Raw genomic sequence first — 72089 nt, forward strand, 5'->3', positions numbered from 1 at the left:
ACAGAACATCCAGAGCACCCTCAAACTGTCAATATGACAAGTTCTTTGTGCTACCTGACAAACATGAACAACTTTCACACTAGTGTTTCCAATAGTAAATCTCCAGTCATACATCCTCATCAGCTCCCAGAAAAAATAACTAGTGAGATAGAAATAAAAGGTCTCACTTTTTAAATTTAAATAAATTATACTTTATAATTACTCAAAATTAGAAATCACCTTCTAGTATCTAACTTGTTCTTCTAGAACAAAGATTACTCTCAAAAGATTAAAAAGATCTCAATAAGACTTTGAAAGTGGCTATAAATCATCACCATCACAATAAAACCAAAGATAGTTACTGGAGGTGAAAGTAGTTTCTGACCTGAGCTCCAAAGATAAAGACATATTAAGCCAAGACTTAGCTCAAGAAATACGATCAGAAGCCAAGAGCTGGATCAAGAAGACAGAACCTGTGTGCCACAAGGCGGGTTCAGGACAAAGAGTGAGACTGAGCTAAAGTAAAATTAGGTAGGAATAAGAACTGGGAAGAACTATGGAATTAGATACAGAAATATAGCTTTACCAAAGCAGCTAGATAGTTTTCAAGATCGTCTAGAAGGCTTAAATATAATGGATAGCTCATGTGATAGTTCTCATCTCCTGTACTTGTTCTGGCATAGCAAGTCCTTAATCTCCAAAAAGACCAATTATGCCCCTTTTGACTGAAAACCCAAGCGTATTTACTCATGACAAATTATACATATCAAGCTTATTCTTTCACAAAATCTATTAAAATAATTTTTATAAGTAAAATTGTGAATTTCATCATTTTCATCAAGAAAAAGTACATGACATATTTATGTGGTCCACTATATATATCTAGATTTTCTATTTATTTAAAACAGACACTGCTTCTATCCATGGGGACCTTCCACATAAAGTATATTACATGGAGTAAAATAATGTGGCGATAGGTTGATAGTTTATAGAAAGCCTTGCAAAATGATGAAAGGCCATTTCATTACTCAGTATTAATTATTACTGAGTAAATGAATACTGAGTAAACTGATCTGTTTTGCAGATCAGTTTAGCAATGAGGCTTTCATAGATGCTATAAAGTCTCATATATGGTGGAAAGGGGAGTTTTTTCTAAGGAAGAGGAGGCAAAGTTCACAAAGGAGAGAGGAAAAGAGGCTAAGAGAATAAGGAGGAGAAATAGTGGCAAGCTAACAACGAGCACATTCACTTATTAGTGGTGCTGAGTGTAACCATAGGGTACTGAAGAAATAATAATGACTAAATATTTAGTTGCTACAGTTACTATCCTTGATCTTTGTAAGAACCTCCCAAAGTGACAGCAATGATCACTACTGTGAATCGAGGCCAGTTTTGCACTTTTGCCCATGGACCATAGTTAAAAATAGATTAATGAATAGGGAAATGCCTACATTAAGAGATCAGCCTTGCAACCTTTTCCAAAGGTCATTAGATTTTTTTAAGTCTAAACTGTATTTTAAATCTGCCCATTTAAACTAGATCTTTCCCTTTACAGCACATTTTTTTTCACTGCAGAGAAGCCAGCTGACCACACATTCCAGTGAGACACAAAAACACTATTACTCATACTCATAGTTTGGATTATAATAAGAATGATGATATGGACACCACTGTTTTCAGTAATATAAGAGAATGTCATCCCTGTGCTTGTACAAGGCAAACTGTTTCCATTTAGAAACTCACGCAAACAGAAGTATAGATGGGAAGTATTATTATGACTTTCAGGGCTGCCCCAAAGGGTTCTTTCTGTATCTTTTCTGAAAAGATATTTTTCTTGTGGTTTATATCTATCATTTTCTATTTCATCTGGATTTCACTGGCCCTGTCTGTCCAAATTGTGGTGAAAGGTTGCCGTATACTTTTAATGAGATACTGATTTTCACCCCAGATGCACATGCCTCTCAAAATTAGTGCGATGAAATGAAGAAAGAAAATAATTTCTTTACATCTTTCAGCAAAATTTGTTGTTTTCCAGATGAGAAGGCAGGACAGACAGACAGAAACAGAGTGAACTACAGCCCAAAAGTAATGCAGAGTATATGGTCAATGTTTCTTGACTTTTTGCAATGACATCACCTTCTATTACTTCTTGCCAATTCCATCTTTATTTGATTGGAAGCAATGATGCAGTCTGATTCTTATTAACTCCTGGCCTCTTCATTTAAAGTTGTGACTTGCGGTTCAATTTTATATCCTTGTTAAAAGACTTTTGTGTGTTTACGTGTGCATGTTTTGTTTTTCAAAGAGTACATCTGACACCTCTCTGTGGCTGCCTAATTTCTTTGTGTTCTGAATTGTTCTGTTATAGAGGAAATACCAGCAGAATGCACCACAGCATTTCATAAATGAACTCTACATAGGACCAAATCTTGAACTGTCACGAAACTGAATAACTCCATGGACCTAATAGGCATCGCCTAGGAACTGACTGTTGTGTTATGTTGTCCATCCTTAAAGGAAATAATGAAGAAGAAAAGGTCATTCTATAGATCACAGCCTTAGTTTTCTCTACAATGTACCTTATTAGGAAGGTCTGTGGAAGGAGGGTTTTCTTTCACCTCTGTGCTTCCTTGTTTCTGAGGCTAATTTAAATTATACAAGTTACTAATAGTCTCTCCAGAGCAATAATCCAAAAAGGAAATCACTGGTGAGCAAGGCATTCTCATTAGATTATTTCACTGGCTGCTTCTACCAACACTACCACCTGTTTTTGAAAGAATTCTCAACTAATCAGTTCTTTGAATATTTTTCTGTCAGGTCAGTGAAAGGAGCAATAGCATGAAGGAAAATCATAGAGTGAGTAAGGTTGGAAGGGACCTCTGGAGACCATCTAGTCCCACCCCCCTGTGCAGCAGGGTCACCTAGAGCATGTTAGACAGGGTTGCATCCAGGTGGGCCTTGAACATCTCCAGAGAAGAAGACTCCACAACCTCTCTGGGCAACCTGGTCCAGGGCTCCATCACTCTCACAGGGAAGAAATTCCCCCTCACGTTCACATGGAACTTCCTGTGCTTCAAGTTCTGCCCATTGCCTCTTCTCCTGTCACATGGGACAACTGAAAAGAGTTTGTCCCCATCGCCTTGACACCCTCCCTTCAGGTACTTGTACACATTGATCGGATCCCCCCTCAGTCTTCTCTTCCCCAGGCTGCAGAGGCCCAGCTCTCGCAGCCGTTCCTCGTAGGGCAGGTGCTCCAGCCCTCTGAGCATCTTCGTAGCCCTGCACTGGACTCTCTCCAGTAGCTCCATGTCTCTCTCGTACTGAGGAGCCCAGAACTGGATGCAGTACTGGAGATGAGGCCTCACCAGGGCTGAGTAGAAGGCCTAGCAATTACTGATTAAGATTTCTTATTGTCAGTGGACAATTGTCTGGGATGCATAATTTAGTACTGTTCCATAGACCTCTATAAATCAAAAGCACCGACAGGTGGGGAATGTACAAATCTGAATGGAGCTATGTTTTTGCTAATCAGATTAAAGTGCTAAATATGAGATGTGCAAAGGATGAATGACATCCTATGTAGTTTGTACATAAAAATATTTGGAATGAGGTAAGATATCTGGGGTTACAGATGCGTGACAATGTGCTCAAACATGCAGCACAGTGCTGAACAGCCATAAGAAATCGAAACAAATTGTGGTGAGCACACAGTTGCGATAAGCATTAACAGTACTTTTATCTGATATAATACTCTGCTAATGAAGTATACTACCATGACCAAGACTATTATTTCCAGATGGAAACATGGTATTTTGAAAGCAACAATCTAACACAAAATCTCAAAGGAAGCTACCTAAGATAGGTTTATTTGATTATTTGATTTTGAGTTGATCTTTTACAGGACATTTTACCAAAGTGATACAAAAATGAGAGGGAAGTTAGATATGTTAGAAATTTTGTGGGCTTGATAACTTCTTTTCTTACTCCAAGACATAGTTAAAATAATGAGAATAGAGAGGGAGAAACTAGAATATCTCAGAGACTCAAGGATTTTAGTTACTTGGAACCATGAGCTTAGTGAGGTCACTTTTCTTAGATGGAGGATTTCCCTCTTCTTGGAACATATAAGTCATGTTCTATGTGATTTTTGTTCAAATCTATCTCTACTTGTTCATAAAATCCAGTGTATTGAACCTATATATATTTTATTGCTCAGTTTGGCTTTTTTTTTTTTTTTTTTTTTTTTTTTTTACAGTAAAGAGGCTGTCTGGCTAAACAAGAGCATGCATTCAGACACCAGAAAGGGGGTAATAAATTTCCTTAAAAGTTGTCTTTTCCAAAGGAGAAATACAATCATAACATGAAATGAAGCTGACTCTCAGTGTGCTCTTGACACTGAGACAGACAATCAGGTTCCTACACAAACAGTTTGGGGCTAGGAACTGATGTGGAAATTTTGCATAGCCAAATTATCTCGTGTGATATTTTGTCATTTCTGGTGCAGATATGACCTTTCTGTGGTAGTTTCAGCTTATTTGGTTCTACAGGTGTGTAGGTCTTGTAATATTATCCTTTAAGTTTATCAAGCCTGATTTTATGCCACATTAGTCCAGAGGACTAAACAGCTTTACCTGGAATAAAAATAAGATGGTCTCATTGTCTTTGTATGCTTTAAGAAAGGTCACAGTCAGTCATATTTCATTACAAATAGTTAAGAAGAGAAGGTAAGAGATTTTTACATGCTCAGGTAGAAATGTTCTACCTAGGATATCTTATCAATGGAATACCTTGACCAAATTACTACAAATAGAATAGACATGCGTTTGCAAAAAATCAGTATTGGGGGACACAAACAGCTGTTTAAGAGGAGAGCAGACATAATTAGTTTTCACAGACCAGCTGGAATTCCTATGGAGATTTTTTTATGATGCAACTAATGGTGGAGGTTATATTTATTTCTGCCTAATTATCAGGATACTGATACCGAACAGAGCAATGAATGATTTGAAGCATGAAGCTTTACTGACTGCATGAGCCATAAAGGGTGATTCGAAGGCTGAAGAGCAACCAGTGATGCTGGTGCCTGTAATCTGATGTTGTCATTTATGCTTGTGTCCAAAGCCACTCAAGCAAGAAGTGAGATGAACAAATAGTAGCTTCCAGGAGGTACAAATCACCTGCATATTATAAAGTACCAAAGTTTGTCTTGCCACATGGGATATCTTAATAAGGAGAAGCTTACTGTGACTCTGAGTGATATCTAGAAATATGATTTATATTTTTGTATGGAATTTATGAAAATACCTGAACTTTCCGAACCAGTCCATTCTTATCTGAACACACTATAGGCTTAGTCTTGGGAAAACAGCTGTCATATGAGTTCAGGAAATTCACCAGGATGACATTCTGGAGGGATTAGGATTGATGAATGCCTGTATGTATGCATACAGGATTTAATAGGGTTTGGGGGAGGGAAGAAGAAGGCAAAACTGTAGGTCTTTCTTGTGCGAGTATCTATCATGAGCACAGTTAACTCCAGCTGATTTTAGCAGCAGAAATGGTATTTAATATTCTCTTTCTGGCACGGAATTGGAACAGGTGTCTGCACTGACCCTCTTAGAACTCTGTGTTCTTGGCCAGGAGGTATTTACATGCTTTTGGATCACACTGGAGAGGTGAAAATTTTAGTTTTGTCTCTGAGATGGTGCAGTAGGAAAGAGCTTGCTTGCCTAAGCAAAGGCTCCTCTTGGAATCGTGCTTTGTGCCTTTCCAGTGCTGCTAAGAGTGTTGGAGAAGAAGTACTTATTTTAGTATTTCACACAGACCAATTACATTAGGTTCAATATTTTTACCTTTTGTGGTCTTCTTGGGACAGAATAGATGCCTGAGGGGCACCAGATGCCGGGGGGTGGGGGGAAGTGATAATGATAAAACATAAACATAAATGATGTTTAATTTGGCTGAGATGCAAGTCAGATAAAAACAAGATTTATGAGGTGGAAGCAATAAGTAGAAAAAGTGGGGTTATTTATACGGCTGACAAGGTATGCCCCCACCATTTATTTGAAGGATTTGTGACCTTTCCAGATCTTGTTGAATCTCTGGATCCTCCTAGCTACCCAAACCACAGCTGTTACTTAGATGGCTTTTATTTTTCAGTGTTTTTCTCCTTTGAGGTCTGATTATTGTTAGGCACTTTGCACAGGATAATATGTTTAAAACATTGAGACATTATACGCTAACGCAGAATTCCTCAGCCTGCTTTTAAGACAATTTCTCTCCATTTCCTCCTTTATCCCACTAGCTGCCCTATATAAAAAGTGCATCCTGAACAAAATTTACGGTGTTGTTTTGAACTGAAAAAAAAAATCATTGTCAGGTATGACAGCCAGTTCATTTCACTGCAGGTACTAGCAGCTGCAGGGGTAAGGTGAGGAGGGAGAAGCATTTCCACAGTGAACCATGATCATGTTATTTAAAAACAGCTAGATACAGGAGTAAGAATCAAAATTTGCTTGAAAAATCTGAACACTGCATTCAGGATTATTTTTACATTTGCTTTCCAAAGTATCCTACAAAATGATTGTACTAATCAGAATTTTCATTGATTGAGAAATTTTCACAGAAAGGAGATTTTGAGCATGATTTCAAGAACTAATCAGTTTAAGACAGAACAGAAGCCTGCCCCATGGCCTTAAGGTACCTGCAAAACTAACCTACTTAGCTGGCATTTCAAAACAGAACCCTGCCAAGGTGTTGTTCAGAAATGACCTGAATACAGCAGATGTTTTGATAAGAATATGTGAGATGATTCCTGCTGAAAAGTCGTAAACTGCTTGCAGAACCTTTGGGGACTGAAAAGGAAAAATCTGGCAAGTGTTTACTGTCTGCATTTATACTTTTGTACACAGATACTCTCAGAGCCCAATTCTCTGACCAAATTTCACACCGTTTAGCTGTAAGGGAGCTTTTGGGGTCACTGGGGACATTCCATCTGTTATGTATCAAAGGCTGAAAATTCAACCGCAGGTGGCTTGTTGATCCCTTTTCTGGAGATCTACACGTGCGTTGGTGATGACCTGCGCCTGAAAACTGTCACTGGGGTTCTGTCAGTCCCCTGACACTCAAGGTCACAGAAGCTGGTCCTGGTGAAAAGCTCTCTTGCCACCCTCTGCTCCTCCCTCACTTGCCCCCCTCCCCGTAAGCTGCAATGCATAGTACACCTTTTCCTAAAAGTCCACGGCAGAGCAAGACGAGCAGGCTTCTCAGCGTAAAACACCACACAAATTGGCATAAGGTCCACAGGTGCCCGGAGCCTGCTGTGTGTACCGTGACCTGGAGTTAAGAGTGCCTGCCCATTGCTCCAGCTGTAAAGGAGAGAAGGAGAGAAAACAAAGTGTTCCCCCCCAGTTTCAGCAAGATGAGCTACAACCACCTGCAACAAGGAACAGCTAACTTGCGCAGAGACTGCTACACTTGGAGTAACATTGCATAAAAGAAAAGAGGACCTCACTGAAGGAGGGCAGCCTCCTCAACGTAAGACGGGAGTAGACTGAAAAGAGGCCTGTCTTCCTGACTGGTGTGTGAGGGGGTGTTTGACAGGAAGGCAAGAAGGTTGCTGTTATGCATCAGGTAGCAGTACACAGCCTTGTTCGCTTTTACTGGCTCAGAAGAAAATTAAAGGCATAAAGCTGGAGGTTTCTGGTGTTTTTTAAGAGGGTTGCCTTTAGTACTGCTCTTAAACTACGATAGTATTTTTAGTTCATTTTATTGAATGTGTGGAAGAGTCTTTGGTCTAAATTTAAGGTTTCTCTGAAAGGCAGTGTAGGACAAATTGCACTGATTTTGCTCATGTTGGTGGCAAATCATTTTTAGTGGATTAGAGGAACTAAGGCAGAACAAAACCTGTTTTTATGTTCTTTATCTCTCTCTGAATGCATTAAGCAATACATTTCTTAATGCTCCAGCCTGCGTGTGCGTAGAGTCTGACTAGACTCTGACAGATGGCCTGTATCAAAGTTTTCCTTGAAAGAACTGTGACTAATGTGAACTGGCCCCATTAATCAAGTGTGGTCTGTATAGAAATATTCCCTAGCCATGAACTGAGTAGAAAAGACGGGCTTTGTATACGTAAATGTTCTCTCTGGGGTTATTGCCCTGTGAGACAGAATGTGAAGTCTGTACGTTTTGAGCTTGTTCTTAAGGTGTGCTCCATAATCACAAGGTTTTTTATATAAGAACTAGAAGGTTTACTAATTCTTCTCAAGTGATTTATTTTTGGGGGGTTTTGTTTTGTGTTTGTTAAAATAAATTATTATTATTATTTACCTAGTGAATGAAAAGTTTGCTCAGTCTGCATCAGACTTATAGCACTGCCTCTCTCCCCCCAAAATAAAAACAGCAAAACACAGGCTAGTAGATAGCTGAGGAAATACTAGGAACTTGAAATATAAGTGAGAGAGAAGGAGCAGAAAATGCAGAGGTTTTGGTGTTCAGACACAAAGAAGGTGGGGTAATTGTGGGAAAAATACCTTCTTTGGCTTTATTGTGCACTGAACAGGGCTACAAATACAACCGCAAGGAAAATGATGCTGAAGTGAAAAAACTAGTAGGGCCTCATAGCTCATGTTTCCTCTTAATATGCTGCAGCATGTGAATGGATAGGATGCTTATATTTGAAGGAATGAGGCTGCAGTTTGTATCTTTCCTATAATGGTCTTGTTATTGGACAGATGCAGGTAGTGAAATGGTGTAAGGTCTCATTTCACAGTTATGTACTGATTATGCTGTCTGTGTAAGTAGGAGAAGGATAATAACGACCTTGAGTGTGAAGAATTCTTGCACTTGTTTTTACGAGGTGGAAAAAGACAGCTGTATAGGGAGATTTTATTAAATAAAGGAGAGAAAGCTGCAGTTGTGGCTGGACAATGGAACCAGGATGCTAGGTCAAGGCAGCAGAGTCTGCTTCAGGAGAGGAGGGAAGATGGATGGGAAAGGAGGGGGAAAAGAAACGGAGTCTGGTCTACAACTGGACAGCAGCAGAAGTTTTCACAGTGTTATTGTCCAAATGCAATGTATGTAGATTATGGATGAGGGAATGGCATTCTGCATCCCCTCTTGGAGGCAGTGATTAGTGAGCTCTACTCCCTGACCAATCAGGCAGTGGCCACTCTTTGCAACGGCGTCCAGCTGTCCGTGCACAGACTTGGTAGTGCACAGCAGGCCATTCTGGTCCTGACAGCGTTCTTCACGCTAGCTTTGATCCCCTTTCAAAAGCAGTGTCAGGAGACCTTGAAGTAAATGAAAAAACAGAAGGGGTTGAGAATGTATTAAAATCCCAGAGTGCTTCTTGACAATGTCACCTCCAGTGGACTCACTAATGCCAAATGGCTATATTACAACCAGTGTGAGTCTGGCAGAACAGAATTCTGTTCACCTACACTAAAATGACACCCTGGAAATGAGCTTTCTGCTGTTCCAGGTCCTGTGCTGGCTCACTGTAAAAGATCATACAGTTGAATTCCAGCTTCAAAAGCAGTAGCAGCACTCTGCTGGTCATCTCACACTCTGAGATGGTGGGCATAAGTTCGATATGCCTGCATCATTAGTGTCAAACTCTCACTATAATCAAAAGTGTCTTGACTATATATGATTAATGATGCTGTCATGCCTCTGTTTTGATCCAATACAACGGTTTCAACTAAGGCTGAGGCTTGCACCATTCAGCATAGTATGATTTGTGAGAGGAACTAACATACTGCAGTAGGTACCCTCTCTAGCAGTGGGGATGGCATTCCTGATACTTTCAGGATACCGCTACCTCTACCTCTACCTCGGTCAAGATTCCTGCTTCATCTGTCATCATCCCCCAACTGTGTAGGTAATACTTTGGAAAAAAAAAACAGGTAGGAAATGAAAAATTAATATGGAAACTGAAGGACACAGGTGGCATGTGATAGCGTGGGGTGCAGCTGATCAGTGAGACATAGCACAGGTGTCAGCAAATCTTGTTAGTCATGCAGCAAGACAAGTGAGATAGGTTCTGCCCTTGAAGACAGGCTGTCTGGCTTGCTGCATTATTTTGACTCTAGAGGACAATTTCATTCTGCAGCCTCCTACTGAAGCAGCCTCAGTAGCACTTCTACACAGTTGACACGTAACACTTTAGCACACTGTAGATGGAGCCCATGAACCTGACTCCGCTACCATTACATTGACAATAGCACACTCCACAAATAGCCCCACTGCAATACAGACGTCTATTTGCTCAACTCTGTTGAGGAGATTATTAATAATGTAAAAGGCCAAAATACAACACTTGTTTTAAGATCTGGTTCATTGACTTTAATCAGTCATCAGTTATGAAGACATAATATCCCCATGGGGGGCTGTTTGGAAAATGAACCATTTTCTACTTAGCAGATTTAGCTTATACAACATTGTTATGAAGTCCTCTAATGATAAAATTAAATGGATGTTAAAAAGATTACTTGAAGATCCTGTAGTTGTTGTTAGTCAAGTTAGACTGAATTGAGAGATGAAGAAATTGCTGAGATAATAAGGAAGTAAGGATATTTCTGGGTTATGATCACATTCAATATGCTGAGAGAGAGGCTGGAGTATGAAACGACCAATCTGGATCTACTGCTCAAATGCTGGAAATAGTGTTTGTATTCTAATAAGCAGTTTGGATCACTGTAGAGATACTGTAGAGGTCAATCTAATTCAATTAACGTCCAGGATCAGATTCCTGGCCTTTGCAGTTTATGAACCTCAGGAATGCTTCCAGCACTGACTCCCCCTTCCCCCAACCTAGAAATGTGTATACGTAATAGAAAATGGTAACACTGCAAAACCTGGTGGTGTGGCAAACAAGAAGAGGTACAAATCAGCTGGCTCTGCTTGCCATTTTGAATTGCATGGTAAAAGAGATTCATCTTATAACGTTCATTTTTATATAGCCAAATTCAGGTTCACAAAACTGAAAAAAGAAAGGCTGAGGTCACACTTCATCAGATGGGATCTTGTCTCCATCCATGACATCTTTTAATGTCAAATGTCATGAAAAGGAAAAATAAAAGAATTTGAAAACAATATTCTGATATCTTGTTTTGCCTCAAAATCAGTAAAGCAGAGCACAGCAAATACAGGATAGATTTTTAGATTGTGGGATGCAGCTTCATTTGACTTTTGACTCTCCTGCTTCCTTTAAGATCTCAAGCTTTAAGATTTGCAGACCAGCCATTGTGTTTTCTCTTCCTTTCTTCCCTTACTTTCCATTTTATGCTCATGAAAGCTACTGGACTTTTTGTTTTGTTTTGTTCATGGAGACAAGTACATTTTTTCATTCAGTCATGAAGCTAGCAAAGAGGCAAATCTCAGAGGTTTAGCTTTTTGTGAGAGATTTTTTTCAAACAAACAGCTCCATATCTAATTATCTTTGTATACCATCAGCTGAGATTCTCAAGATAGTGCTTATTGGCAGTGACCTGCCAAGCATCTTGGGTCTTCACGATGAATGAATAAATAACTTTGCTGAATGCTGCTGAATATGTGATAATGTAATTAGTATTCTTGCCAACTGAATTGAAAATGAGATGTTGTGTCTCAAGGGACCATTGTACCCCTCTGTAAATGTTTTTTTTCTGTTAAAAGCATCAGATACATATGAGCTAAGCAAAAATGTCCATTATAACTTAAAATACTATTACACTGTACATTAGGTAGCCACTTCTGATTTGACACTTAAAGTTCAATTTGCATATCACTACTTAAGACAAAATGGATGAAAATGTGCTGGATTTGTTTCTTACAATTAGAATTATGGCTAGAAACTGAATATGTAATTTTACATTCACACTAAAATATATTGGATAAATTGAAACAGACAGTAAGGGCTATATGTTACACTACATATAAATACCATATTAAGGCAAATATAAAAATTTAAGTTTTTTAATCTTATCATTACCTTGATTTGTTGAAGAAGTAGGGAATTTGATAGAGTGTCAAGGAATTAAATAAAACTAATCATTTTAAAATACAATATTTAGAATGTGAATATTAATCAGCCTTGAACAGATCAGTTATGTACATAGGAAACAGTGCAGAGGATTGTTGCCCACAATTTTTTAGTACAAATTAGGTCAAGATTTTTCTTTACAAATAGGCAAGAAGGCTGATTTTCTCCTTGGAAGGTCTCTCAATGGATGAACTTCATTCAGACTCGGTATGACTTCCACGCTATCAGCCACTTCCACTGCCACTGTACTACTACAGATAATATCTTTAAATTCAAAAAAAATTGAATAAATCAGATATACATGCTCATTAGGAGGGATGCAGGGTGGAAGCTGATACATAAACTGAATTTATTTCTAACCATAATTTTCCCCTTTATCTGAAATAAATAACACAGGTGGTTCTCTACTTCAGCCTTCCTGACAATATTTATAAATAGTTTGTTGTTCAGAGAAGAAGAAGAAAAGAAAAGAAAAAAAAAAGAGAGAAGCAGCAATGAGGAATACAGTACGTTTCTGGCTAGAGCTGCAGAGTGCCAGAAAGGGATCGATCCAAATTAGATGGTCAGTGGAGTTGCCCTACAAGATATCTAGACCCTAGGGAGACTGCTGTCGCTGATCTGGTTTGATTCTGCGGCTGTAATACCGGGTACTGATGCAACAGGCCAGCGACTAGCCCAGGGAGCGATACCTGCAGTGCCTGCAGTCAGCCGACCGCGCTTTAGTGTAGACGGAGCCAAAAAGAGAAGGGGAGAAGGGGGATATTATTGACGGTGTAAATCCTTCCCACTCCCGAAAATCCAACTGTCAAGGGTAGAGAAGTATTTTGGAGTAACTGTGTAGCTGCTTGGTGCATGGATGGTGGAATAAGCCTGAGGGACGAGGACATCGTATCAACGTTCACTGTAGAAACCCCAGTCTCCTGATCCGGAGGAGGAGCAGGACCGGATTCTCAGTGGCTGACCAGCAACATTTCTGCTTTACCTATTTCTCATGCCATTTTTTCCCTTGTGACAGACATGGGAACTGTCCATCCCGTCTCTAGCCCTCAGGACTCTCTGCCTGGCAATGCTTTCAGGGCATGATGTAAGCTTGTCTTATCACGGGAGTGTATTACTTCCCTGTGAGATAAAGGTGAAGGCTTCACCTTAGGTGACTTCAGCGTGAAATGAGGATGTTATTCTGTGCCCATGCCTTGTACCAAAGATTAGCTTTTTCCAACCCCACCAGTATTTTATCACTATTTTTTCCAGCCTGACCACATGCTACTTATAACTAAGGAATTTTCATGTCTGTCATTTATTTTGAGAGATAGTATTTCTGAATTTGTCAGCTAGTGAGTGATAAAACGTGTAGCATTTCCTGTTTTCTGCAGAGTAACAAGAGATACTCCCTACTTGCTTGCTTGCTTGCTTCAGAAAACATTATTTTTTCTTCTTCCCGAAAAATTCTTCCATCCCTTTGAAATAAACGTGATACCAAATGCAGGTATAGCAAAGCGCACTATGAGGTGTGGTGAGGAGAACTGTAAAATAACAAGGAGCTCTACAGAGCTCTAAGAAAAAGTTTTACAGAATATAATATGATGTAAAAAATAGTCCCCTTATATTCATCATGTCCAGGTTCTAATCCTTTTCTCAAGTGAACTTTCTTGATATCGCAAAGAGAACTTCTGATGCTGAGCGCTTGAACGGTTAATATATTTTTGACATCTATCTATGTACATATCAGGACAGCTGTAAACATACCAGATGTTCATCTGAAAACAATTTTAAGGGGAATAGCAACTCGAAACAGTTTCAAAAGCTTGTTGATTTCTCAAATCTTTTTCTCTTTTAACACAAGAGTTTCCTGCTGGGTAGTTTTTTTTTTTGTTTGGTTGTTTTTTTTTTTTTCTCTGAGCTATAGGGAATCAGCCATAGCCAGCTTTTCTTGGAGTTATATCCTGCTGATCAAGTTTTGATTCTGAATAGCTCACAGATTTCCTGACTTATAGTCTGACACCCATAAATATTCAAGCTCAGTTGGTATTTGTGCTCTCTTGTACCTATAAATATACTGTAGATTTTGATTGTTTTATGATGGAAGTTTATTTTATTTTATTTTTGCCTTCACAGTTGGCTTTGGTTTTTCTGTGCTTTATAGACACTTGTCTTTTTATTAGTTCTGTGTTCCCTGTTGATTTTATGTTTTATATTCCCGCTGTCACCACCAGAATCTCACTGTAAACAAGAATGTTGTATCTCAGTGGGTTATTTTCTGTTAATGACCTGTGATACAGTATATAAATAAACCAGAGAGGAGTCCACAGGTGCAATTTATTAGAGTTATTGCTATGTGACTTCGGTAATGTGCTCAAGTTCTTTAAAAACTTTGGTGAGTTCTGAGTTGAAGAAGACAGCTATATATTGCAGTTCAAGAGAGAAAAATAAATATCAATGTAATGAAATATATCCAAGTCCAGCTAAATAATAATTGCAATTTCTCAATTTCTATGCTTGCAGATCTATGTGTACTTCATTATGATGAAAATAAAAGCAAAACAGTGAGATAACTTATTATCCAGGTCAGGTTGGAAGAAATGAAACCAAGCCAAATGACCAACCACTCAAAACCTGTCTGTCTTCCTTGTAGTGTCATCATTGTTGCTTGACTACATGGTAGGCTTCTGCACACTGGCGTATTTGGATCTTAGCGTGGCCCTGTTAGACTTCATGTTGTAAGATTATATTTTGGATATCTTAGCTCAATTAAACATGCAGAGGAGATCTGTGAAAAATCATAAATCAGAGGTTGCTTGGCTCCATCTCAAAGCCATACTGAAGTCACCAAACAACTTAAATGAAATTTTGAAAAAAAGTTTTAAAAGAACCTGATTAAGGTCAAAACTGAAATTTTATCAGCAATATATCTACTTGTGAATAGAGAATAGTCCTGCCAGCTGTGAGAGCTACTATGCTTTTCAGTATTCACTGTTGTCCATAGGAAATTAAAGCACCAAAGATCCAAGGTCTGATATAAGTCAGATTAAAGGAAAAAAAAAAAAAATAGAATGCTCAGCTAAACAGCAGGGCTCGCCCTTATGCTTCCTCGTCTATAAATTGATACTTTGGTTAAGTAAAACCAATGTTGATGTTCAGAGTGGTTTGGAACCAGTTAGCACTTGCAGAATTTTGTCCTAAATGAATATTTGGGAACTATTTTTGCTCAATACTATGATTTGTATTTGCTCAGCCCTATAATTACTACTCTTCTCTAAGAATAAATCATAATTCCTAATCTTCTCTAGACAAAGCACCACCTTCACTCCACAGAGATTGCAAGTGGTAGCACACAAATGTGACCAGAAGTTTTGTTCATATATACAGAAAAAAGAAAAAGTTTCCATTTAAAGAAAGGATAAAACCTATCCTGCAGATCAGATAATGGAGACTGCTGGCATGGAAAATCAAAGTTGTTGGAGCTGTCTGAAATAGAGTTATGTTAGTCCTGTGGAAGTTAGAGATACCAGAAATCTTTTAGCAGTGAAACATCAAGCAGTCCTGTCTTACCCAATCTGCATTCACAGAATCCACAAGCACGTACTCTTTTTGTCTGCGGTGCTGGAGACAGCCGATCTAGAAGAGGATGAATTTACTCCTTCCCGCCACTGCAGTCAGCAGAGTGATTCTGCACAAAAAGCCTTTAATGCTTAATGGTTAGCTGCACCTGATTTTAAAGCTTATTTACTGAGATGAATTGTCCCATGCACCTCAATCACTAATGACAAAGATCTGCTACAAGTTGCCCAGCCAGGTCACCTCCACCCATAGGACTCCACGGCACATGTTCAGCAAGAGCCTGCTGAACGCCTCTGTATTGCTGGTGTAGGCATTCCTATACCCTACTGTATAGGAATGAGCCTTACGAGATTCATGAAATTGAGGTCCAAGTTAAATAAACAAATGGTATTTAGCAGGAGCTGAGGGAAACTAACACCATGAAGGAAGTGCTTAGGTCTTATCTCAGCACCTACTTTGTCAAATTGCTGGGAATCTTGCCACTGATATTAATGGAGCAAAATTAAGCTTAATTCTTCTAGGTAGGTGCAAATCAGGATGATCAGTGATAGATCTCCAACACGCAGACAGATCTCCAGCCTGCTTTGGCACCAGAGAATAGACCAGACGGATCTACGGTGAAAGGTTCTGTCTTAGAAAGTCCTATCTTAGAAAAAAAGGAAAAACTCTTTTTACTTAAGTAAGTACGTGTGTGTATTGCTACCATGGTAACTCTGGGCACACAGTAGAGAATCTTCTATCTTTATTTTATTTTATTTTATTTTATTTTATTTTAATCAAACCTGTTTCTAGATTACCTTTAAATCTTATGGAAATAAATCTGTACCATCCTTTAATAGTGCTCTGTGGGACTTCTGGGAGGAAGTCAAATAAATAATAACATAAACAAATGTAATTTACAATCTCTTAAAAAGGTATGAATATGTTGCATTTTTTTCTAGCTTTCCCTTTGTCAATATTTATACTATTATGCTCGTTAGAGATAATGGTTATCTTTTCCTGTTACTTACTTTGTGCTTATTTTTACTTTCATTTGGTATTGTAGCAAATGTACTGTGTATACTCTGGAACTCGTATCAGGACAAGTCTTTGAATTCTAGCTTTAATTCTGGATGTACTCTAAAATATGGAGAAGCTAGTGACAATGACTGACTGTTTTCTCAGAGAAGGGCATTTTGATAAATAACCATGTTGTAAGCATTTTTCATTTGTGACAATTCAGGCAATAGGGTAAGATTTTATTCTTTGTCTGTACAGGCTAATAGCCCTAAAATTATTTAGATCTCCACCTTATGTAGTTGAATTTTCATATAAAGTCCTTATACTTCATATATATGAAGTGATATCAGGATACCTCTAAAATGTCTGGTTGGGAATTTCTCACGTGTGAGAACCAGAAATCTCACCTGTCTTTATCGCAGGAAATTATTCAAGATACTACTTCATTAGTTAAAAATAAATCATTAAGTTTTTTTTCTCTCTAAGCATTGAGATAAAAAAGAACTAACAAAAACTGCCAATTCAACTGCCGTGCAACCCAGGGAGGAGATTTTTTTATAATTGTTTATTCCACAGTGTGCAGATAACATCAGACGCACATGATAGCCACTACTGCAGTTGCAGGGATCTCTTCTTCCTGAAGCTGCTCCATCACAGGTATGCTATTTCGCCAGCCTGAAGATGTTATACCCTTGTCCTGCTTTCATCAGCTACTTGTCTATGGCACTGATAATCTCAAATATCTGCATGGTCTGAATGCAAATCAACTAATATATAGCTTGTGGGAAGGATGGACCTTTGTAAGTACTTTTTACATCCTACTGTTTCCTAAGGACTACATATTTCTGTGTTGTCAAGGTCTTTTGTGTAATTAAGAGGGAAATACTGCTTTGTGAATGGTTGGACTAGATGGTCTCCAGAGGTCCCTTCCAACCTAAGCCGTTCTGCAATTCTGTGTAATTTATCCAGTTCATTTTTATTATCATTGCATTTTAAGTATATGGTAATAATACGGGTCTGTAGAGTATGGATGTGTTGACTTGCAGAGCTGGTTGCCGTCTGACTATTACCAAAATCAGTGTATGCACTTGATGTTGGTCTTACCAACAACAGTAGGGACTGCTTTCAGCGAGGAAAGGCTCAACCTATGATCGATTCATCCGCTCGTCAACAGTATCAGATTTTGACAGAGACATGTCATATTTAAATGCCTGATCTTATTCATGCTGGCAGGTGTTTCATATTCTCAAATACTCACTTGCTGATATGAGCAACATGGAAATAAATTTCCTTTAAATTGTAGAAACATTTTGGCAAGGAAGATTTTTATCAGTTCAAAGCTACCAAACAGTTTTAATGGAATTACCATTTTTCTGGAGATGTTCAAAATATTCATGACTTTCTTGATTGATAGTGCTTGCTTTCTTTGTGTTAGTAAATGCAGACATACTGGACTCCAGCAACTGTATTGTGCCAAGGACTACAAAGAAAGCTATAACTCACATTCTAAAACATATTTTTGGATATTTTCTAATGTGTAATAAGTCCCTTACAATGCTCATCGAAACTCTGATTGAGAAAGACAATTAAACCTCACTTTTACTTAGTATAGTAAATGTGTTGCTAATTAAGGCACTTACTTACGATGGATAAGACCCAGTTTCACACGGATGTTCTATGTGATTCAGATGCATGAGGCTATGAAGTCATTCCCTCAGCTGAATCTGCTCATTCTTTATAAATAATTAAATGTTGGAGTGAAGCAAGAGAGCAGTTCTATTTCTCAGTCTTTAAGCCGTGACCAGTGAAAATTAGATATTCCAGTTGCAGTCTATGTTTCAGCTGAGCGAAGACTTAAACTTAGATTTATCATTCCCTTGGCAGTTTTCAAACCAATGGGATGGCCGAAGGAGGGAGGAGGGAAGAGCTGGAGCTTCTATTTTCCTCTGATCAAGTGTTGTATCCTGAACTCAGCCTTTCTGGAAAAAAATTCACAGAAAAGACTGTGTTTACCAACAAAGACTTGTTTTTGACAAATTAATATACTCTAATTTTTGAAAGGTTTCATTAGAAGATTCTGAACTTCAGTTTTGCAATGAAGTGTAGCTACATTTAATTCACAAGAATTACTCTGAATTTATAGCAGAGTGGGAAAGTCAAGAAAGGATGGTTTGAACTATTGGAAAGGTCTAGAAGATTAACCGGCTAAAAATAGAAGTGGTGTTTTCAACTGACATTAATCTTTCTTTCAGCAGAGCAGGCTTCAGAAAGGGAGATGATATAGCCAGAAAAAAGACAGGTTTTCTGCGGACGATCGTAGCTTTGACTGAAGTATTTGTAAAGAAGAATTCATTCTCTGACAAGCCTGTTTAGCCTCTCCTTTAGGGATATCTTATTTCCGAGAGATTTTTTTGTAGCCTTAGACACACAGAAGGACTATAGTGACTTAAAGAGTGACAGGTCTGAGGTAGAGCACATTTGAATAGCAAAGATAATGTGAGCCAATGTGTTTTACCCTGCTTTTGCTCAGATGGGTTCAGCTGATACACGCGAACTTACTGAGCCAGAATTCCCTCACATTCCTGAACTCAGAGGCACAGCTTAAGCATTTCAAAAGCAGAAACCAAACTGTCATGAGAGCTTATCGTTCCTCAAACCAAGGCCTGATCAGATATTTCCATTTCTAATTGTTACTAAGAGCAACTTCCTTTCTGTGACTCTCCACGACGGGCACAGCTATGTTTCATGTCAACAGCTAATTCTCTGCACTCCCTTTTCAGGAAAAATGCTCTAGAGATCCCACATTTATCACCTGAACTTTGCAGAGGTTGAAAATACGGCATTGGAAGGCCCTTATTCCCAGTGAAGACTTATAATAATATGTATAAAAAATGTTGAAATAACACAGTTGCTGTCTACCTAAGCAAATTAATAGAAAATAAGATCAAGATTTAATGGCAATTAATTGGCAAGCTTCTAATCACTTCAGTTTCCTAGCATTTTACTGAGAGAGTGGAAAAAAGCAGAAATAACAATTAATTAACCTGCTATGTTTTGATATCTGCAGTTTCCACAATTTCAGATTCTATTAGAAATTCAGCTTTGCAGGAGATAAAGGAAATATGTTTCTGCGTACGTATTATGTGGCTTTATGTGGATAGCAAAGCAACATTCTTAAGACTAGTAAGAAATAAACTGTCATAAACTCAGATTTTCTAAACCAGCTATCAGCTAGCGCTACTGAATTTTTAAGTGTAAAGTTAAGTGAATTTGTATACCTATTTCATCTGCACATATTGCATTAACATTTTGGGCTTAACATAGGAAAATGCTTAGAAATGAAGTGAAAATTCTTCCTAGGGTTTTCTTAATGCTTTAGGTAATTAACTGGTAACTAGATATAGAAGCTCTGAAAGAGAAAGTATACTGTACATACATAGGCTCATTTATCCATGTGTTTGCCTTTGTGTTTTTCATACATTTAGTTAGTATTCAGTTCTGAGTTCATGTTAATTGCTTTGCTTTTAAAGTTTCAGGCAGTTCCTGGGTAATTTCACACGCAAAGGGTTAAAGCTAAATAATGTATCCAAACAGCAAAGGCTTTCTCTGAGAATGCTGCTGGAGTTTGGCTTCCATATCACGTACTGGGCCATAACATGTAAAATAGATGTCTCCCTCTGAAAGCCTTGCAGCAAACAGATAATCTTAAAAAAAAGGAGAGAGAGGAAAACTGTAGAAATTATATATGTATATATATCAGAACTGAGAAATTACTGAGAGATACTGCAAATCAAAGATGCTTAATCAATAGGAGCTTACTCATTTTAAGAAATTTTTAAATACTAACAGATCAGTTAATATATTTTGTGCATGTATTCAGTGGATGAGAAATCCAGTCTCCTGAATTCTAACATGGTAACACTGCATTTTAGCAATAGTAAGGGTTTAAAAATAGGACTCAACAGAAATGCATCAGCTCAAACCAATAAGAAGCAATGGTGCTTTCTTTGTGATAAATTGACACTAAAGCAAAATCTTGGCTATCTCCTATATTATTTAGAGAAGCAGTGATCAAAGGAAAAAGGATACAAAGAACTAGCACTCTCGTATATTCTGTACTGATGCAGAGATATTGTCAGTAATGGTGAATACAATTACTACCGAAGAGTGCTGGAGAAATGCTTTTAAAACTCACATTTATAAATCTTTGCTGCAAGTTAGGAGCAAAGAAGTAAAAGGAAGCCAAACAACATTCAGATACCTGCTACTGTTTATGGTGGTTTAATTACACCGCTATTTTTTTCTAGGATAGTGATGTTTTCTCAATACACTGCTTTTTATGCAGCCACTAAATGTTCAATTATTTTTTTTATAATTATCCTGCCATTTAATAAAAAGCTTACATTCTAATTTTCAAAACAATGCACTTGCATTCGTATTACGGATTGTAGAAACAGTCTGTTCGGTTTCAAGCACACACAAAAAGAGAGGCTATATGAAGTTTCTGATTTCACAGATTGCCTCCAGGGTTCTGCTTTCCACCAAAATTTCACCTGATTTTTGTCAGCGATGGCCAACCCAATTAAAAGCTTCAGCACTGAGTGCACAATACAGTGGGTGAGCTTCAGATTATTTCTTTCCCGAATGTTGACTAAGTAAGAAAAACTGGCACAGTTCAGGTGTCTCCCTGGGGTCTGAAGATCGAGGAAGACAATGAATGGAAAAGCTGCAACAGCAATGGCTGGTCGAACATTACAAATGGGATTCTCATTTTTTTTTCTCTGAGTAATGCAGGAGGCACTTCCCAAATCCACCCTTCACCTTATTTGCTAGGATATTGGGAGGACGCTGATATTTTCATTCTTCTAATTGCAAATCTCAGTGATAGCTGTTATTATTATTAATCAAAAGAGCAAATTTATATTTCACAAGCTGTCTTCAAAGTGCTTAAGAATGATTTAATATGGAAGAATAATTTAATATGATGATTTTACATCAGCCTTAATTTCCAGAAAAGGAATCCTTTGATTATGACAATGATCCAGGTTAACTTTCTGTGAAATAAAAAAAATGGTAGAATTACTTACTATTTATCATTTTTTGTGACTCCATCACAAGTCTCAGCAATGTCTAATGTCTTTTTAAAACATTACCTCCTATATTCATCAAATTACATGCAAATATGTCTTTCAAAATGACGACCATTTTTTTCTGGTCCTCTAAACTGAAGCTTGAAAATATGACCTCTAACATCCTGAAAAATAGAAATATACTGCTTGTCAAATACCTGTTTTTTTTTTCAATTGCTATTATGACAATTGCTATTATTTCTGCTTTTCCAAATAGTGAGGAACCATTTGACAAAATAATTCATGAAATTCCTCTGGGCAAAGGAGCTCTGAGTAGGAGTATGGCTGCCCCATTTTATCTGTTCAAATTTCATTTTGTAGCTGATCTCAGAGGCACTGGAGATAGAGCTGGAATAGGCAAGGGGATATGTTTCAGACAGAGTTTCCATAACCTTTTGGCTCTTCTAATATTTCTACCAGCAAAAAGGAAACATGCAGGCCAAGGAGGGAAGTGTTCCCCCAAACTATTCCAGCAGTTTTAGGGGATATCAGAAAGCAGTTTTTCAGCACTTTTAATCCTGGATAGAAAAAGTCCTTCCTCTTTTTCCCTCCCAAAGAATTAAGCTTGAATCTTTTGTCAGATGCTAAAATGAACATATGCTTTCAAAGGAAATGGAAGTACCTAAGAAAGACTTTTAATCAAGTAAAAGTAATATTTCATACCTTCAACACCAACTGCACTGTAAATATAGAAGTGCACCTTCTAAAAAACATCATTTTTTTATCACAGGTTTCAGGTCAGTTGTTTAATTGCTAGAACATGTGAGAAAAATTAATGGGTTAAATTATTACCCAACATGTAGTTGCTTTTCTTTTTTACCAGCTGTAACAGCAGGTAGCAATCTCACTTTACCTTGAAGGCATCATTCATTACAAGCTACTTGCTTTCAGTCATGAGGGGATTTATAATGATGGAAAATCACCAAGCAACCCCACTACTCATCTCTGAAAGAATGTACCATAAGAGTGTTGAAATTAATATCCATTTAAAAAGTATTCAGAATCATATATTTTGCTTGAAATTCATTTTCTCACTGGAAACTGAAAGCAGTCAAACCTAAAGTCCTCCTGACCTTGGCAAGGGCGTTTATACTAGAGGATATTTAACTCTTAGAGATGGGGACTCAGGATATTATACTAGTGTTAAGTTTTTATCTACCCTGCAGTACTTTCTGGGGCATCATTTAAACTATATCAATCTCTGCCACTGTCTCAGAGAGCAGCTGTCATAACCCTGTGTATGAGCAATAACTTCCACTGAAGCAGTATTGCTACCCCATAGCCTGCTTTAGGGGTCGCACAAGAATGATGTATATACACATCACTCCTCTGTGAAGACAGAAAACACATCATCTACAACGTCATGCTATTAGCACCTCAAACTATTAAAATGAAACCACGTCCCTAGGTCTGTCATTTGTGCAGTATTTTTATTGCCCAGTCAAGCTATCCTTCTAGCAGAAGTGCTCAGATACTATAGTCACATCACATGAGCTCATGTACATATGGTTTTCTTTAACTAGAATTGTATTTTTTCTGATGTTCTCATATTTAATATGATAAAATACAGTAAAAGCTTATTTTTGCCTTTTTGCCTATAAACTCTCCGGGGTTAGTCTGTTGCTAACAGTTTAGCATAATGAGAGTGTGAGTAAGCTGAGAGCCCAAAGTCTACTGGGAAAACTGACTGCAGGACTAATTTTGATCTAATTGAGCGCTAATGCTCCTTCTCATAATAGGACTCATAGTAAGAAATGTGTCTGACTGATGTTCACTGCATGTGATGTGTGTCTATGTTTGATAAGCATAAATTGCATAGCTCTGCCGTAAAATTATTTACTTTTATCAAATCTTACTAACCTCCCCAGGCAATATGAATTATGATGTGGTGGTGATTACTTAATCTGCAAAACCAGAAATCTGTAAGCAGTCTCACCATTTAGTGTATTTATGTTACACAATCCTGTCACAATTAAACCCTGCAATGTTAAGGGGGGAAAATGGTTTCAAGGGTGTCAATGGTGTTACAAATAGCTGGTAATTCTGTGGCTGGAATGAAAAGCTAAAATAAGACCTTCTATACTTTATGAAAATATCTTTTGTCTGCACAGAACTAGTTTGGCAGCCAGGACTCTAAAAGCAAAGGGGTTTTTTTTGTCCTTTTAAACATGAAGGTGTTGAGTGGGATGGAACTGGGTTGGATAGAGAATAATAAAGTCCCTGGATAGACACACGTGTGCAGCTGCTCTTTGTTTATTTAAAACGGTCCCTACCAACAGTTCTTACCTCTGCTTATTTTTAGGAGTAAGGTAGAGTTCTGTCCACATTAGCTGACTATGGAGGAGAAGAATGAGTCTGAACTCATAGGATGCCCATGGAGATTTTCTGAAAAATTCCAGTTTCAGTTTTTGGCTTATTCAAATGAATTTTCCCCATATGGTTTGTACGAATGTTAATTGCTCAGGCCTCAAAACTGTAAGGTAAATAAATAAACAGAGAATATCAGTTTCCTCGGAGTCAAATGTTCAAATGCTTTTGCATGGTGCTTAAAATACACACAAGTTCTGTGATCAGTGAGTTAGACCAAAAGTCTGGTTCAAAAGAATCTGTTGATAATTTCTGTGAATTTTGGATCGGGTTTAAAAGCATCAGTCTGCTTTCTCAGACCTGTAGATTCTTTAGATGAGGACACTTGTGGCTCTGTACACTGCATTTCATTAGAATCATGAAATATCATTAGAGTGGCAAGTTAAAGAGCTATGGAAATACATAATATGCCTGGGGAATGCTGGCTCTTAATATTGATAAAAAGAAGATATTTCACCTGTCCACAGTCAGCAGAAGAATTTGCTTGATTTTCTGAAACAGATATTTCTGTTTCAGCTTTCCATTTGGAATAGATTTTATGACTGCCCAGAACTACTTGGTAGGCAATAGAGGGGATGGACGACTGTGCTCTGTGACTGCAAATGGGATTTATATAGTATGTTCTAGAATTTAAAAGAAAGAGTAAAATGTAAACCTCTCCATAATTTATGAGTGATGACACTTTGTCTATATTAGTTTTTAACCATGCAGCACTAGTTAAGGTCAAGGTAAGTTGTCAACAGCAGTGGGATAGAAAATTAAGTAGTTTGTCATTTGTTAAAATCCTTCAAATGCTATGCTCCTTCATGATGAGAACACAGATTAGTCAGGCTCTAAAATGTGTGGGCATCATGGGATTTCAAAATTCATAGTTTCCTCCAAGTGCAGTCGTGGCTATCAGAATCTTCCGTTCATTTATTCTATCAGGTTATCTCATTTTCTTTCATCATTGTACTATCCAAGTGCCTCACAAGTACTACTGAATTAAGCTTTAACCTAGTAGTGCTCTAACAAGCCTGTCATATTTTTTTTTGGTTTCCTCAGGACTAACATCAGTTTATTATAAAACAACATTCAAAAATATTTATTTGCCTTTCAGATGATAAAGTATAATATACAGTGTTCCTGATTAGCTTCTTAGTTTCCAAGTGAACCTGAGGATACTTATACATACATATATATGTATATATACACATATATAAGTGTGGGTGTAAGAGTGTTTGTGTACATATGGAGGTTGGACTAGATGATCTCCAGAGGTCCCTTCCAACCTTACCAGTTCTACGATTCCCTCTTTCTATATATACATACACACTATGTATATATATTTAAAATTTTAAGAAACTCATGATGAGTCACAACTCTCAGAAGAGCAGATAGTAGAATAAAGTACTACTTTAAGAAGATGTATTTTGATAAATTCAAACTTGATGAGACCTATTCAGGCAGCTACTCTCTTTGAAGTCAGTATCATTGAGTCATCTGAGGAAATTCTCAGAAAATTAACTAAGAGTCACAATTAGACTCACAGTGACTGTTAAAATCCTTTGTCATTCAATTAGTATCTATTAAATGTATCAAAATCATGAGTTTTCTATTTTGCATATTATTTTAATATAAGTTCAATAAAATGTGTAAAATAAGAAAGTTATGATTAATTATTAATCAGTAGTTGTGTTTTGCAACTTGCTGTTCTCAGAAAATGATGTGATACGCAAAAAAATTTCTTTTTCTTTCTACTCCTTCCTTTCTTCTGTCTCAAAATCTTAGACATTAGCTCTACGTTCAGAATCGTATCTATTTCTAATTCTTATTATGTTCAACTCAATTCTAAGTTTATCCAAGCTATAGCTAAAACACTGGCCATCAGTTAGAGACACAGCTAGTGGCTTCCCAAGTGAGAAGATGATCCCCTACAACTAAAATTTTGTTTCTCTAATTTTCGCTGAAGCAGAACCCATAGTGCTGACTGGCTAGGACATAGGACACGAGAGCCAACATGAGGTTTCTCAGCACTATGATAGCGTAGAGCAGGGTTCTTCGGGATGAAGGTGGAGCAAAGGAATTGGAGGGAACACAGCTGTTCTGTGAGGATGAACTGGGAAAGAATCCGTAGAGTTGTGGGTGGATGGGTAGACTTGGATTTAAGAGCAGGGAGAATCAGTAGGATTTCGGGTAATGGAGTGGACTCTGAGTACTGTGCTGGTTTCCTCTAACAGGTCTCATGCTGACATATGACAGTTTTCTCTTGTTTCCTGTCCCATGGTGCTAGCTATCACTACTCCACTGATTGCAACGTAAATATTAACCTCAGAAGGACGAAGTAGATCTTCAGCTGTATAATGTCTCTGCTGAAGTCTTCTGCTGCACAGAAGACAGACGTTGCGGAGCCGTTAAAAACAAACAAAAACTATGCAGAGGTTCAATGGTATCTAATGCAATACAAACCACATATAGGTATTTCACACGGACTTTCTCCTTAGGTCTTGTTGTTTTACGCACCCCTTTCAGCTGCTCTTTCATTTCTTTCTTGTTCGAGGTGTGTGAATTTGTCAGCAGTACAGTAGACGCTCTTCTCTTCTCTCAGGCAAGAAGACTGCTGAACAAACACAGTCGGTCACAAACAAGAATGCGTCCGCTGACTTTCTCGCTAGTTCCTACAGCCATTCCAATCAGATGTTGATGTACTTGCTCTTAAATCTTCGAAATGGCGACCCTGTATTCATAAGAAATGAAGTGTCTAAGTTTATCCAGATGGCAATAATTCAAGTATTTTCGAGAATATTTCACATTAAAGACTACCTTATAAATCATGTGATTTATATTGAGTTCAGACTCTTCCATGTTTTCCCCAAATTTATGATACTTCTCAACTGGAAGTTTGTAACTGCAGTTTCTTTGAAAGTATTATTAAACACTAGTTTATTTCTAAATATGCAAGACTGAGATTTCTTTATTATACGAAATGTCCAAATACAAAATTTTAATGTTAATCATTAGGATGCCTAACGTCAATAAAAGTGACTTTTCCTTATAAAGAGATGAAATTTTGCTAGTAATTCCCTTCACACATACAAAAAATTGCATTTTGTATATATTCTACATACATACAAAATATATATATTCCTATATATTCTGCCTATAAATATAAAAAATTCTACAGTAATTTTCAACTTTGTTTGTATCTAAATTATTGAAAACATTGGCTGATGTTAAATATGTACTTCGGTATAAGTGCCAGGGTAAAGTGGAAGATTATAAAGCAAGCCTATCACTGCATTCACTGGGTATGTGTCTTAGAATGGTTATACCCACCTGCATTTTCTCTCTTTCCTCTCTGTTTTCATCATTACTCTTTCTCCTGTTCTCTTCTGTGGTCCTTATTAATTTTTTATTCCCTGACCTTATTTTTCATATTTTTATCTTATTTATTTTATTATTATTATTATTTATTTTTAATACTTTTTCCACACTCTATGATATTACTATTACTATTACAAAATCCCAAACACTTGCTCCAAATTTTCATGATTTTCCTCTTTAACTACCATTTATTGATAGATTCCTCCACCAACCACCCGCAAAAAGTTTTAGGGAAGGTGCCTATTTCTCTCTCTGTCTCTCTCTCTCGCCTTTATTTTTATTTTATTTTTTTTTTAAGAAATTAAGTCCAACCTGATAAACATGGGAAAATGTTTATAATTCTTTCATACCAGACACATGGCTATATGCTATTCTGATTACATAGGATAATCTTCAAACAACTTGTAAGTTTGACCAGTTCTGCACAACCAGACGTCCCATGTGAGATTCTCTCCTGAATGTGAGGTATCTGTCAACCTAGATCTTATCTGATTGACAGCAAGAGCAAAGACTGCAAAAGTACCTCTTAAATTTTATTTTCCTCTTTTTAATCATATCGTTTTTCGAATCCATTCTTGGTACCGTAAATGCGAACTTAGATTTTCTCATGGCAATAATGTCACTAATTCTTCTAGTGGGGCAGGGTCAGGTCTTTAATGCATAAAGGATTTCTACAGAGGAAAACTATATACTGTGCAAAAGCTTCCAAACTTGTTTTCTGATATTTCCAAGTAGCCATTTCAACTGATTTTGAATAATTTGTAATTTGAATATTTTGAATAATGTGGTAAATTTTCATTTTCCCTATTTTATTTAGATGATTTCCTTATAAAGGATCTTATAAAATGAAATTTTCATCAGGCTTTGGAAAGATAAAGGTTAAAATTGTCTCTCACTCTTCGTCTTGCTCCCCAATGCTCACCTCCAATTCCTGCTTTATATTTCCTCACCATGTACATGAAAGATTTTAGAGATACATGGTGTTAATGATAAGAGCTGAATCCACCAGCAGAGAATGACTTACTGGACTGCTTAAATCACCTGTCCTCTAAATCCTGTATCACCAGAATGGCACACCCAGATATAGACCTATTTATTTATTTATAATATATAATAATAAGATCATAAATATAATATATGGATCTTGCTTGAAGATGAAAAATGCAAAGCTCTCCTCTCTGGTTAAGTTATTTTTTAGAAGTAGTTGTAAAGAGATCTAGCCTTTCTTACTTTATAGTCTTATTTATAAGACTATAAAACATTTATTTCTTTTAATCATTTGTTACATCCTTTACTATCTTGTGGTACTAGTCCTATATCTGACTATTTTTATCTAAAATAATTGCACAGACTATATACACATTATTAGGCATTTTAGACAGTAAGAGATTAGAGCAGACATGTAATGTCTGACATATAACATGAATAAGACCGTCACAAATACCATGAACATCACTTTTCAAAAGCTTCTTTGGGCCATCAGGAAGAGTCTACTTTTATTGGGAATTTTGAAGAGAAAACTATGATGTTTATTTTCAACATAGAAAACTTGGGATTATTTTGAAAGTCAAGTGGACCAGTAGCCCAAATAGACAACTGAGGAACCTTCTAATTTCCTACAGGCTATAATCCAGATAAGTTTCGTGAGGAAGCGTCCTCCACCATTTGAAAGTGTTTTAAGAGCAGGTTAGGCAAACCTCTACCAGGACAACTGATCCCTCTTAGGTAGGTGTGACTGCAAGGCAGGAAAAGGAGGGTCAGATACCAGCTGGCAGAGAGAAACACTCAAGGCACATCAGGGGTTAAACAAATTAGATTTAATGAAGGACTTGCTTACACTCCAATGTGTGCCAGGAGCCCCGGGGTCTGGGCAGAGGGGCTGCTGATGGGAGGATACACTAAAGTGGTTCCTACTTGGACATCTGACCTGTCCATCCAGCAGTCCAGCAGCCTCCTGTCAGCAGCCCAGTTCTACTGACCCAAACAAAGAAAATTTCCTTGATTCCTTAAGAAGCAACAGAATGTGACCGTTGTTCAGCTACATAAGTTGAACTACATAAACCTGAAAAACAAGGTAAAAGGGAGGCAAAAATTAGTTACAGTAGTTATAATATTTTGATACTTTGTCATGTTTCATTTGATGAATAGAGTATATCTTTAGGCAAAAGCTGCAACTACATAAATTATTTTCTATTATAGAAATTACAGCAAAACAGTGTTTCCTTATGACTAGCTTAAAATCTAAATATATGTTGGACCAAAATATCGTACCACTTCCATTTTCACAAATTTGTTATTAAACCTATACTATCAGTGTTCCTTAAACATTCTAGAAAATATATGTTTCAGACCCAATAATTCCCCTCTTGATTGTTATGGAGTAATTTCTGTGTTTGGATTTGAGACATTGTCAGAGAAATAATTTCTAATGTACTTGTACTCTGATGTTCTCACCCTCATGACACTTTTCCCCACTGGAAATTTGTCTCTGCTACAAAGCTCTGTACATATACAACATGACTGCAATATGACTCACACTGGCAGCTTCTGCTCAAGAAATACACCTGGAAAGCAAATAAAGCGGAGTGGTAAAAACAGATTTTAGCAGAGCAAATATGAAAGAAAAAGTAGAGAATAGGACAGATTTTCTGGTGGTATAAATTTATATAGTACTGATGAAGTTAAGTTGGTATATTCAGTTTCAAGAGAGAAAGAGTTTGAAAATGTGTTAAGATATCTCAGAGAAAACATGGGATATCTGGGAGGTAGATCTGGGAACTGACTGCAGACAGGTAGCCACTGACATCTCTGTTTTTATGAGATTAAGTTAACATATTAAAGAAGGAGAAGGTGTAGTTTAGAACAGAATCCAGATGAACATTTCTAAACATTTTCCTGAAAGAGTGTTTTTTGGAGGAGACAATACAGCTGAAGATTCCAATGGGTGCAATAAAAGAAGAAAAATATAATCAAATGCTTCAAAGCCTCATCTAAATTAATTCACTGTATATATTAGTCCAGAGATGAGACAAATATAGGTATTTTTTTGGTCAGACAGCAATTCCATTAGCTCCAGTATGAACTCCCTGGAGCTCTGGTGAAATCCTTCTATATTAGAAGCATCCCCACATTGATCTTGTCCATAGATTCACCTGTCAAGTAAATGTTTCTAAATTAAATTATCTGTTGGTTTCTTTACCCTTTTCACACTTTTACTTCTACTGAGTAGCTTGTGAGGAGTAAAATATGCTGGCAATTCTCCCTCCAGGTCTTCCTGAGGCAGGCAACATCAAGTCCTATGTTCGATATTGGACTGTGGGTGATGATGCTTTATTTGATGGCTGACTTTGTATTGATCGAAAAGGTCTTTTTTTTTTCTTGATTCTCCAAATGGAAGAGAAAATCTCAGTAACTGAAAAAGCACAAATCATCCACAAGCCATCGATGCTATAAGAAGACATGCTCAGCCTAAAAACTAGGCATTATAAAAAAGAAAAAATACATTCGAACTGCAAGGTTTGGTTAACAAAGCACAACATTTTGGAGGTAGGAAAGTGGAACATTCTCATCTTTAGTATATCACAGACACTGATATTCAGAGAGCATTTAAAGGTCCTGATAATTCAAAAATAAATACTCTCATTGAAGGCTTCTATTATGTTGACATATAAGGGCATTTATACCATTCAGTGCAACTCAAAGCACTTTGGCAAGTACTGTATAAATTACGTATCTGTAGGTGGAGTGACTTTTGCGGTCATACAAAGTCACTAATATTATATATATGCTTTGAATTATTTCTCATTCAAGCATGAACACTGGCCCTTTGCCACTTAATGTGTGACATTAGTTTTATATCTCCTCTCAATAATAGAAGCTCCAATAAGGCAGCATCTTCTTGTAATGAGAATTACCATCTTCTTTAGTATGAATCTAAATTATACTTTTGCCTGCAGGAATCTGATCTGGAGCTGTTCAGCTGCACCACATCTATAAACAACTCAAATATATCTGTAATCAATGGAACAACAGTCTGAATATGTTTGAATATTCTGATTCTAATAGTATAGCTAGTGAAACTCTTGAGTTTTTGGGACTCAGTCCAAATCCTGTGGAGGTTAATGGAAAGACTGCCAATGACTCAAGGGTCTAATCCAAAATCTATTTAATTCTTACAGGGTTTTGTGTCCTGGTTTCTATCCCAAATGTATAAATTGTTCATGATTCACTCAGAACTCATTCCAGCTTCACTTGAAATCTGGCCTCCACTTGTCTGGACGCTTTTCAGCAAACCTGACCTGAGTTTTCAGTTAGTTAAACAACCAGGGAATGTGACTACATGTTGCTGTATATTCGTGTTTCGTTTTTAAACAGGCATTCTGCACAGCTTTCTCTGGCTAATATCCTACAGATCCTGTTCAGTAGAACACATTCCATGTTCTAGTTTGTCTCTGTGTAGCTGATCAACCCTGGTCAGTGGGAGATGTTTCCAAACTGATTCCTGGGGATTCATCTTTGATTTACAATGTTGAATTCTGACTAGGTACAGCAGGATGAGTTTCATGGTCTCAACTCTGCATTTCCCAGGTATCTAGCTCTCCTATGAGAACCATGATACAAAAGACTCCTAGCTTCTCCAGCTTGCAGATGACCTGGTGATGATTTTCAATCCTGATTTTCAGGATCAAGCTGTACTGGTGGAATGAGATTATCAACAACCATAATGCTGAAATGTAATTCCAAACAGCAATGTAGCATGAAATAATTGCACTTTTATGTTTTCCTGTGTTTTACATGCCATTTAACACTTCCAAGCCTGGAAGTTTAAGCCAAGGATGGGAAATCACTGTCTATACTGTGATGATATTAATGTGTGAGATACTGCTTGTTAAATGCAATAAATTCATTACTTGTACCTGGCACTGGCAGGAGTACAAACTGGAGCAAAGAGTTTTCAGTTAGTGAGTTACAGTAAAATCTTCCAGCAGAGTGTATGTAATTACTCAAAGGAACTGTGGAATTCAGGATATTTTCAAATTACTTTTTAATATATTTAAAGATACGACTTTATCTTTGTAACTCTTAGAATAACCAAAAATAATTTTAGTTAGATAAAAGTTACTGTTGCCTAATGGTTGCAGACCTACATAAAACAGAGATATGGCTACTACTACTATAAAAAGTAAAACAATGGCACAGTCCATATAAATGGACTAAGTGAAAAATTAGGAGGAAGAAAAGTCTATTTTTCACTGTACGTACATTAGACTTCATGTTACTCCAGTTTAACAGTTTAATGTGCATAGGTGGCATAATCTTTTACTAGCTGGATACACACAAATATCTCACAGGAATGCTTGGTGAAGAGTTATCTGTTCTACCTGCTTAATTTTTTTTTTTTTTTTTTTTTTTTTTTGGCCATTCTATTCGAAGCTCATTGTCTTCATTTTCTGTCTTTTAGCTTCATTTTCTCTTTACACGAGGAGGATGGTTTGTGGTAAAGTGATTTTTCATTTGATGGTAAGTGAGCTTTCATTTTCTGAGAAGACTACTTGGCATTGATGCTGCTGGATCCCATGAACCAGTAACAATTTTTCTGTTAGACCACATACCCTAATATGCAGTTATTAGGAATGCACATTAACAGCTAACTCAACCTGAAAGATGACATAGGAAAGAGTAAAAGCAATCCCCATTGTCACAAAAATCTCATTCCTATAATTTCAGAACCGAATACAATGCAAGAAGAGAACACAACGAAAAAGGTTTGTCCTCCACCCTCCCACCAGAGGCATGGAAATGCCAGGAAGAGTTCCAAGATCTTCATCTGAAAGAAGGGAAGGAAGGAACATTTGGAGGATGAAGAAGACAGTCTTCACAGATCTAGCTGAAATTCTTTATTCTTCCCAAATGTTACTGAAATAAAAACTCTGGGAGTAAAGTTATGGGAGGATAAACGTGTCCAATGAGTTCCAGCACAACTGTACTGCCTGTGAAATTGGTATATAAAATAGCAGAAGGACCTTATAAGATGCATGATTGCTACAAATCTGCAGTGAGTATGAATAACTCTACAGTAAATTCCATCAAAACATGGGTACAGCTGTTTAAAAATTGACATTTCCCATCTTCATCATATCAACAGATGTCAAATTTCATTAGGCAGCAGACTGAAAGCCCTAAACAATCAAACAGGGGCTGGAATATCACGGGTCTGTATTATTACCTGCTTTGCACTGTTTGATAGCCAAGCAATTTCAGTGCAACTGAACGAGCCAACCTTCATCGTACTGAATATCTGGATTTTGGGAGGGCTTTTTTTGTTCTTTTTTTTTTGATACCATCTCATAATTTTTTTTATTAGTTATGTGGCTTGCGTGTGATAAAACTGAACCTACTGAATACACCTGGTAAAGTTTAAGATTTTGGGGAAAAAAATCCAAACTAAATATAAACTACTTTTGCCAAAATATAAAGTACTTTTTACCATTATTCATCTATCTAATAATGGCAAACATTTAATTTAAAAAATATTTCCCTTTTCATTAATAATACATACTTATAGTGTACATAAAATACCATTGCAGTTTCTTCTCATTTTCAGCATTCTCTTTACTTTCTGTAATTCTTGAAATAATTTGGATTTCTCTCACATCTGTTCTACTGTGAGTACCATTTTATTACATTTATCCAACATCAATGATTTTCCATTGTACTACATACAATATATATGCATACTGCATATAAAAAGTATGGCACTGTAAGTATTAGGGGTTATGATAGTCTGAGAAGTGCTAAATAATAGAAAATATGCTAAAAGCGAAAGGCAAATCTAACTACCATCAGGAGTTACATCAGTCCTGCATTTGCAGGAGTTTACTAAGCTACAAGCTATTATTTTCAAATTCCCTATTCATGTACCTTAGAATTTAATCGGCATGTTAAGGTAATATGAAAACAAAAAGATGTTCATTTGTTTTCTTGTTTTCCTAAATATGTGTTTTCTCTCCTCCTGAGCTCCAGCCAAAAATTGTAGGAGGAAGAGAGATGAATAAAGACGACATTTGCAGACTCAATACAATGAAATTGTATGTATATTTATGCATTCCCTTGGTTATTCAAGAAAAATCTACTGTTTTACATTGTGCATCATTTAAAATAGGTACTCTGAATATGTTACATGTTGAATGAGCTACATTGCTTTGATTGATAAAGTAAAATGTGATGTATGATAAAAAAGCAAATGTAACTTCTTAACAGCCATGCACATATGAGAAAGCATCAAGAATAGCTAACTTAGGTAGTCATCTGTGAGTTGGCTTGCTAGTGATTATTCCAAGCATTTTTTCATATCCAAACAAGGAATATCCATTCCAGGCTAATTTTGCTTCTTTCAATTGAAAACTACATATTGACTTAATTCATTCCAAAGTGCATACTTTATACAAGAATTATGTATTTAATCAATCACAGTAGTCTGCACTTCTGCAATATCCTGTATTAGAATAAGTACAAAAAAAAAAAAATCTTCCTGATGGTTCGTCATTTGTTGTCGAGTATCTGACCTATAGACACAACAAAACTGAATAACTTATATAACAAAATAAAGACAACAAGCTCAGAGAAAATATATGATTTTTACAAGGAACACTCAGAGATAAGATGCTATATGAGATATATTCCTGAATGTAAAAGAATCTTTCTTATTTTTTCATTGCAAATAAATTAACTCAAAGGTATGAGAAAAGAGATCAGATTCTATAAAACAAAAATTTTTGAGTGAATGTTAGATAGGAGTTAACTGCTTTCTTTGCTCCTTGGGATTTTCTATGGTCTTCCATGCAGGAACATTCCAGGAAGTTGCCGTAGCAACATTACACTTTAATAATTGCATTAATCAGAAAATGAATAGCCCTCCAAGTGGCATAGAAAATCTGAGACTGCTCACAAGCAGAAGAGGATCACCTGTAAATAGGCCTCTTTTTCCCATGTGTTGGGTTTTTCTCAGGCAGTCATTGGTAGCTGCCTGTTATTATTACACAAGTTCTCCAGCTGGGGACAGAATCACTAATTCATATTAACCTATCTTCTATCTGAGTTAATTCTTGGGTGCATGTGGTACAAAATGCAAGGTGCACGACTTCAGTCTTAACTCTCTACTGTTCCTACCACGAGGAAGCTGGGAAGGACAGTGCTGCAGAAGTGCCTTTCTCCTGGCATCTGCCAGAGGATGGAAATCTGAGGAGAAAACCCTCTGCTTGTACAGAGGAAAGGAACTAAAAGATCGTGACAATCTTCTTCATACGCTGATATTTAAAATGTTACTATGACACAGCACTAAAGATGGCTCAGAAATAATGTCGCAGTGACCAGCAGTCGATGGCACAGGTGTATGGTTCCACATTGCTGTCACTTCAGGGCCAGTCATCCTGAGCTCGTAGGTCATTTTTCACAAAAATCAGTGCAAAGGATTAATTCTGAATGCTTCCTTTGATGTAAATCATTTGTATATATGTAGATATTTTTAATTTTCAGTTAAAAATATGGACTATATATGTGCCTGTAATTTTAAGGGCTGTGATATTGTAAGATGCAACAAGAACAAATGCTACTTTTGCTTATAAAGTTACAGCCACATTGAATTTTTGTTATTCAAATCAGACTGCAAATGCTGAAACCTTTTTCTCATTTCTGCTTTTAGTCCCCATCACTAATACTCTTTCAGTGAAAAAGGAATATAGCATTTCATTCCCCACTAGTTTTGTTTTTTTCCGTTTTGCAAAAATTGATTTTTCCACCCCCTCCTCCGTTTGTCGTGGAGCACGGACTACACTGACAGCTGAATATTTACTGCCCTGCTTTGTAAAAGCATGATCAGTTATGTCAGCAATGATGCCCATGAAATTTCAGAAGCAGGGTTTGTTAGATAACTAGAGTTGCCTTCACTATCAGCTAAAAACCTAGCTTTTTCTCAGAAAAGCACGATCAGTGCCATGCTACATGTTAATAAAAGAATAGTTAAAAGCCTAGCTATAGTGGATTAAGGCTGTGGGTATATAAAGCAGGTTTTCGTGGACTATAGATATAGATTATGCTAAGATCAAAACTTTTTTTCGGGTGCTAGGTTCTGAGGCTAAAATCTTTGATACCCATTTTTGTTAGCCTTTTTGATTTGTTAAGGAGACAAATGTTATGGCAACTTATAAAGATGCGTGAATACCAACATTAACAGGGTAAAATAAAAGCTTAGATAAGTGCCGTACATTAGTTTCCATAAACATCCATTTGAATTTTCGATCCTAAATTATTATTCTTACATTATTACTCTTTTTTTTTCTACTGATCAGTTACATAAATCCATTTGATCACATTCATGTTACAGTAATAGCTGCCGCTCATAACATAGTATTTTACCTGCAAATAACAAAGGCAGTATATAAATAAACATTTACAGATCAGATTCAAGCAAGATTTTTCATGGTATAAGGCAAAGTGAGAAGTTTAAGAAATAAAGATCTCATGTACTTTCAGAAAAAAAGGTAATGTAGAAGAAATGTGATATATTTTATGTTTACAAACATTATTTTAAAAAATATTTCCCCTCTAGGGAAGATACTGGCAAACAGAAGTCCATTTCCATTTTATACGAGTATTCAGAGATGTTTTTTTAAACTTAGGGGTATCCTCACTATGTCACATTCAATTTTCAAACTTTACTTTGTCATCACCCAAAGAGAAATCATTTGAAGTCCTGACTAACTCTCTTTGATTCCCACTTTTCAAACGCATTTAACCTCGAGAACACTGATATAACTTTTCAGCGTAATATGGCGAGATTTTATTATCTTTGCTTGGCCTCTCCAGCAGTAGTACCTGCCATTAAACCTCCAGGAACACTACTCTTTTCCAGATATGCATTTGTTCTGCCAAAATCACAGGAGTGTACAAAGTGTAAAAAAAAAAGTGTACAAAGTTGCCATTATCATTAGCTTAAATACACTTAGCTTAAATTCTAGAAATCTAGAATACAGAGGAAGTCATTCAAGGTCAAGCTACTTGGAGAGAGGGAGAGAAGAGGAAAATAAATCCAAGTTACAAATTCCTGTTTTAAGCACTAGACTGTTGACATATTTTGGAGACACAAAGTTTGAGTTATCACTGGAGAAGTGTAGCTAATAAGGAAAATCTATCTTCCAAGATACTCCTAAAGAGAAGTTTCATGGCTATGTAAACTTGGCATACTGCATTTTCTGTTTAAGCGTGTGTGTGTATCCCAGAGATACATTTTGCCATAGGCCCATGAAGACCTGCCTGCCTTCAGTTCATTCGCAGTAGTGGTACATAGGAAAAAATTAAGATGCAGATTTAGATGTAGATTGTGGACAGAGCTCCTTAATCCAATGTTTCCTTTCCATCCATAGAAGAGGGCTTGAAGGTTTTCTCTGTGCCCAAAGAAACAGTATAAATAACATGTATGTGAAGGTTATTTGATATCTTTACACACGAAGTTTTCAAGAACACTCTGTGCAATGGTAATAATATTGTTTAAACTTTCTGTTCTTAGGAAAAACAGTGGAATATCGGACAGGGCACTATCCATACCCAAGTCACAGACACAAGGACAGCAAAAATAGAGTAATGACTGTTTATCATATATACAAAATGAACACCCTATGTTTGCAACATCCTTAATCATGTAGAAAGAAGTAAGTTTATATGATATAAATAATATACTTAAAACATAAAACATTATTTTGAGAGATGCCTAAATTGACACATTTTGAAGTTATATCTCCATACACTTAACAAGTTTGAACAATTTTACCTTTCCATTTTAAACGATGTAATTAAACTTGTTGTCTTGCTTGTTCCCTCGGAAACAAAGAGAACTAGGAACGTCAAGCCTTCAGAATAATTCAGTTAATTAAGTTTGATATGGTAATAAACATGGGCAGATATTATCCTACCCAAAAATAAAGACGTGGAAGTGACTCAGCTGACAAATAATTGCTAAACGTGGATCTGTCAAAAGTTTTTAAGAAAATTTAAATCCCAGAATGGAGTTGGAATAGGAAAAGATTAGTATACATATGACGAGCTTCATGTTTGTGCATTTTATGGCAGTGGGCATAGAATTATCTAACCTGAATGTTTGTGCTACTCCATTGTTTCTGTAATAGCAAGTTTTTAGGTCGAATGAAGACTTCATGGCTCTAATGAGAACTGTGGGAATGTTCTGTGTATTAATACCTATACATGTCGAGCTGCATTGGTCTATTGAGAGATCACAGATATATGAAGGATGGGCTGTATTATTCTGTCATGAAAAATTTGTGATGACCATCTTTCTCTGTTTTTGTGATGAAACATACTTTTTGCTGTTGTGTGAAACCAGATGCACCTATTAGCAGAGGGAATTCTTGTTTTTCTTACATAGTTACAATGAATTTTAGCAGATCTTGAATCAACTTATTGACAGACATTTTGCTGCTTTACCAAGGCATTTGTCTGGTAAAGACAAACACAACAGATCTGCTGATGTTTTTCCCACTTTTATTTTTTTCTTCCTTCTTGGCTTGTGATCCACAACCTGAAAATAAGCCTCGAGTTTTCATGATTTCAGAGAGAGAAAAGTGGCCATTTTTCAGTGTCACTGCCAATGCCTCCTGTTAGTAGGTTAAGGTGCTAGCATCTGTTTAGTGAGACCGATTTTACTATAACCAGATAAAAAGAGTAAAACCGATCTCATATTTCAGAGAATTGAGTAGATTCTGAGAAACACTGAGTAATCAAGGTAGAACTTCTGATTTTAGGTTATGCTGGCAGAGGCCTGAACTGCTAGCATGTCATGGGAGTTTTAGTTATGGTATCATATCTTCATTTTCCTTTATAAACCTATGGACTCTGTCTCCGATGCTACACAACTGTCTGCAGATGTAGAAAAGGGGGGTGGAAAACATAATATTAATATCGTAAGCTCCACCCAGAGGTTCCAGAATGTATAAGTCATTGTCAAAGCATGAACAGTTTTGGTATCAAACTGTCTGGAAAAAAAATATTTGTTTAAAATACAGTAATATTGCAAATCAAGATAATCCAACTGTAGAGAAAGAAAATTCTCAAGTAAATTTATCTCATGAACAATTTAAGCTTTGATTAAACAGCACATTTCTTTAAATGCATCGAAGAACAAAAAGGCAGGAAATTTCCAAACAGATAAATTATTGTTATTTTAATCATCTGGTACATAAGCAATGTACTGAAAAAGAAGGTAAGTGGATATGTATTGGGATATCTTCAATTTGTAGATGATGTTCAGTGTTCACCTCAGTTTCTTTGAGATTTGTACCTTTTTTATGCTTGATCGTTGTGTTGAGATAGAAACAAATACAGCAGCCTAAAACAGCAGTGTAATTCACTCATCTGGTGGGAACTTTGTCCACTGTGCAGCCACTCAGATATCCATCGGGTCTTGGATGTTAGACAGACAGCAATGATTACATCTGATTTGTATCACTTAAGGTGTGTGATTTGTTCCCTACTCTGTGGACCTTTGCCATAGTGATATCTCAGTTGCAGTAAAATGCCTTATTCTCCATCCAGCTAGTGCAGACTACTAGAACCCAAACACTTGCAAACATTGCCTGTATAAAATACATTATACCAGCTTGCAGGTAACTCCTAAGTGCAACTGAAAGTGTTAATACTAATCTGCCTATTCATAAATGTCTTAGAATTGGTTATCTTGGAGACTGTTGATTTTCTCTAGACATTTGCGGTTATTTAATATGCTGAAGCTAAACATTCTGGGAAAACTCTGAGGAATTTGGTAACAATAAGGCCAATAAATTCTTAATGAAGTTTAAAGTATTCCGTAGAACTGTAATATAACAATGCAAAATAGAAAATTATAGATAGCTTTTACAGTTTTTTACAATCTTTAAGGGTTTTTTGTATATTTTTGTATATCTCTGTATAATTGTATAGGATTCTTTCTAATCTGGCCTAACTACAAAGTAGGCAGGAAATACATTATTCTCTGCATGAGGTTCTTGTTTCATATCTCAGCAAACTGTCCAAATCATATCCTATTATAATACCTAGTTGCTCAGCTCTGCTTTATTTGAAATGATGAGAAAGGGTACAAGGGTGGAGTGGGTAATTCTGAATTTAAAGAATCTGAAGAAACCTTTTAAAAAGAATATTTTTCAACATTTGTCTTAGTAGTTGTTTAAAGTTTGTATAGAGAATACATTTCCCAATTTCAAAGTGGTAATTGAACAAAAGATCTTCTAAGCTATTCTAAGCTTCTTAGTAGGAGTTTTGGGGCTCATTATTATGTATATATTAGAATTAGTGATTAGTGTTAATAAAACACAGATTTTGGTTTGATATAAACCAAAATCCATTAGTTTTCAAGTTCTGAAATGTCATGTCCCATATCAAGAAAACCAAGGAAAATCTTATTATACTTTAATTCTTTCTCTGCCTGGCTATACTTTTTCTGTCTTTGTGTCCTCTGACATTCTAAGTCTGCGATATCATCTCAGGAATGATAGACAGCAGGACTACAGACCAACAGAAAAGGTGGAAGGAGTCTTCACTGCTTGGTCACAAAAGAAATAAAGAGCCCTGCAGGACTATTCTGAGAACACCTTAGTTTTAAACAAGAAAGGCATTGATTAGAAGGAAAGCAAATACTAAAAATGCTAAAAAAGCAAATGCTAAAAGAGAATCCTAGAGGTATTGGGACACCGTCAAAAGAGCTACCAGTCAGACAGAGGAAACAAAGGAAACTACAGCTGGGAACCTGTGGGACTAGAGATAATAGGAACAGCAGGGGAAGGGAGAAGGAAAACATACAAGGAGAAAAGAAAACATTAAAAAGAGGAAACATGAAAGGGAATAAGAAACCAGCAGATGATGCCAGAATATTTGACAGTGAGGGGCAGGATCTGAAGGCACTTCTGAAAGGTTAGGCTGGACTCCCTTCCAACGTTAAGTTTGCTGTGGTAAGATATTAACCAAGAGGGATGGCTGTGCAACCTGAAATCCAACAGCAAAAAAAAGACTGGACCTGAAAGGCAGTGCTCTTAGAGGGGGGAGCAGAGGTGCTTACACTTCAAAAGAGTTTAATGTAATTTTAATATAATTCCATTATGGAAATTGTGCTTTTTGGAAGAAAATTCTAGACAATTGTGATTCATTTTCTCCACCTTTGTCTTTTCTTTTTGAGTCTAAAATTAAACTGAAGTTCCAGGACTGAAGTTCACTGTTAAAAGATATAGATTTCATTTGTTTATGTTGGGAACTTGAATATTTCTTTTTTTTTTTTTTTTTTTTTTTTTGCTTTAAGTCTCATTTTCCACAGATTTTATAAAGAATTATAAGGTCAAGTAATGGCTTTTCTATAACCAAAAACTTATGATAATAAAAACAATATTGTTATAAATTATTTTCTTCTGAGGCACTTTAGAGATTATAATGATATACAATAGCATGACTCCTTACTCATGTGTTAATCTGACAGACCATATTTCACATACACCTGTTGTCTTGATGTAGGGAGCAGATGTGTACAGCAGTGAATACTCAGGATTGCAGTGAATACTCAAAGTAAAAATCTAAATACATTACATTGTAATTGTTTCTTAGTGTAAAATCTTCATTTCATCAAGACCTAATAAGTACAGCAATCGTTGATATCGGTGTAATCTTAATGAGTCAGAAAACTCGTTGAGGAACTAGATCCTAACCTCATGCTAGACCTCTGTAAATCTCAGGGGACTTAGACTTCCCCGCTTATTCAGGTCATTCTGTCTCTCTTTTATTGACTGTTACTCTATCCTGCTCTTTAGCTGTGGATCTCAATGCTGAGATATTTGATGCTGCAGTCCCCATTGCTGTTCAACTAATTTCTTCTGGCTTTGAGTTTTCTTAAGCCTATTAAACTACATAATTATCCTTCTTTAAGGGGTTTTTACATCTACAGCATCATCAGCCATTGAGAGCCTTCTGTCCTTAGAAGGTTCTCAGTTTTCCCTTCTTTGCTGGATTAGGAGATAACCATCTCACATACTTTTTGACTTCTCTCCACAGGCTTGCAGATGAATTTCACTGTCCAGTCCTGGTGGAAAAAGAGGAAAGAGAATTTCCCCCCTTTTTTTCAAAACAAGAAGCTCCACTAAACCTGATAAGATATTCTATCTACCACTCTTCTTCTTCTTTTTTGTGTTCATCCTCATGCCTCATATACACTGTCCCTATTCTTCCAAAAGCAACCTCATTAATTTTCCTAAGACTTGCAAATGAGTGACTGCTATGTACCCTGAGAACCCTCATTCACTCTTCTGCCTGGCAGTCAGAGCATGTCACACCAAAAAAGTCCCAGCTGTATATTCTCTGTTACAATTAATGTGTGCTGCTCTATTGTAATCAATACTATTGATGTAAACAGAGTAGTATTTGTTTATTTAAAAATGAATAAATAAATGTATTTTAACAAATCTACCTATTTATACCACCAGGATGTGTGACTTTATAGATATCGTTGCAGTATGAGCTATTCTGTCAGCTTGTGAGCATTGGCCCAGAAGGTGTTACAGACTGACATCTCCATCAGTGATGATGATTAATATTGCTAATAGAAAGCGTGGATGTTTCCAATATGGATTGTTTCTTCCTCTGAAATGAAAGATCTTTCTCATCACAGAAGAATTCCAGAATGCTACAGGTAGAAGTGTAATTCTATAAATGATGAAAAAGGTATAGTGATTGAAACCGAAGGAAAAATGTTGCCAGATCCACCTGAAAAATATCTATAGCAAGTTTTAAGCTTGAATGTATTTTGACACTTAAACTAAGTCATTTTAACAGCACTGGTTGTGTATTGGCATACAAGAAATTATTAACTCTCAAGTGAATGAATAATTTTTTTTTTTTTTTTTTTTTTTTTTTTTTTTTTAGATCAGCTGTGTTGCTAAACTGAAAAGCCCTTTTGACACTGTTCTGCAGGGTAACTTCTTTAAAATATACCATGTGCTCACGCTTATTCTTTCCCCAGTACTAAGAACCACGGAAAGAATTCTGGAATGGTTCCACAGGGGAGAGCATCTCAAAAAAAGACATTTTCAACATTCTTTTGCTTTATATGATATTTATATGATATTTTAAAATTATGCATATTTACTAAAAACATACGACCTTATACTGTTTTTTTTGTAATAAAGACAAGCCTAAAAGTTAAAACTGTAATCGAAGTTTACTATAAAGAAAGGAAAATCTACTTCCAAACAGAGCAAGTAAATTGCCAGTTGTAATTCTACTCTTACTTATGGAAGCTTATGGAAGCTTCCCTAAGTAAATACTTCATTTTATTTTAACCTGAGTGAACCTCAGTTCAAACAAAATGTTTTATTATCTTTTCTGCTGTATAACAATTGCCAATAATCACATTCTCCTTCTATCTATTGACACTTTAGGTTGTCCTCATGATGGATGATGTGTTCTAATAAAGTGCTTTTTGATAGCCCGAGGATGGGATGACTTAAAAGAGGGTTCACTGTGGACGTAGTCCTTCAGAATGGAATGTCTCTGGGAGATAGCATCTATGAGGCAGTGGTAACTTTAAGAGGGAACCTATTTTGGCATGCGGCAGAGTTTTCAGTGACGTAGGTACACCTAACTGGTAAACTTCCAAATAGACGATTGTCAGCCAAGAAATGAAGAACAGTAGGAACCTGGCCATCTCTGCTTGATCAGGTTAGCCATAAGGGGAGGCTTGAAAAGAAGTAGAAACAGTAAGTACAGGATAAAATAGGGACTTTGTGTAGAGAAAGAAATCTGTTTTCTTGTCCTGTGGTTTAAAAAATGCCAGCAGCCCCAGTCATAACAGACTTCCTATTTTTTGAGGTCTATTAATATTAGGATTGTAAATTTCAGATGTGCTTAAGGTGTTTAGTTATGATAACATAACAATCCTAATTATCAAATTATCAAATACACTTGACATAGCAAAAGATAACATAGCAAAAGACATAGCATACTTGAAAAAGTTAGTGTTGTGAGGTCAAATGAGTTAAATTCTTAAGAAAGCATCTGAGATTTCTTCCATTGGGCATGGACACTCCTACAGAGGAGAAATAAAAACTCCAGTGTTAAATACAGCCTGTCCTAATGATGCAAAAAATTTCTTCTAGGAGACTGCTGTGACCTAATATAAAATAAATACTGTAGGAGAAAATCACTTGCTGAGAGCATGTGTAGTTGCTATAAAACAGATTATTCAAAAACAGGAATACAGAAAAAAGGCACAATGTTATCAATTGGTGGTACACTAGCCAAATGGCCCAGCCAATGCAGAAAAAAAATCACTTTCTAACGAAATGAAGTGAGAAGTTTTTCTGTGATTATGTGCTAATTTAAAAACAGAACTAATTAAAAATAGTTTCATGTCTTATATTTCTTAGGACAAATAACAAGCCCTCCATGCACGCAATACTGACATCAATTAGAACGGAGAGAGAATGCATGAATTACCTAAAAATAATGCAGCTAGCAGTCATCTTGGAATCCAGATTGTCTTTTTTATTATGTGTTCATCGTCTTCATTTCTTCTTATTTTCCTTCTATTTGTGCACAAATAATAGCTACTAATTTTAAACAATCTCTAAATACAACAACATGAAGTCCTTTCCACAACTTCATTTTTATACTCTTTTATTTTTTTGCAAAAACAATTTAAAAATAATAATTAAGATGATTCCCTACAGTTAAATGCGTCAACAAAATTGTGCACCTCTTTAATTTTAACCTAAATGTCACAACAGATGCTGCTCTTGCAGTCTCAATAGGGAGCAGATTCCACAATCAGGGAGCGTAATTACAGAAAGCTCTAGCTCCTGCTGTCTCAAAGTTATACTTAGGGCACGCTAAATAGTCTGCCAGTCTCAGTCTTCAATGGCTGACTGGGGCCTTTGGTAATAAAAGATCAGTCAAGAGTACATTATGATACTTCACGAAATGCTAACAGCTTTGTAGAATTTATAATCTGGTGAGACATATGCCAGCTTTGTACACTGATGAACAATTAAAACAAATATAATAAGATCAGGGAGCAAATACAGTATGAGTTTGTAGTAGAGAAAGTGTTTACTTGCCATCACGCAAACAAGGGAATCTGCCTAATGTAAAGCATAAATTAACAAGCAATGACAAATATAAAATTTCTTTTTTTTCCTAACACAGTCTTGGGTGGACCCTGATCATAGTTGGGAATGGTCTTCAGTTAAACTGGGATGCCAAGTGATATCTTCTTTTCATGAGATACAATATTTAAAATAAGAGTATAATGATTTGTTGTTTTGTATTAGCCTTCTTCAGAATAATTCAGATTTTAGAGTTATATAAAAATTAAAATAGGTAGCAGAGAATGAGTTGTAAAATTAACTTTCTGATAGAAAAACATCTGATATTCTGATCTATTGCTGTACAGAAGTCACTGGTACTCAATGACTGGTTTGTAAATCTATCTCAACTGCCAAAAATTTAGAAGGGGAACTCATGTATGAAAATAACCCAAAATAAAACACATAGGATCCTGCAAATATTCCTGCAGGAATATTTAAAATATTGAAAGAATCTTTGCTTTAATGTAAGCAGCTTCTCTCCATAATCTCAAATTCCCAATTCTGTTTCATAAGAGACAATAATTTTCAAAAGTAAAACTGAAAGGATACTTAATTTGTCTGGAATGCGGTATCACCTGGAATTAAAATAAGAGATACTTACTCAATGGAAGTCAGATGACAGGTATGCATATAGTCATGGGAGTGAACTCGTACTACAAAATATATTTACAGACTTCAATACATTTCAGCCAGAACTGTGACCATTTCTTTCAGCTTCTGTATCAGTCTTAGTGTATTAGCTTCTGTATTATGTTAGCTAAGTTATGGCATTTTATTTCATTTGCTCTGGATACACAACAGATCGTTGAGCAATGGTACTCATTTAGATTAGATATCTAAGATTTACATATCTCAGCCTGAGTACTGTATGGAGGAGATCGAAATCAGGTCCTGCACACTTTAACATAATTGATTTTAGCAGCCTCCACCTCAACCCATCTCCGGACTCCAGCTGACTCTCTCAAGCAATGCATTTTCTCATTTACACCACCTCAGACTACGTCAGGGCCCCGAGAGCCCCGGCCGCGGCTGCCCGCCGCAGCCTCCCCTGTCCCCACCCCGGGCACGGGCACCTCCTGTGGTGTCCTGTGCTCTTGTGGTGCCTCGACAGGCAAATCCTCGCAGAGCAAGTGAGCAAGACTGTAGCACCTCCTTTCTGTTTTCCGTTTTTTTTTTTTTTTTTTCATTCCAGTTTCTTTCCACTCTGAAAAATTCTGAATGCTTGCACTGCCATATTGTCACAATTATCTTGGTAACTTTGAAAATGGACCATACTGAGCTTTTTCTCCAAAATTACCTGGGAAGATCCTCAATAATGTGAAACAAATTCCAAAGAAGAATAGAGAAGCCTCTTATTCATTTAATGAATGTGATATCTGCTAATATAATGATATCCGTTAATGAAACCACCACGGGTTATTGTGAAGGAAGGCAGAAAGAAGGGTGGGTGGCAGGAGAGTTTGTTACAGAGCGGATAAATAGGAAAAGACGAAACAAGCAACAAAATCCTAAGGTACAAAAATTGGCATTTCAGGATACATTTGGCTTTATTTATAGCCAATTAATGTTGTATCTCCAGTAAGTATAGCCTATTCATGAGTACCACTAGATTTTGTACATACTAGACATAAACATGTTGCTAAGAGAAAAAATATTCAGAGAACTGCATTTATCTTATACCACAGGCAAGGTATGCCGGCCCACAGGTCTGCGTAACCTGAATCCGGGGTTCAGAGCGCAGAGAAGCTACACACTGGATCTCAAAAAAACGTGCATTCATTTCCCAGCCACAAATTGGTTGGTAGTGTTATCAGAGCAAGTGAAAAGGTGGTGACATCTTTGCTGAACACATCATCTCCTTCTGTCTTGAACCTTTTCTTAGGCTTTAACAGTCATCTTCAGCCTGTAGGATTCTGCACTTACACTAAACTTTCTTCCCACTCGTATTCCCTATAAGAAGAGGTGAACACTTACTACATTTCAAGATGCAGTATCCTAATGCTATACATGTAACTTTTTTTTTTTTTAACATCTGAAATTGTAGTGTGGAAACTGTATTTTCTAATTGGATTGCTTGAGATCCTTGAATTGCATAAAACCTTTGTGTAAAAAGAGCCTGAAAACAGGAAACTACAGCTGGAGTCCCCTGTGAAGATCTGCTCTCTCCTTGCAAATCCCTGTGAATTCTTAGCATATTCATAACTCATAAAAAAAGATAGATTCTTCTGGAAATTCTTCCTGATGCAGGGCTTAGTGGAAATGAAATTTAAAGTGAAAATTATTTGAATCAGTACAAAAAAGTGGCTATGTCTTCAGCTGAAGACAAGAAGCGTCATGGCACTTCATCAGCTGGGGCCCACTCTCTAGATGTAATTCACAGCTGATGGCCACCCTGCACCTGAAATTGCTGCTGCAGATGGGTTTCTGTGACAAATAAACATCACTGGAGGACAAATAAATACAATAACTTTCCTACTTTCACTACATGTGTACCACTACTTTAAACAAAAATGAAGGTATGGAAGTCTTCTAGGGTAATGAGTCTTGTGTACAGCCAGCCACAAGACACAAAAGTATTCTTCCAAACAGTCAACAGTGTGATAGTTTAGCTGTTTAAAGCTGCATATCTGTGAATTAAGTAAAAATAAACTTGAAATCCACTGATCTTGAGAAACTGATATGAGCCTTTTTAGGAGTTTTAAGCCCTTTTATCCTTTTTTCTTTATTTTTTTTCTGTTAATCAGAGCTGGAAACAGGAATCCGCCTGCCTAGAGATACCTTCTAACTAATATTACGTACTATCCAGAAGTATACAAACAGTCAGATTAATTGTCTATATTTTCCTGTAGACATTAATGACAAAATTCCTTTTTACTTCTATTTATGCTTCAAATCATTCACATTTCCATAATTATAAACTTTTCCAATGCGTGTGTTTGAACATGTGTGCATGTTTGTGTTTATAGTTTCATACAGAATCTCATGTGCAAAATAGTAAATAATTGTCTCGGTCTATCCTTTCTTGGAAACAACTGGAACTTATTCATTGTAAAAAGTGTATCAGATAATTTGATCCTTTTAAACACAATAATAGAGTAAACATATATGTTGGATGTATCAGAGGGAAATTCTGTAAAATGGCTCTTCTTTATGAAGACTATCAATAGTAGGAATTGTTATACAATTTTGTACAGAAAACTTATCCTTTAAGAAAGCTTCTCAAACCCAGATGCTCGATATCAGAAGTTAGACAAACACTATAAGTTTGAAACTACTTACTTTGCCACCAAGTCATTCCTAACTTCATGAGCGACTTGTCCACGCTGTATAACTAACCATGGCCATATAAATCCTTGACGTTAATCTTATTTATGGAGATAATTACCCGCCACTCTTTACTAAGTTATCCTCCAGGTAGCAGGGTTTTTTTCACTCCTGTTTGATTACCTGTGTAAGTAATCTCATTCAATATAAAGTTGTAAATCCTTGCTTTTCCACCACTAAATGAGCAACATCAGCATGAAAACTGTGCATGAAATAGGCTAGGCCTCCACAAGCTGACTAATAGATAAGTTGGCAGCTAAACTGCATGGCTCAATTAATGATAACATTTGATATGGTGACCTGTGTGTTCTTGGTGCACTGATGCACAGTATTTTCACTGAATCACCAATGACAAAAGAACAAATGTAGATTTCTGCTAATTTCAAACTGATAGATCTACTAGATATGTTGTCTGATTGCTTTTAAAAAAACATCTTGAAACATGAATTGCACCTGCACTAAGAATCAGTGCAGACACTCGGTATAATACCAAGAATCTACCCCTTGCGATACTCTTCTTATTCCCTCACAGAAGGGACAAGAACAACTGCAATAATATTAAATATGACTGTCACCGAAAAAGGAGTGCAAGAGGACCTGTACCACTCCTCGATACCAGTTTGCTATGGAATGAAGGGCAACATCTCTTTTACCTTATCACATACTCTTGTAATTAGAAATCCCAAGACCATCCCAGAAATCCAGTCTCTGCACTGAATGCACTATAGGACCCTAGATTTATATAAATACTCTTTATATTAAAAAATCTTCATAGCTCATAGGAACGGAATGGACAGAATAATTCCCTAAACAGCATGCTAATTTTATCAGAGCCTAATTATTTTTTTACACAGTCACATATGAAAAGTCCTTGAGCCAAAGTCAATGGTATATTCAGGTGTATTCATCTTTGTAAACAAAGATTGAGTAAAATCAGACATTACATAATACATTGAATTTTTATATAAATTCTATGCTATCTAATTTTCTAGGGAGCACTGCACGTTCATACACATATCCACTTTCAAGGAATTGTTTCACTGCGTTAATAGAATGAATATTTGAAATTCACTGAGGAGGATGGATTCACATAAAATACACTCCTGATAAACTCAAGCAGTAAACAAAACCAACCAGCTAAACTATGTCTAACCAAAGATGCTCAGTCTTCAAGTTTTTATGAATATTCAAAGCAATTTAAGCTGCAGTCTCTAAGTTGATGTGTATAGCTTTAAATCACAAGGACTCTACAGAGTCTTCCAAGGAGGAAAGAAGATTCAGCTTCACTCATAAGCTCTTTACTATGCCAGTAAATTTTGCAGCATAGGGAATTCTCTTTCTCTTAGAAAACAGATAGTTCTGACTTTTTTCCCCTCCTTAGCTGCACAAGATAAAGAGTCTTTCTTGCACAGATAGAGACCCTTCTGCTGTTTTTCTGAAATTAAACAATATATACTGTTTGTACAGTCAGAATCATCCCAGTGTGCCCAATTACCCATCACTATTTCTCCCTCACAGACATTCTCAAACTGGCATATTAATCTTATGACTGTTTTAGCTTCCTTTGATAGGCAGATGTATTAAATGAAGCACCTTTTAGTTATTTCAGTGGGATTTTCAAAGATTTACTGTTTATGTCTGTTAGTACTTTTCCCCAAGTCAGTAAAAACAGATTGTAGTAATTAATGAACATTTGTTTATAACAGCTAACTTTCTCTTTGCTCTTTAGGAGAGAATCCCTTAGAAGTAGTAAGTGAGATTTATATCATTTAAAAATCTGTCTTGTTCTAACTTTTACTGCAACTTTTTTCCTTACGTTCCAACTGGATTTAGTTTCCGTGAACTTATGACTGTATTCACTCCACTCAACCTTGTCCGTTATCCAGACTTTATGCATCCACATGGTAAGGTGAGTGCTATACTCATCGTCATACATCATCATCAAACTCTCTAGTCTCCTAAAACTGCTTCTTGTAAACATAGGCTTTTTCTTCCATATATACTCAGAAGAAATTCATCCTGTTTCTTCTATCAGAATCTACTTTCAAACCATTTTGAAGTCCATTTGCAATTCATGTTACATAGTTTGTATGTGACTCGTCGAGAATAAGAAAAGCAAGGCATTATGTGACAGAGAGGAATGCTGAGAGGAGGCACTCTAGGTTAGTTTTTTCAGGTTTTAGACCATGACTAAAGAAGATACTATAATGACAGCAGAGCTCAAAATAATGTCAACAGCAAGAGGTGAAAAGGCTCTTTGGGCAATCAGTCTGACGGAAGATCTCCTTTGGGGAACAGAAGAATAGCCTGAAGGAATCAGAAGTAGGGGTCGTTGTTCATACAGCAGGCTAATCACAGATATTTTCATACACTTGAGGGAACATTGACCTTTGGAAGGAGACTGTGACCAAAACAAAGAACAAATATACTAAGCATGAAAAAATATTTGTCCTAAATAGAAAGTAATGTGAAGTGAGAAGAATACAACAGGGAATTTTTGCAGGGAAAAGGCAAAGTGTGCCATCAGTTCCCTTATACACCCTTACATGGGCTAGTCTCTGAAGAGATTGGGAAAAGAAGACTTTTTCAGTCTCCAATGATCTGCTTCCACTTCATGAATGAGAGGTGTCCAGACATTTATTTGTGTGTCTAGGACAGGTCATGGCTTGCTTGGTATGCAGAGGGACTTCTGGGAGTATTTTTGTTGTTTTGAGCAAAAGGAGGAGACAATAAGGACAGTGGCTGGATAATGCAGTGTCCAGGCTAACCAAAGTCATGTCCAGTTACTGCAAGAAAAGTGTATGAAAGAATTGTTATTAATTAGTAACTTTAGGAATTGTGGCTTAGTCTGGAAAACTGCAGCCAACAAGTTTACACAGGTATGTAGTTTAAAATGAAAGAGGAAAATTGTTTTCTTCGTTGCCTATGAAGTGAAGTTTGGCCTACTACAAAAACGCTCCTAATAAGATGGCATATACACTCTACATGGGCTCAGATTTAGCTAGGCTACAAAACTGTCTGCCGCAGCCCATCCTTGGCAAGCACGGGAAGGAACACACACACATCAATGTGATGCAAGTTCAATCCAACTTTATTCCTTTGTCTACCTAATTTATATATCTTTTCTAACAAGCTCATGTATCAACACGCCTCACAAAGCATTTCTATTGGTTGTCTAATATTGTCCAAGCGCATCTGCTCAGTTTCTAATTGGCTGTTGTGTTGACTCCCCTTGTGAGTGATCACAGGCGCTTGCTTATCTGTTGTGTTAACTCCCTTTCTGGATGCATATCCTGTCAGTGATTACAGGCATCTGCTTATCTTTTCTTCTTTAGCCTTTTGTCTTCAAAAGAATTCCTTCTTTGAGCAGTTTGTTGCTTACTTCAGCTCTTTATAATCCTGCAAGATAGCCAAGGCCCAGACACAGGGCCCCAACACCTCCCCCTCTTTTTTCAAAAACAGAGTCAGCTATCCTCTGCATGGACTGCTGCAGACATTGCAATATACAAGGTAGACATACAAGTAACATCAGAACAATCAATCCCATAAGCATAAATTGATGAATGAGAGAAGCAAACCAAGAGCTTAAACCTAGCGATTTTAACCAACTTTCCAAGCCCCAACTCTCCTCTCTCAGTTTACTCATCCCATCTTTTAGGTCCTTTATTCTCTTATGGATAGATTCCGAATGATCAGACAAATTCATACAACACATTCCCTCAAACTCCTCACACCCATGCCCATGCGCTAATAATAAAAAAAATCTATAGCTGCTCTATTTTGCAATACTGCGTGATTTACGCTGGCTACGTCTTGAGATAATTGATCTAGAATGTCGGAAGTCATGTTAAGTTCATTTTTTGTCCAACAAGCTAACTGCTTCAACGTTGTCATTGCACGCGCTGCTGTAGCCCCGGGAAAAACCATGCTCATTAAAAAGGTTCTCAGATTACTCCAAAATTTAGGGTCTCCCACTTCGCTACAGTCTAATTGATGCAATTCTCTTTTCTTCTGACGGCTCCTTTGACTATCTGCCCACTGTATCACTGTCGACACATTTGGGTGAAATAATGTTAGTTTCCCCAAATAGCATGGTCCCCCTTTCGGTCCTGCTGGTACTCCGTTCCATGCCCTATCTCCACAGATCAAAAAGATTCCGGGCGGCAATCGCCGCGCTGGCTTATCAGTTAGATTGCATTTGGAGTATGTTTGTCCCATTACTTTGTCTGCTTTCAATCCCGACTCGACAGACGCCCATGTTTTACTGGGCATGTCAAGCTCTGTACTTAGGGGCTCAAATTGCACCCATCCTCCGTTTCTTGTGCCATTTGTGGCATTTACGCATCCTAATAAATCTAATTCTTCTGGGGGTGACCGCAATGTGTAGTTTAGTTGTTTTATAATCTCACACTGCCACCCACCATCTCTTTGTGCATCAGTCAAACCCGGAGTTTTCAGCGTCTGGTTGACCGTAGTAAAGTTTAGACATGTTACATTTCCAATAAATCCTTGAATTCTCCCGGTTGCCACACCGGCACTCCCACTAAACAAGTTCGAAATGGATCTCCTGGTCTCTGCAGGCTCAAGCAAAATGATTTCTGACCTGTTGTATTAGCTACGGTTACCCATATGTTTTCTCTCTTATTAATATTTGTTAATGACCACACATGAATCACGCCAGTTAATCCCAACCACCAAACCCACTGTGCCTTCATGTTTCTTTAGGCAACACTTCTGGGTTTGCTTCAGCACCCTGTAATGCATTTGTTGTTTTGGCTTTCTCCTTTGTCAGCCACGGCCGCACCCACTTGGCTGGTATCCACGTAGTTCTATCCCTGGCAAATTTTCTTGGTACCGATAAGCCACAGTGCCAGCTATCTTTTCCTCTATCCCTTTTATTTATTTTTATATTTATTTATATATTATTATTATAAATTATAAATATATTTATAATCACAATTATAATATTATAATTATAAATATATTTTTATATATAATTATAGTTATTATTATTATTATTATCGTTATTTATCTATTGGTTCCCATGTTGGTCTGTCCACTCTTTATATAACTGGCATGGCTGTAGGAGTGAACAGAAACTCTCCCTCCAACTTAGCATTCTCTATAAGGCCCTTGTAACGCGTAACAGGGTTAAAATTCGGGTCATGAGGCGGCACTACCTCATCTTTGCCTCCTTTCCCCGCAGAGCCGAACAGTTCCCTCTCCTTGCCATGCACCACCGATTGCAACCATGACAACACCCTGTCCGGATTTATCCCTTTTGTCCCGCGACCCGCCCCACAACCGACCGCCAAACCCGACTCAAATTTGTCGATCTGTCTCTCAATGTTCTCAGCCCCTTCTACAATTGAGTTATGGGCAGCCTTATATGCTGCCTTTATGTCCCTTCGTCCCGATCCCTGATCAAGGTGTTTCATCTGGTCCAATAAGGCAGTCATCTTGTCGGCTTGGCCGCGGAGCTCTTGACAAATCTCTCTCAGCTGCTCTTGGTCCGCTGGCTCATCGTCCGGCAGCGGGACCTTTACTGGATCAATGTCCATGTTCGCCGGGGGAGCGGTACACGCCGGACGGTCCTCCCCTTCCCAGGGTGGTAAATCATCGTCTACTCCCCCCCAAGCCTCCTTCTCGGCTACGGAAACAGGACAGGCATGCAGGGGACACTTGAGGTTATAATTGTCAGGCACCCTCTCATACCGAGGTCCCGAGCCACTCACAGCTGTCCATTCTGAGTCTCCCGAGCCCTCCTGCTCCTCGTCAGTACTTTGTACGGCGCTGCGAATGGCAGCAGCAACAGCCGCTTCTCCGTGCAACTGTTCTAGCATCAGTCGGACCGGTCGGTAAATCTTTGCTAACGACCGTGCCTCCTTAGATCCCACTTGCACGCTCTCCCACAGTTCTTTTCCGACTCGTTCCCATACTTCCAGCTTGTATACTTGCGGAGCTTCTGCTATAAGCCCCTTTCTTCGGCACCACAGTAACAAATCAGTTAAATCTGATTTCGTTATCTGTGTGTCCGTTTTCTGAGCCAACTTCAACAGGCTCTCTAGTGTTGCTTGTTCTATCGCTGATGCAGCGAATCCCATCCTGCTTCCCTGACTCACCGGTCAGTCGTGGCCACAATCCGCCTTTCTTCGGGCGCCCAGCTACTGTCGCTGGCTATGCAGGATCCTTGCCCGCTTACGGCTCCACTACTACCCCAGTTGGTCTCTGAGGATCACGTCGGGGTCACCAGATGCCGCAGCCCATCCTTGGCAAGCACGGGAAGGAACACACACACATCAATGTGATGCAAGTTCAATCCAACTTTATTCCTTTGTCTACCTAATTTATATATCTTTTCTAACAAGCTCATGTATCAACACGCCTCACAAAGCATTTCTATTGGTTGTCTAATATTGTCCAAGCGCATCTGCTCAGTTTCTAATTGGCTGTTGTGTTGACTCCCCTTGTGAGTGATCACAGGCGCTTGCTTATCTGTTGTGTTAACTCCCTTTCTGGATGCATATCCTGTCAGTGATTACAGGCATCTGCTTATCTTTTCTTCTTTAGCCTTTTGTCTTCAAAAGAATTCCTTCTTTGAGCAGTTTGTTGCTTACTTCAGCTCTTTATAATCCTGCAAGATAGCCAAGGCCCAGACACAGGGCCCCAACAACTGTCCTGTAGATTTCATCTCTGGTTCCATAGTCTTCCTGGTTGTTGTGCTACGGGGGTAGTTTTTGTTTGCTGTTGTTTCCCCTGTTGCATCTTATCTTGTCAAAAGAAGAATATCAATTACTCTTTTATTATCTTTTTCTCACTAAGGCTTCTCTTCTAATAAAGAATCTAGAGAGAATCACAAGTTTCACATTTCTTCACTTTAAAACATAACGAAACTGTACTGTTCAAACTGATACATGGTGGCCAAACATTCGTGACCAAATTTCATGATTTATACAGAATTTCCATAAACAGAATTAACATGATCTCCTTAAAGACAGTTCTACATCCAATATTAGGTTCATATTTGACAGTAAATTAAAGGTTGCATTGCAGCTGTAGGAGGCTTTCATTTTTGATGAGCTATTTTTAACCAGCTGTATGCATAATTGAGCCTATACAGTGTTACAGTAACTTCACTCTACATTTTGTCTCTCCAAGAAGTTGGTCTTAATGATGACTTTTTGACAAATCTTCTCAATGGAACAGGACCACAGTGCAGAGGAAAGTACCCATCCTTACAGATGTCTATCACATCAGCAGTTTTCAGAAAATTCCCAACCACCATATGAATATTTTATAATGATGTTTAGCACTGAGCACCCAACTCAACCTTATAAATGACTGTTCTGTATAATTAGCGTATTAGTCACTCGGTAAGATTGAGTCTGATGAATTATTCAGGCAGAGTTCTGTGGAGCTGCTGGTTGAGGGTCGTCTGCAAGGGTGCTTTAAAACTCTCCCATTAAACTTTGAAGTGATAAAGAGGAAAAGATACATGGCTGAAAGAAAAGAGAAACATTGACATTTTATTGTCATATAAATAACATTTGGAAAGGAAAAGGAAAGCACAAATAGGAAAGGAAAGCTAAGGCAAAAGATTTCTTGAAGTCTTTAATTAAAAAAAAAAAAAAAAAGAGAGAGAGAGAGAGAGATTTATGAGGACACATACCTATCTTATTTGTAGCCTCAGAACTCCAGTGGAGTACGATAAGGGCAGCTTGAAGAGATTCACTGAACGAACATATACCTTGTACCGGAATGGGTGAACTGTTCTCTGGTAATCATTTAATTAGCACATTTCTCTCTTCACAAACTGTTTGTGAGCTGACTTTGATTTTCTCGGAAAATTAGAATTTTTAGAAAAAATTTAGCTGGTGACTTGCTTGTGCTCCTGTTTTGATAGGTCTGCTGGGCTTCAGTTGTCATCGTTTGAGTAACTGAACAGAGCAGTCAGATGATGTTTTTTAAATGCTGCTTGATAGATGATAACTAACAAAGTGAGGTCAAGTGACTGTGCTTTTCTTTAATTTAGTAAGAGTGACATAATGTCTGTGGAGTAAGGAATTGTAAAGCCATTTCTTTCTGGCCCTTTCTTATCTGAAGCACTTGGCATATTTATTTTCTTTTCTGAAATACTTGATTGGCATATAACTGCTAGAAAAACTGAACTATCGGAACAGGCTCAGAAGAAGTTCACTTTGAGTGGATTCCAATCTACAGATTGGATTTATTAATTGCATCTATACTACGGCTCTGACCAGAGGAGTCCATGGAGATCTTTTTGCTCCTATAATATTGTTAGGGATATTTCAAAGGCAGGGCTTTATTAGGCATCACTGTATTCACCTGCATAGGAGTAGGAGCTGGAACCAGGTGAGTACAGAAGAAATAGAGCCAGAAACCATTTGAGGCCAAAGGCAAGAGGATGCCTTGCTGCTATCAGCCCTAACAGGAAGAAAAAGGGATGATGCCAGAGCATGGGACCAAGCCTGGCCCTAGTGAGAGCGCCTCTTAGCAAGGTTCTCACATGGGATGTATTTCCACCAGTTAATGCGCTAGCTGGCTCACAGAAAGCTTTGCTATGGTTGGAGTTGTAGTTCTTTCTAGAATGTAGGAAAACAGTGTTATCTTTTCTTTCAGCCTGCAAAAAGATTTGGGTTTTGGTGACTGTGTTGTCTCATTTTATCATGGTCTATACATCTGTTGTTTTATACCAGGTCTCTGGTATTGGATTCATTAGGAATTCACATCCTGATTATATGGTCGCTGACACCTTATACGGCTCAAACTGTTGAAGAATAGTAGGAATAGAACTGGCTTTTCCAGTTTTTTATCAAGAACACTAGAAAAGATGAGAATGCTAGAAATGTATTGAATGTATTTAATGTACTGAACTGGATTATCTTTTATTAAAGACATATGAAAGAATTTAGATAACAAAAATGTGTGAAAGGGATTCTTCCTTGAGCTTGCCAATGACTAGCTTTTTTCTGTAAGAAATTAGAATACTCTTGGAAAACCCCATCTAGAGCTACCGATGAAATTGATGAATTCTGGTAATGAAATTGCTTTGTTATTTATTTCAAAAAATAAGCTTGTGGCAGATGCATTTCCACCTCTGCTTTTCTTCAGGAAAAAAAAAAAAAACTGCAGGTAACTTGTATAATACGGCACAAATTTCAAAGACAGAAGCCAGATTTCATCTCAATAAAATGTTTTTGAAACACAGCAATTTAGTTTGTGTGGTCGTGACTCCCTCTAGTGATGTCTGCACAGTCTACCATATTCTCATACGGAATGGATTCTTGAAATGAGTGCCCCATGCCTTTTGTACCCATTGAGCTCCATGTTAACTGTAGGTCACGCTTTATTCGCATATAGGTTTTCGCTTCAGAGAGTTTTAATTCACAGAGGATCAGATCTGAGGGCATTGATACATGCCATAAAATTTGACAATGAACAGTGGAAAAAATGATCCGGAAAGAACAAACTAACCCTCAAATTCCTGTAAGGCATATTTCTTTTAATGTATAGTAAGTGGCAAATAGTCATTAGGGTGGAAGTAGAATTAAAATGCTGCAATATATAGCAAGTAAATAGAGAGCTCTATTTAATTGAGCTCTAATGCTAGGCAATGTTCAGCTACTGAAAAATTCTATAAATCCTTATTCTGTTTATAAATGTCCTGTACTTGTTATGGATGGGTGTTTTTCTGTGAATCTGATTTTCTGCTGTCTACTGAAGTGCAGCCATAGCTGCCTTGGTATCAGCACTCTGGGATGTTCCAGCGAATAGCAACCTGCAAGCCAATTTGCAGCCCCAGGGAAGAAAAAATAAGAAATTAATTCCTTTATCCCCGACTCCTCATAACAGATGTGTGACCCTTAATTGAATTCGGAGGATCTTATTCAGAATTAGTAGATAAAACCTAAAAGGCAGATGTGCCATCAGGAATAACGTAACATTGCAAGAATTTGGCTGCTAAAATGAAATACAATTGCATTTATCTTTACACAAAACAGGGTGTACCAGAATAAGGTCACTTTGTCAGTTTAACTTCAGTTTCAGAATCATATGAAACAATGGTAATGTTTTCTATAATCTGTAGTCTATAGTTTCTACAGTCTGTAAGGCTATTTTTTATCAATCGGTACCAAATTAAAGGAGAAATCTAGGGCAACCAAATACTCTTCAGTGAATTGCAATACAACACCCCTGAGCGATACTTCAGAACAAAAGAATTTGTCCACAGAGAGCAATGTTATAAATATGGACACTAGATAAGTGATTAAGATTAGAATATTAAATAGTCTTATTGTTCCTGCACTACATTTCTCCTTATCTCCACCTTGAGGATGGCTTTACACTAAATCTGCTTAATGGATGATCAATATTCTTTCAGCTCTAAAATAGAATGACTCACCAGGACTTTTTTCAGGTGAGGGGCATTGTATATTCTTTATGCAAACTTGTGGAATGAGAACACTGTGAAATAATATATTCAACACCCCAAAAATAGTACAAAAATGCCTCATAGAACTGAATGCTTTGAGTTCTAGTACAAAAGGGAAATACTTTATTTAGAAAATCATTTGCAGCTCTCTTTGGAAAGAGGTAAACAAACCTGAAAAAACAGAGTCTAGTAAGTTAAAGTTCACCTGAGGCAGCTCAATTTATATTCTAAGCCTGAATTTTCAATTCACATATTGATCCAAGAATCTAGTAATAAAATTGTAGATCTATAATACATATAATTTTATTTTTTTTACAGAGCATACTGGGAGTTTTATCCTCTGCTTATCAGTATTTCTTTCTTCCTTCGATTTACACAAGAAGGGATTCTATCCATTTGGTTTTGGTTCTCTTTTCATAATTTATAGTGCAAAGTAGATATTTTTTATTCCTTACAATTAACTAGAGTTTTACATCCGTCTGAAATTGAATACATGAAATGCAGACACCATCTTCTCTGTTTTATTTGAAATCACCTTCAAAATTCTCCACTATTTTCAGATAACGGATACATATGCAAGTTCTGTAGTGTGATAAAAACTTCATCATGTTTGGGAAGAGAGAGCAGAAATTCCTGAGCTACCAGAGCTGCTCATAGAACAGTCTTCCAGGAATTCTCTTTTGTTTTGGGAGAAACTTTAAGTTGGCACTGTTGTCAACATGACAAATAGGTAAGCTGTATTTTCATTTCATTTTCACTTTATTTAGAGGTTTTTACATCCTTACAATCTTAGAAGATCAAGAGAGCTGTGTTTTTGACAGCATGAGAGGCAAAACAGCCTTTGATGGGGCACATCTGTAAATTTACCATACGAACAAGAGAAATTTCAGGTTGTTTTCAGGACATGATAATAGAAGTGGAGAAGAAGAGACGCAAGAACAATGATGTAGAAAGGGACACAGGTACAAACCTGCAAAATTCTGGTTGATGCAGAGGGAGAGAAGAAAGACTTCAAAAGCTTGAAGGTCTTAACTCTTCCAAGCCAAACAGCCAAGTCTTGTCTGCAAACTAGTGCCATGAGCTGCCACCAAAGAAAGGTAGATAGAACAGGGTAATTGTGTTTGTAATTTTTTCTGATTTTGATGTCTCACATTACTCTTACCTGCTATTGACTTGAAGTAATTGTTGGGATAATATGGATCAAGTTCAGACAGGCGGTATGTTCAATGCAAACAGTGAGGCCTTTAATTCTTCAGCCATACTGCCTCAAAAATGAGCAGAGTGAAGCCACTTTAGAATCTGAGTATATAAATTCATCCTTTGAACTGAGAAGTGTTTCTGTCATAGATTTATGTGAGAGAGGGTAGCTAATATTCCCAAGAAAAGATTCCAAATGTATGAGTAAATGGCCAAAGACCCTGGAAATCTGTGATGCATTCTGTGATGCATCCCAACCAGATAGCATTTCCACTAGGTTACACTTTTCTGGATGGATTATAGTTGTTTTATTACTAGAATAAATCTGGATTAACAGGAGCAGAACAATTATTCTATTAATTGTTGTCATTCATTCTAATTTTTAGAATGAACACAAAGTTCTATCCCATCCGCTTTTCATTAAAAACATACCCTAAATGCCCTCTATCCTTCATTATTTTTTATATTTTTAATTCAGATGTAGGTATAGAGCAGAGAAGAAAAAGATGTTCTTATTGTTGATGGTTTTATATTTATTTGTACCTAGTGTTAGCTATCACATGTTTTTGGATTGCTGAATTACCCATGACATCAGCAATAAATAACCAGGTCACTTTTATTTTATTTTTGTATATGTAAAATAATTCTGTCCATTACAAGAGTCAATGCAGAAGTTTCTGTGGAGCACAGAAAGTCTTATCTTTCCCCGTCTACAGATATCTTTGATCATTTTTTTGTGTGGACTCCTGTAACCATTAGTCTAGTGGGCAAATGTAACCTTTGCATTGAAGAATATATAGCTGTATGGCAAGTTTACTGAAACAGAGGGAAAAAATCTAATTCTATTGTCAATGTCAGATCTTCCAAACCAGATCATTTATTTCTCACTATTTTCTTTTATATTACATATATTTTGTAGATGTGTCACAAGAATTTATAACCATCCTGTCCTTATTTTACATTAGGTGAAATAGGAAAAGGAAGAAAGAATTTAACTTCTACTTTGGTCATACAGCAAGTGATGGGGAAAGACTCAAATAAAATTCAAGTGCCCTAACTTTAATTTATGAGATTATTTGGCAAGGATCAGAAATTATTATGACAACAGCTGAAAGGAGATAAGAGAGCCTTTTGCTTTCCTCAAATTAGTCTGTTCAGAGAAATGTGAAATGTGCTTTATAAAAATAAGGGAGTGAAAGCAGCTGGCACATATACATTAAGGAATGTGATCCAGTGGGAAGAAAAAAGCTACCTACATTAAATGAAACACAAGCAATTTTTGAAGAAACTTAAGAGATAAAACTATAAATGAAGCCTTACTCAAGTACATGGAGATTATTCAGAATTAGATGTGTCTTTGCCACTAAAAGAATGGCCAAGTAGTTTATGCATCTTCCAGTGCTACTGCAGTCATAATGTGAAGCCATTCTCAAGAATTACATTAATGCTAGTTGATTCAGGTTCAAATAGGTAACTATTTTTAATGGATAGTACAGCACAGCCAAGTGATGCAGTATTCTTTGCAAACAGCTGACTACAGAAGCAGTGTGCCTTAACCTCAGTGGTCAAAAAGAAAAATTAGGTTTGATGTATGTTTTGGTTTTTGACACTTGTGTATGTACGGATATGGATAAAAGTGATGATCCGGTATATTATTAACAGAAGTGGCCTAAAAATCACACTATACCATGGTATTTAGTCTTGCTGTAAGTTATTGCTAGGAGCCAGTGGTGGTTTATTTTGTGGTTTATACTGCTGAGGTTCTACAAGCATGATATCCTTTTTAGCATCAAGGAGCTGTGTGATGTTTGGCATCAGACCAATACAAGACACTGTCAGAATCCACCTTGTTTTACAGTAAGTTGCTATATAGCATGTGCTGATAGGTGGTCTCAGTTGTTAGTATAATTTATATAAAAGATAGAATAAAGAAGTGGGCCTGAATATCTACATGAACATGAAGTAACTTTTTTCAGTTTTAAGAAAATCACGAGAAATGTGGTTCATCAAATTTTAGGTACTCTATGTCTTTGATCAAAGATTAAACTGGTTCGTGATTATTATAGAATTGCTATGTAATTTTGCCCTTAGGTTGGCAAATTTATCAACCTACAGTGCATCCTCATTACTCAGTGCATCTCTGCCATTTTACGGATAACCCAAATTACAAATTAAGCATTCTGCATGGATTCTTAATGGATTCTGATGGGGTGGATTTCTTGGTCTGCACGGGCCTCGCAGTATGTTTCTTCTGTAGGGTACTGTCCTGAATTCCATCACTTTCTGCCAGGGAAAAGAGTGCGTGAAGGGCATTGTACATACGATTATACTTTGCACATTTATCTGCAGTGAGCTCCTAAGGCGAACTTCATCTTGCGGTTTTTGAAATGTACAACTTCTGAGCATACAGGTAGCTTGTTTCTCCCTTGCAGGCTTGTAGACATCAGTGAATACTAGGAATATTAGATTAAAGAAAATATTCCTGATACAATTCTAAGTCTGATGAACAAGTGATAGCATTTAAATCAAGAGTTACTTCATCAACAGCTGATAGGAGTCCGTGGACAACAAGTTCTTGTGACATTTTCTTGAGATGCACATATACATAGTCTGCCCTGTTACCAGAAAAAAAAATCGAATACATGTGCTTTTTCTGTACAGATTTTAAGGCTGGCATGTAGAGCAGCTGATGGACATTCGTGAACAGCTGAGGCCAGGGGAGGAGGGGAACGGTTTCTGTGGGGGCAGCAGCACAATATTCCACTCTTTCACTAATCTACTGATTTCATAGTTCTCCTATAACAATATTTCATTTACATACATACATACATATACATAAACATATATATATACACATATACATAAACATATATATATATATATATATATATATATATAAAATTTCTATTAACATGGGCTCCTGTGGCCATTTTTGTGATCTTAGTGCCCTCTTTGGTTACATACTATGTATACTTTAAATATATAATTTTTACTGTGTCTGTGTAACTTCAGCTCATTCATTCATATCCTATCAGGATAATTATGTTCGCTGATCAAATGATCTATTTTCATTTCCCATAATTCTGTCTTGAAATATTAATTTGGAGGTCATTATTTCTGCTATACTTGAACACTACAAGTGCACATTTTTGTTCTGTTTTGTTACCACAGCATGGGGAATATTAATATAAATTCTATCTTTCCTTATACACAGCTCGTGCTAGCTCACTGAATTACAAACACTGAGCATATCTTTAGCAGATTATGTGTGTTTCTTCGCATGAGTGGTTACTGTCAACTTGCAGATTCTTTTGGTAGTCTTAATAAATATTTACTAAATACTGATCGGTGGAGATTGTATTTTGTGCTAACCACACATCTACACTGGAATAAGGGAAGGCGCCTCAGATTTTGCTACCGAATTGTGTCAGCGCCTGGGTCACGGATTGAGGTTTACCTGAGGATTCTCCTAGCTTCCATTCGTGTTATAAATGGTGTCTCTTCACTACAGTGACACAGGACTGCTGCAACATAAAAGCGCCCAAGCCAAGTATCTTTCTCCCCAGTTCTTGTCCTAGAATATGACCATAGCAATCCCTTTGTTAAAGCAGAGCAAATACGGCAGACCTCCTTAAATTTGATTTTGAGAACTTCACTGAAGAGCTGCTTCTACATCCAAGCTTGGCCTATTGAGGTCACTTATTGTTCACAGGGCTACCAACTCTCAGCACTTAAAAGCAATGTTAAACTCTCCAAAGTTATGTGATTTTCCTAAAATTCCTCAAATGATTATAAAATAATATAATTAGCTACTTTCACATCTCTTAAAGCTTTATCTCATTCTGAACATGCATAATATGCACTCTATAGTTTAGGAAGTATTTTCACTGCTTTCTTCTCACTGTGAGGATTCTCTAGAAGATGGTCCTCATGTAATCAAACATGTTGGAAGCTTGGAAAGTGAGGTTCTAGAAAAAAGAATGCAGAAAGGGAACTTTGTAGTCATTTAAGGTTTTCCATGACTTACCAAATATAAGATTGCCAGGCAACAGTTCAGATACCTAAACACAAGCATCTAATGAAATGGCATCATTTTAGATGACCTAATGACAATTCAGTTGACTCTCAGAAGATTGCATGACTGACTTGTGTCCTGTGCCATGCCTACCTAATCCAATGTGAGTTTCGGATATATTAAGGCTTCTAAAATGGCAATAGATGCCTACTTTTAGGCACCAAATAGCTCTGTGCCCTTCTCAAGGAAGGATCTCAATGGAAATTTTGTTCCATTTCATTCTAAACCTCTTTTAATAAAAAGGAGTATCATTGCTTTACACACTATGTAGAAAATGCAACTTATAAAAAAAAGTAGTGCTATTCTGAGAATGTTTAATCCTTCTTTTATATTCTCCACTTTCATTTGGACTACACAAAGAATATTACTGGAAAGATTTTGCCTCAAATTTTTGACCTGACCAAAGTGAAGGCAACCAAGGCAAGGAATCAAGGAAATTCTCTTCCCGTTATTTTTGAGACATGCTTTTTCAGTTGAGGAGATCATTTGGAATCTGGACAAGCACAGGCATTTTTCAGAGCTTCTGTTAAATAATTCCTATCAAGTTTCTAGATCTTTTTTGTTATACTATCTGTGATGTCTTCCTTTAATATTTTCTTTTTTATCAGTTGCCTTTCTGTTACACATATACAAAGGTAGAAAAAAATAAGTACATGGGAAAAAGACAAAATCTGTCAATCTTTAACATTTGGATCAACATATCCATTAACATGTGCTGATAATCACCCTTTTGGAAGGAAAAGATGTATTGTACTATAACAGGTGAATTCCTATTCCAGCAAAATGTAATAAGGACTATATGTCATATTCTTTAAAGCTTTCCAGATACTTTTATCTCTTTTCTGTTTGTCATATAAAAAAGCGACCATGAATGTTGTTTCAGTATTTTTTTCGTGTGTTTGTTTTATGGGGGTAGTTCCTGAGAATGATGAGTATATTTATGGTTCATCTCCCCTTTAAGGGTAGGTTCTATGGCACAGATCGTTCTTTGTCTGTAGGATGACTTGAACATACACATTGTTTATTAGTGTGGTCTATTAGTAATAGTTATAGGACATTCCAATGGATACAGAATTTTCTTTTAAAAAGGTATTGTTTGGTTATTTTTGGATGCAATTGATAAACCAACCCATTCTGCTCTGAGACAACTGTATTAAAATGCATCTTTCCAGAGCAATATATTTTGCTGGCACAGCTGGATATTTGGTAACCCAGGGAGCAGAAAAATTATGTTTGTTTGAAATTAATGTTTGTCTGGTTTTATAGTAAAAAAAACTTAATAAAATGTATAATACAGTATACAGAATTGTTTGGATAACATGTATGGTTGCATTAAAAAATGAACAAACATTTTCAGAACAAAGTTTTGTCTTGGAGACACATTCTACTTCTTCTATTTGCTTTGTTTGTTCTTCCATTTCACAGAACTAGAAATGGGTTTAGCTCTTCCATGATACAGCAGAGATGTCTGAGGAAAGAAAAGCAAACAAAAAAATTCACACAACCTATCATAGTCCCCAGAAACAGAGAAAAAGGAGAAAGTTATGATTACTCACTCTAAAAATCTTCTGAAGTTCTCAGAACTTGATACTGAGGACTGCTGAGGTCTACAATATGCACAGCCTCACCTTAAATGGCAGATAATTTTCTGTTGATTCTTTCCTCTCTCCAGTCCACGAACTTATCAAGGAAAATGTCCAGAAACAGCTTTTTGAGATCACATTCCTTTGGATGTGCAGTTAGGAATCAAAAGCTGATCCTCCCAAGACATCATACAAGCTAATTTATGTAAGTGACACTACTAATGTTGAAAAGACAAGACTTACAAGGAAATTTGTAGTGTTTAAACTGTGGGACTCTAGCAAATCTCTCTTCTCCTGTGGACTTTGCTCTACCAGCAGCCATGCATATCCGAGAAATTTTAAACAGCTTTAAAATTCTGCAGTAGTTCCTGAGACGAGCATGATACTTCTTTTTCTCCCAGCTCTGTGACCCTTTACATAAGCGTAATTGAATTAGTCTACATCAGGCAGCTATCAATGGTAAAAACAATACATTAAAAAAAATCACCTAAAAATAATGTTTTTCAACCAGCTGTTTAGTCAAGTAATGTATTTGTTTTATTGCACATTTGCATAATAGGGCAAACTAGAAACTCTCTGTAACAGATGTGCTGGTGGCAGGGAGATTTGATTACTGGCTCCTGTTATTAATCACTACAAAAATCCTAAATGATTTGTTTCTACAGTTTGATCGATTTACATCAGAGTACTTGCATTTATGCACACAATGTGGAGATAAAACATCTGTTCACACCTTTATGGCAGCACTGACTTTTTTATACGGTTGAAGTTTTGTGTTGAGCAAGACACAAGAAACTGACAACTTTTGAAAGAAAAGATTCGCTATTTCTAACAAGAATAATTCAGAGTGGAAAGATATTTAAGACTGGTTGTAATGTCTACACTGAGCTTATTCTAACTTGACAAAGCAGGCAAAAAAATCCTTGATTTTTCAAAATTTTCTCAAAACTTGAGCTAATTAAACTAGAGATGCTTTTATGACAGTACTTTTTTATACAAGCAATTTCAGAGTGTGATTGGGAAATGATAATGTATATTTTTATCATTAAAGATCTAGAATTTCAAACTGAGTTTCTTCTAATTTAAAAATTGAGTCCTTATAAATTCCTAGCTATAATTTACATTAACATTTGATTTGATTACACACATTTTAAATGTCATGTCTATATAAAAAACACAAAATGCATATTTTTCACTTGTTCCCAATTAAATATTATAAATGTATGTCACATGAGTATTTCAGCTACAAGTTAGAATAACAAATACGGTCTTTTATAAAGCAAATGAATGTTTTATTACTCCTAAGGAAGCAAAAGGATGTATATGCAAAGTAATGGATGCTCAGCCTAGGAAATGTAGTATCCGTGTACTTTAATATATTTCAGAAAAGTGCTATCAATCATCTTTCTTTTTGTCTATATGTCATATCTTTAAGACATTTCTAGTTGTCTTTTTCAGGCATCTGGATTAGTAGCCTCATTTCCATTGCTAGCTATTTCCTTAGCAGAGGTGAAATCCTAGGTAGGGTAAGTCTTAGCTGACAAAAAAGGCTGCAATATCAATTGTATATACTACATCCTTTCAGCCTTCATGGAAAAGACTCGTCATGTGCATGTTCAGAAAGGAGCACGGCTGAAGAACACTGCTGTCACGTAGTTTCAAGAGGACAGAATCATACTTGGGATGTAGCTAGCTTTCTAAATTCATAGGGCTTCCAGGACCAAAGGAAAGGCTTACTGCTGGCTCCTCACGTTCTTGGGTCCTGGAGGAAGCCCGAGGTTGCACACTGTGTCTATTGCTCTCTCACTGCATAGGTGCTCTTCTGCATGTGTTTCTGCAGACTTTAGGGGGGTTCTGAAGGTTGGTTACCTGATAAGCAGCACAGACGATGGTACTGCAGCCTAAGGACTGAAGTAAATTGTACCAGCTGACTACATTTGAAACATATGCTATATACCAGCAGGGAAAAGCTAAATTGTCCAGGATTTAATGGTTGCAAATACAGAACTAGGAGTATCTTCTGCCATGCTGATAATTCTCAGAGGAGACCTGAATGAGAGATTTGCAGTTCTTCTCCAGGAAATCAGTACCCAAAGATCCAACTAGTATTTTGGGGTTTTATGCATTGTGCAGGCCAGCCAGGTGTAATGACAGATAGGAGAATTAATAATGATACTATTATTTCAGAATAAAGGATTTCAGATATTTGGTAACATTAACATACTATTAGGTTACACAAATTTTATAATATCATGCCTCAGTAAAAAAAATGTTTGAAATGCATATTTTCCATTTGTTCCCAGTTAAATATGGCAAATGTTTTGGCCCCATAATATACAGAAATGTTGCAATTATAAGTTAGAAATGTTGTGTATGTTACACCTATGCATATACGTATGCTTTCATGCATACTTACCTGTTGAGAAATGATAAAATAGCTTTTTTTTCTTTATAATATTGAGTATAATATTGAAATTGTTGCTTTTCACAACGAAATATTAGTTGTACTTCTTAATTTGAAGTATTCAGTAGGTGCACATTTCCTTTAGCGCGTTTTAAAGAACATTAACTGTTGTAAAAAATACTCAGTTTTATCAAGCATTAAAAATGTACTTCCAAGTAACAAAAACTTCTCTTTGAAGTTGCATCATAGTTTATAACTTTTGCAAAGTACTCTCACAGCTTTCTGAAAAAAAATCCCATACAGTAGCAGATGGAAATACAAAAAAGGCTTATAAGTCAGGGTTATGAGTGGTTCAGTGATTCCAATGATAGCTAAAGGACAAAAAGAAAAAAATGTCTAAGAGAGTAAGAGGATAATACAATCCAGACAACAAATTTAACTCTATTACAGATACAGAGCCATCTCCAAAGTCATTAACACAGTTGCCTGAGGTATCTGCCAAGGAGCCAGATGTCATTCTTCCATAACTTAGCGTCTGATGATTGCCATTTAATCTGAAGGAGAAGGAAGCATTGTGCTTAGATGCAACAAATATAAAGTCTAGCCTCAGTGATATAAAGCCTAGCCTCAGTGGGATTTTCTTTTTTTTTTTTTTTTTTATAAAATCATAAAAAGTGAATTTACAAGACCACCTATAATGCTCAGGACATCTACATGCATTCTCTCCAACTGACAACATTATTTTTTGGAGAATACTTTACAATCATTCACAGATTTTAAACTCAGGAGAAACGAGTGTGATCATTTGATTTGATCACCTTCATAACACAGCCCACTGAATGTAATGATTAATTTCTTTTTGAAGGTGAAGATTATTATTAGCTATACAAACTGAGCAGAACAAAACAGTTATATGAAATATTTTTTTGTATAAATATCATGTACAAAGAAGAATATTTTTTGCAATATTCTTGTGTGTTAATGAACAGAATTAAAATAGATTGATTCTAAAAGTACCAGGAAGAAAAAAATCAAAAAAAAAAAAAAAATGTGATAGAATTTCTCAGAGAAAATGCTTTCTAATGCTAAAATGCTTTCTAGGAAAACCCTTAGTAGATTTTAAACAGACTAAGGAAAACATTGTTAAATGTGAACCTAGGATTAATAAGTGGTGTTATTAATTCATTACCTCAACCCTAGAAAGGAGAAAAGATCTCTGTGAGTGAAGGGGGATTGCTCAGGAAACATCAGGAAAGATCTCACGAACATGAAACAATGACTGACTCTACATGACCGAATACAAAAACCCAAACCAACCAACCAAACAAACAAAAAAACTCATTTCTCGGTTCCTGATGCCTTGATATTATATACTGCATTTAAGATATTTTATTCTTAACCTCTGTTGAACAAACCAGCTTCTTTTTTCTGCCACAAAATACAAGTGTGACTCTGGGGTTTTGCTCTAGGTTCTGCTCCCTTTAGGATATCTGGTAAAATCTGTAGCAGCTTTGGTTCTCTTGTATCCGTAGACCTTTATCCACAGACGCTCCCTTGTGTTTTCATACTACATCACCAAAGCATGCAGTATACTCTCTTAGGGGCATGCTATAGCACCACCAAACTGCCAGACTATGACAAAACCCTTCTATTATTCATTCAATAAGAGAGAGCTTAGGGCATTGCTACATTAAGCTGCCAGACCTTTTTATAACAGTGCAGATTTTGAGGAAATAGGATCCTGATGCTTTAGAATCCAAAACCAAAAGCTAGTCTCCAAACTGACCGTAACATTAATCAAAAATAGGTAACCAGCTCCAGTACAAAAAAAGAGAAAAAGATATTGACTCTAGCTTTTTTCTCAACTCTGTAGGCTCAGCAGCATTCAGCTATAAGTTGGTCTTACATCACTTTAAATTTCAAAAGACATTTTTTCCCCCCTAACTTTGAGGGCACAGCAGTATCCAGAATAAACTAGGCTCCTGAAGCCCTAGATTCCCAAACCATAACTGTAACACTAAATGTAATCCTAACCCATAGATAAAATTAAAAGCCCCAACTATACGAAATGAATGGCAAAAGATATTGGCTCATATCAGGAAGAAAGCTGTTGTCAGCTGAAGCCAGGGATTTATATTCTTTATTCTTCTCCTGATGAGTCTTGTAACTATATAATAAAGTTAAGGTTTGGGATTGGTGTGTGGGGTGAATACCAATCTCCCTAGTTTATTGCTTGGTTGCGGTACAACCCTCCAGTATAGGAAGATATCTGGTATTGATTGGTACCAAGAACTTCAGTTACTCTTTTTAATGGTGACATATATCCTCTGTCTATAGTTAAAGTTAAGACAAGGGCAAGCAGGCAAGAATAGGACATGTGCTGACTCAAGCCAAGGACTTCTTTTCTCTTCTTCTACTTTGGAATCATCTTCTTGCTATAGTTCAAATTGGGAGAAGTATGAAGGCTTGAAGAACCCAAATTTCTAAAATCTCAATTTTTCTGGATGTTCCAGTACCCACAAAATCAGAGGGAGAATTGGAGTGGTTGTCACGAGGTTAACATTTATAACGTTTAATGTACGTTTTTTCTTTACAAAAATTTTGTTTTATTTAAAAATTTTAAAAGTTATGTAGAATATTATGTTTTAATGGTAAATAGTCTTCAGTTGCATGTTGTGAAATAATTGACTCTGTACCATTGTTCAGGCTTATTTTGCTAATATTATGTTCCTATTTGTAATTATTCTTAGGTGTCACAATGTATGTTTAAAACAAGCATGGTCATCACAACTTTAATACCACCTTTATTTTACTGGCACTTTAATTTACACTCTTTTAGCTCAAATGCAATTATTTAGATTTCACTTACTGACGGGAGTGAAAGGGAGTGAAGGAAGGGAGTGTTCTGGTTTTACTGGCTTATATTGGTTCTTAGATGAAAATACCATTTGGTGTCTTTTAATATCCCACCCTGTATCATAACTGTAGCAATAGTTGATAGTAACAATTAAATTTTCAAGTGTGCAATAGTTCTTTTTCTCTGTTTGCATATCTGAAGCTATTTGACTAAAATGCAGCAATAGATTTGCCTTTTCTTCCTCTGCAAATTGATGAATAATTTATATGTACTATTCAATTATCTTTGTTCAATTTTTTCTGAAGCAGCTTTTTCTCAGGCTGAGATCTTCCATGGTTGCTAATTGCCCAAAGGTAATTGTTTTGTTGTGGAAAACTCCAAAATAGTTGTTGTTTTAGAATTTAGTGGGAATAGAAAAGAAGAGGTTGAGAAATAGGAAAGAGAAATAGGAAAGAGAAGAGGAAAAGGAAGGAATCATTTCCAGTTTCCCATGTCAAAATAAGAAAATAAGTGCTCTTTTTATAAATAATCCCACGTGCATAGGGACAGACATATTATTTGAACTTTGTAGGTCCACAGCCTGTGGATGCA

The sequence above is a fragment of the Rhea pennata genome, chromosome 5 (assembly GCF_028389875.1).
Source record: "Rhea pennata isolate bPtePen1 chromosome 5, bPtePen1.pri, whole genome shotgun sequence".
Lineage (NCBI taxonomy): Eukaryota > Metazoa > Chordata > Aves > Rheiformes > Rheidae > Rhea > Rhea pennata.